Here is a 60,948-nt window from a genome sequence, read left to right as displayed (position 1 = left end):
TTAAGTATTGGTACCTGCTACCTGTAAAATTCATTGAATGGATTATTAAGTACGAAAAACAAATCTACGGTTTGTTTCTCGTTTAGGCAAAAATAAATGTTGTCTGTGATGAACTTTAACCTTGATTTAAGGCATCTCAAATGATACACAGTTTAATTTTAATGAGCTACATGTATTTTAATGCCATGAGATATAAAGGTAAATAGAATTTCTAAACTCTCCACCGTTCCACTTAATTTATGCTAGTTGGGTTATGATGTCGTTGATTTGTTGTCATGTGCTTATGTTTTCCAAAGGCTTCCTATACTAGTATTTTTTTTATGGATTTATAAGCTAAATGACAATTCAGAAAACATAACAGGACACTCTAAAAGCCTTTGTCGCTCACCCAGGTGTATGTGCATTTAGGAAATTGGAAACTCTCCAAGATTGTAGAAAAAAAAAATTCATGGCCTTTCCCTTTATTATTAATTTTGTATTATTAAAGACAGTTTCTCTGTCCAGATTACAAAGAACTGTACATTTCGTCACATACTGCAACTCCTTTAAGAAGACTAATGCGAATTTTATCTGACCTATTTGCAGAACTTGCATCGTTGATCATTAAGTCCTGTACCAAGTCAGGAATATGGCAGTTGTTATCAAATAATCCGTGTCTATGTATGTTGGGGTTTGTTTATGTTGCACTTCAGTGTTTCTATTGTTCCTTTGTTATTATTTTATAGTTGATGTGTTCCCGTCAGGTTTAGTTTGTTACCCGCATTTCTTTTCTCTCAATCGATTTATGACTATTGAACAGTGGTATTCTACTGTTGCCTTTATTGGCCATGTTATATTTCTATGGATCTTTTATTTGTCACTATACGGCTTTTAACAATAAACGAAAGGTAAACTGTTAAGCAAGCTATATATAAAGGCCCCCCGATATTAGAAATCTATATCAATTCATGAGTTTTGAACAGCGGTATACTACGGTTGCCTTTATATATAAATCAATTAAAACGAAAAATCAAACTGCCTTATTTTGAAACAATCAATAAACAAAAACTAATTTGCTATACAATAACAAAAGCAAACTGTACAATATGCTCCAAAATATAAAAATTTGAAAAGACTGAACTCAGATTAATACAACTAACACAAAGACAACTACAACAAAATACTTTAGACACTTACAATTGTAGTACTAAACGTACAGTTACTGAAAGATAGTTAAAGCTCCTTTAAGAATGGAACGCTTCTTTTTGTTCCTTTTTTGTAAATTCATTAGGAGTATAAAGGCATTGAACGAAGTACATTTTCGCGCTTCATTCTAAAAACGTGAGCACGGTCGACGTTATTACAACCATATGAAATCACCAAAAAGAGGCAAATACTTATAATTACATTTTTCGCTTTGAAATGAATCAAGTTTTTTTTATATTTACCTGTGCACTTTATTGTGGAAACGTGTGTCATCATAAATGTTACAATTCATTGAGAAGTGAAGGTTAATATCAAATTGTAAATAGGCAGAGAAAAACATGATCTTATACAATGCCAAAATATAATTTTGACAGATTGTAGAACCATACATATTCAAAGGTGTAAAACAATAATATTTTTTTTTTTTTTTTTTTTATCGTCAACAAAACCAATGTCTTCATATAAAATAACGTTCTTCCCAAATATTCTTTCAGTGGTAAGTTGAAACCGTTAACGAGTCAGATTAACCTGACAAAATAAAGATCTGAATGTCTAGGTTTCTACGTCACCATATATTGCTAAGACATCAGCAAAGCCAACATCTGCAAAAAAAACCATGATTTATTATAGTTCAAGGTACAAACAAGTTCTTCAGTGCATTGTTCAATATATTCCATTGAAAAACGTGATGGATAGTAGCAAGAAAGGCTTTTCTAATGATATGTTACTATTGTGGTATTTAGTCTGTATAAAAAATGTGTATGAGGTTTTTATATTGACGATATTTAACGAAATGCGTGTTTTTTTTTTTTTAGATAATGTGTTTAACGAAGATTCAGTTAAGAATGAATTCAACACGATAAACGTTAAAATTATTTGGTATAATTTCGTGTTATTATGCATAGTTTTAAAAGAATCGTCCACAAATTGTTTACATGCTTCATTCACTTATTTGGAAATTTTGGTTTTGCCAATAGAAATTTTAAGTTCATTATTGTTAACTCTTCGTATCATATATGTGCCATTTTTGTTTAAACCCACATTCTGTATGTGGCTGGTCCCAAGGCATGCGCCTGTAAATCAGTGGCTGCCGTTTGTTGCTGTATACCTTTTATTATTTTGTTCATAAATCAGCCCGTTAAGTTTCTCATTTGAATTGTTCTACATATGTAATTCCAAGGCCTTTTATAGCTGACTATAGGGTGACCTACATTTGTTCATTTGATATTTTACTCCGTATTGCCGATTCTAAATAAAACAAAAATGTTTTCGTCTCCTAGATTACTTTTAAGATTAATAAAGATGTGATAGGATTAGACAATTTCGCGTCTTAGGTAATTTTTTTGGTAAAATATAAAATACAAAACAATAGCAAAAAATAGGGAAAAGAAACAAAATTAGAAAAAAAAAATAACGAAAATATATGTTCCTCTATGTCTGTTTCCGAGCTATATACTGATTACGTATAAGAAGTAATAATGGTCGTTTTATGGTTATAATTAAAAAAAATACCTCCTGGACTGTTGGCATGTGTGCCTTTAGTTGAATACACGAAAAATGGCTGCTGTAAATTTGAATTTGGAATATTAAAGCAACTATTGTTCATGTTATCAGCAATCATAAACCACATTTGTGAACAGTTGTTGTACGTTGTAACGTCAAACTTATTATTTTTACCAACATCGACATTCCTGAAATATATGAAAATGATATATGAAGTATTTTAGACAATATATCTGATCTTGCATAAATGAAAAAACAGGTTCATGGCCTACACATGTATAAATACACATTTAGGCAATCGACAAAACAAACTATTTGAATGTTTTAGATCAATGATGTGTTTGAAGTGGTCATTTGGTTGACAGTTACTGTATATAACATTCAACAGTATACACAACGCTTAAATATATACAATTTATAAACAAAAGTGTTTTTATTCAGTGTTATGATATGATTACAATTTTATTTGCTGATAAAGTCTCCTTTTGCATTAAAAACAATATGCTAGATAATCATACTTACTGGAACTAATATGTTATTAAGGCTGTACATGCATTTATTGCTTCTCGTACTTTTTTAATAGCAGTCTTGTTCCTATGCTGGTATTAATTGCTATGTATGGCAAAACTAAAAGGTAACTACTGCCGCATAGTAGATTATGATATTTTAGTTTTACATGTGAAACTTTATACACAAATTTACGACAAAAGTCTTTTTGTTCCATACAGTGTTCATTTCAATTATTGATCGGTGACTTGTTTGTGGCCCATAAATTCTTTTGATGTGTTGTCTCCTAACATGTTCGCTTTGATTCTGTTTGTATTTACGAATAAGTTTAAATGAACATTATCTGGGTCATTTTCAAAAAATGTCGAATGCTCAGTACACCCATTCTAATTTTTTTTTTATTTCTAATGGAAATTTCAGTTGTAATGGTTTAAATGAAAGCTTGTCGGATTTGTGATTCAGAACATTAATAATAAATACGCCTTACATCTATTTTGATAAGATTAAACTGCATTTAAGTCCGATTTTGGGGGTATTTGTGTGCGTACATTGTCAGAAAAACACATTTCAAATGATTTTTTTCCGATTTTCTGATCGCCTTGATATCTGCAAAAGGGACTTTTTAAGAACGTTAATTACAATTCTTACGAAAAATCTTAGCTTCTTTATCATTGTATGTAACAGATTATCTACAAACTAAATTCAATCAGCGTGCAAAAGGTTCATGTCTATCCTGTTACCGCTACTTAAATCAGTCGTTAAATTATTCTCCCTATGAATATTGAATCAGTCAGTGTTGATTTCAAAAATGCAAAGTAATCTATACATTCAAAACGCCTCGTTTCTTGAACGACAGTGTTGAGAAAAGAAATTTCAAGACATTTAGTGAAAAAAATAGAGCGTACTTTTTTTCATGTCTATGCTGTTGCCAACCATTTTGATTAATTACACTAACAGTATGGTTGTAAAAAGTGCAATAACGTGTTGGAAACCAAATTCACAATAGAAAACCATAATCACTTCACCAAAGGGAGTAGTTATTTCACAACAGCAATCAAAAACGAAGAAATTTGTCTATCCTGTTACTATGGTTGCTATGGTTACAGTAACAGGATAGACAATTATAGACAAAAAACGTCGTTAAATTTTTTTATCTTAACGTGTATGTGGAAAACGAATGAAATATTTCATTGTTTGAACTCATCTTAAGGTTATAACGTCTTAATCTTTCCAATTAAGAATTTGCAGGTGCACTACTGATATCGGTAACAGGATAGACAAAAATGTAACAGGATAGACTTTTATATAGTGATATATCAGAAACGTACGTTCCTGTTACCAACGAAATAAAGTGAAAAGTAAATTAACTTATGAGGGATTTACTTGATGTTGGGTTTATTTGAAAGGGTGAAAAAAGGCCGAACAATATAAATTGCTATTTTAGACTTGCATTACTGGTGGTAATTTTTACAACCTTTGAAAACCAATTTTTAGAGCTATTTTTCAGTACAACCTAGAAAATTGGCAAATAATCTATTATTTTATAGAATGAATATATATAGAAGTTTATTCTCTTGAAAACCATCTAATTGGTAACGTAAAACAAGCTTAACATTTTATCTAAACCTTTTCTTAATAACCCAAAATTTCTTTTGAAAATGGTAAAAGGAAACACAAAATATTGTACCACCGATCAAAAAATGTTTCAACATATTCTTGTATGACATCATTAAGATTGCATCTTTTAATATGTTGATCTTAAAGTACTGTTTGTTTTGATTTGCTTATGTAGAGGGTTGTTTGAATAAGTAACTTTTAATAAATTTTTCAATTTTAAAATTCGACTTTTTTTTTAAATAACCCATCTATGAATGAGTGGTAAATGATTTAGTTGGGAATCTTGTCTCTAGAAAATACTTTCAATCCTTCCTAAATTCTTTCAAGGATAAAAACAAATATTGGCTTAATGGGTACCAGTTGAGGACCAACTTTGGGTGCGGGATTTTCTTGCTGCGTTGAAGACCCATTCAAGGCCTTCAGCTGTTATCTATTCTTTGTTCGTATTGTTGTCTCTTTGGCATATTCCTCATTTCCATTTTCCATTTGTTTTGTCAGTGATAAATTGAAAACACAACAAAACATGCAATAAGACGCATGTATAAAACCATAAATTTATAAACAATAGTTCCCTTAAATCATTAATTTATATTGTTGGATTGTAAATGGTCATGCTTTTCTCAGATTTTTTATGACGTCATTATACTAAATTTGTTGAATCAGCACTGATTGATATTTTAGTCTTGGATTTATGATTTATTTATAGTTGTAATTGGCTTTAAACTAGCTATCAGTATTTGCAATTACTTTTAGATGGTACTGTGATTTTTTTCGTCGTCTAGATAGTTTTATGTTTTGTTCGTGCCAATTTGATGTATCAAACCTTTCCTGGTTTCTACAGTTTGCTAAGATTGTGTGTTTTTACACTACTATCCGATGTTTGGGAATGATACAAACAAATTTAACTCAACTAAATTATGTATTTGCATGTATTGTAGATTTTGTCATTGGTAACTGTCCGACATATTTTCTTTTTGATTATTACTTTTTCATAAATCAGGCCATTGGTCTTTTCTCTCGTTCGAATTGCTTTTCAATTTTCATGTCGGGGCTTGTTAAAGCTTACTATGATGTATGTGGTTTGCGCATTGTTGAAAGCCGAATGTAGACATAAAGTTGCTTACATTTCCATCCAGCGGACCTAAGTGGATACGTGTCTCATTGGCAATCATAGTTATTACATCTTCTTTTAACACTTTCACATTCTGTTTGTGCATGTCATTAATTTGCTCCTTGGTTAAGGAAGTACAGTGAACTAAAATAGTTAGCATCTACATCTTTTGATTTGTGGTAGATAGCTGTCGCATTGACACTCACATTTTCTACTTTTATATGAATTTATACCTATATATATATATATAAAAGTTAAATGACCACTTGAACACAGAACCATAAGTGGAATGATATCACAGATCGGTGGATTCTCAACGTTCATCTAAAAACATAGCACACTTACTCAGGACGATAAAATGTGAAGAATGCTAGTTAATATTAAACTGATCATAAATACCAGGATTTTATCAGCACCAGACGAGCGTTTCGTCTACAAAAAAACTCATCAGTGACACTTGAATCAAAAGAATTTTAAACAGGCGAAATAAAAGTACGAAGTTGAAGAGCATTGAGGATTAAAAATCCCTAAATAGTTTGCCAAATACAGCTGATGTAATCTATTCCTGAAGTAGAAAGGTTTTAGTTTTTCCAAAATTCAAATTTTTGTAAACAGAATTTTTTAAATTTTGACCATATCAATGATAATTCATTTCAACACAGAAGTGCTGACTACTGGGTGGACTGGTGATACCCTAGGGCGATAAAAACTCCACCAGCAGTGGCATCGACCAGACGCTACATAATGCGCGTACTTATTGACTTACCCATTTAAAGTTGAACTGTTGATATGCTTATTCAAATCACTCCATGAACTGTCTTGTAGAAATTCTGGCTTAAACCAAGTAGACTTGCTAACAGTGTCATAGTTAGGGAATCCGCCAAATTTCAAATAAGCCACTTTCATCCCTTTCTTATATAATTCAACCTTGACCTATTAACAAAACATTATAAATCGTCAATGAATTTACTTGAAAATTTTTAACACAGCAAACAAGTATCAATGTCATTGAAGCCAAGCAGAATGAGGCTGATGTCAAATTGTTATTTTTCTATATGTACCATTTGCACCAAGTGATAATTATCAATCATATATAATATTCCTTCATACTTTTAAATTCCTTAAAAACTAATTTATAGAATAATCGTGACTACTGTTCTTATACTATTCAACCTTGACCTTCATCTTCGGATTTCAAATGTTTGACTTTGAGCGTTCCTGATGCAGGTAAGTCCAGAAAAGCGCTTCGGACACAATAACTTATTAAACGTGTTTTTTTCCCATTTTTTACATCACTGCTGGTGGACTATCAGTCTCCGAGGGTATCATCAGCTCAGTAGTCAGTACCAAAAAAGGTAACAAATATTTGAACTTACTTGAAAGATAACGAGTTCTTTCCATTTGTCAATAAAGGAACTTCGGTAATGTGAAGAGCAAGCTGTTGTATTGGTACTCTGACATAATTTAGCATCTTGATTTTTCAACTTATCCATCATAAACAACGTATGTACAGGAAGAAGAATATTCTTTGTGCCTCTAAATAGCATTTTCCACTTTGGATTTCTGAAGTCATGTTTCCCTGAAACACACCAAGGTAAAAGTAAATATTTTAAATTATAAAACCGAATACATTAATTTAAATTTTTACACTAAGCAGACATACATATAGGCTTTGTTCTTTTTAAAAGCAACAATGATTGCCAATATTTATTGAAGTTGAAAAAAAAATGTTCGTCCAAGGAAAAAAACTCTTTATCCTCTCCCTTTTCTACAGAAGAAAATATTTAAGGATGTTTGCTTCTCTACTTTTTGAATTATTGTCAGATTTTCGGAATCCTCTCGTTTTATCCATGTATTAACATTAAAACATTTGCCCACTAACCCCTACTTTTCTTTTCATATATTTATTTCATATTATATAAAAAGCTATATTTCAAAATCTTATGAAATCCTTGTTATTTTTTCATAGTTTTTTAAACAAAAAAGGTGCCAATGTTAAGTGAAAGAAAAATCTAGAGAGAATTATTTCCCGCTAAATTTTCAATGGCTTATATCTCGAAAACAAGCACACAGACACTCCATTTTTTCTGCTTTTTTATTTTCTTTATTTATAAACTTTCAATTTTTAACAGTCTTTTAAAAAGCTTGTTATTTTTAAACTGAGTAGCGAACATCCTTAATATACTATGCAACATAATACATCCGAATATGTGTTGTACGATATCAAGCAGATAAGAAAGACTAAATAAGTTTTTATTCTGGATATGCATGTAGAAAACTAAACATAACATGCTCATTATAGTTGTGAACGCCAGACTCGCGTTTGATGTACATAAGACTCGCTAGCAATTCACGAATCAAAACAGTTGGAAAGTTACTCTTTATTGTTCAAATGAATGTTTGCCGCTTGTGTGTTTTCCTCTTTTTTACAATATTTCAAATGACCTGGTCGATATTACGCGAGAAAAAAAAGGTGGTCCAAAACTGATTGTAGCAGTAGTTCCATCCTCTACAAGTCTGCATACACCCGTTAATATTGATTGTATTCTGAGATAAAAAAAAAAAAAAAAAAAAAGACCTACTGTAACATTGTCCAGGCTATATCTCTGATGGTATAATTTAATTGAACAAGTCCTTGAATGTATGTTAGACCTCTAGACTACAAACTAACAGATGGCAACAGAAGTAACCTTCACTATAAGACAACGCATTTTTTATTCTTTCTTATACTAGTATACAAAGGTTTGCAACATAAGAACATCTTTACGTATTTTTCTGGCAAAATGGAGACGTCAAATGGCCAACAAAATGTTGGGTATAGTTTGAAATGTAAGTATACATTATAACTGCCGAGCAGTTTCATCTATACGGCAAAATTTTTATACAGAAATTCGTGCCATATCACTTTTTATGTCATCTTTGAAAAGATTGAAAACCCCACTAGACCTCTAGACCAGACATTCTACTGAAGTGAACTGAATCAAGCAATTTCAATGAAAATAAAATGTCGATTTCTTTTTCCTCTTTATTTATAACATTGAATTGTTGACTGATTCGATCCAAAACAAAAATCATTATTATACTGGTAAAAGGAATGGGTAATTATTTAACCTATAATATGGAATCAAACAGACCTAGAAAAAATCTATTTCACGTGATCGTTATTTACTTATATTCATGTTTGTTGACTAATTCTATTTCCAAAAAAATCATTCTTATACAGGTTCAAAGGATGATTTAATTTTTCACTTATAATATGGAATCGAATAGACCTTAAATGTGCATTAACAGAGGCGGATTTAGGGGGCCAGGGTCCCCCCTTTTTGGGAAAATATTTGGTTGCTTATATAGGGAATCACTGAAGCGTGACTGGAGCGGGCCCCTTCTTAGGTCAGTCAAAAAGTTCTCTTACGTGCAAATGAATATTATAAACATTGGTTAAACATTATTCTAATAAGACGTGCTTCTTTCGCTTTGTAAACAACACCGTGTGAAAATTCTCGATATATCTATACTTAGCGCAGACTCAGAAATATACATAATAATGGATATGTCAATTTCATCATGGAACACTTTCTCCACAATCAGGGGTTCATTAAGGGATGAAAATAAGCTTGATATTTATGTTACGATTTTAAAAGCTATCAATATACTAATTTAAGTTGCAGTATAAAAACAATATATTTTCTTTTGTAACCATCGAAGTTCGTATAATATTGTAGGTTTTGTTTTATTTTCTATTCTATTGCATTATTCGCATATTAACTGATTTCAGCGAGTCAACATGGCAGCTCCTTCGTTACGAAATGTCAATTTTGGTTTTGATGGTAGCTTACGAGAAAACATGTAAATTAAAAATCGCAAATATTGGGTTTGATAATTAAACATATTTTTTCTAGCGGTTATTAACGAAATAATCAATGCAAGCTAAAGATTTCTGAGAATATTTGAGCTTTATCTAACAAGGAGTAAAAAGGAACAGCTCAGTACACAAACGGGCATACCCATCCTCGCTTCACTATTTGAATTAACTTATTTGTCCTATTACAATCGAAATAATTCATGGAAGCCATAGGTTTGTTGATCATTTACACATAGCCTGGCCCGTGATATTTGTTAATTTTATCCCTCCCAAACTCTAAGGGTAAAATTCAAATATCACGATATCACGATATTTTTATATGTGAATTTCCACAAGTCTATGGTTTCGATGAATCATTTCTTAATTATATATACAACATTATAATTTATCTTAAATAGTCATAATAATCCAATCTACAAACCTTTTGATTTCCACATTAATGTACACATTTGACACGTCATAATGTTTAACCTCATATTCTTTTGGCCACTGAAAGTCAGAGAACATGTTTTTGTACCAGCGTTGTAACACACCGCAGTACATTTAGGATCTTGTAAACAAAACATGGTGCACTGTGATTTTACGTCATGATCTAATACAAGAGATTTGTTCTCTATTGAAGAATGGAAGCACTTTTTGGAAGCTGTCTCAAATATCTGCGAACGTGCTATATGATCAATGGTATCCGCCTTAGTAAACGCCGATAAATAAACAAAAAGCTGAAATAATGTAAAAGTCGGCATGGTACTACCTTTACTCTCCATGGTTTCTCTTTGATGCGTTCAATTACAAAATGTAGCTTTGTTTTATACGATACTTGATTAGTAGTTAATTCGACAAAGCCAAAGTGGACAAACATATTTAAAAATGTAATAAATTAAAGCTAACCAAATATTCAATTGTTTATTGATATACAAATTATCGTACTTGGAGTGTAAAGAAAACAACAATTATTGTTAATGTGCATATGATGAAGTGACTATCGGAAACGAAGGAATGGAGGAAACGTATCTATCAATACCAAAGCCAATCAAAAGTATTCTTAATAAGAATAAATATCAAACAACGTCATCTATTTGCACATCTTTTATAAAAAAAATACAAAAAATAAACGTTATTTACAACTGTATCAAGTGAATTTGGTATCCAATCAAAAGTATGATTAAAATAAATCAAACAACGTCATTTGTTTACACATCTCTTATAATATTAATATATCCAATCAAAAGTTTTAAATAAATCAAACAATGTCATATGTTTACACATCATGACTGCAACCTGTAAATTATTATATGTAACTTCCTTCGATTAAGGTTTATGTACCCTTCTGTAGCCATTTTTGTACGAATTTTTCAAACCTCAATTGTATCAAAACTAAAGATATAATAAATAATAGAGATAGGCCATTTAGTACATGTTCCAAGGGGAAACTTGATGCAAAGCATTATTTTTTACTGTTTCATTGCATTTGATAGAAAAAAAGGACTTTGTGGCAAATAAATCAAGATTTTTATAGAAAATCCACAGCCTTTAATACAGAGATTTTTGTTATAAAATTTGAAACATAAATTACTCACTTGATTTTCTATGATGTGCTAGTGTTTATTTTTTACAAAAAGTTCTAAGTAACCTGTAAATTCCAAAACACCTCGTGCTGAGTCACTAAAGTCGAGCGCACCCTAAAAGGTGTACTTGATTTTTGCCATATTTATACTTGTCTTAACCAATAACTACATTTATAAACTTGTTTTAAGGAAATCAATGCTAGCACTGCATGCAATAATCCTATATCTATCAGTCATCAAATTGCCAAATATGAGAGTACAAGGATAAAGGCTGTGGATTTTCTATAAAAACCTTGATTTATTTGCCACACAGTCCTCTTTTTCTATTAAATGCAATGAAACAGTAAAAAATAATGCTTTGCATCAAGTTTCCCCTTGGAATATGTACAAAATGGCCTGTCTCTATTATTCATTATATCTGTAGTTTTGATACAATTGAAGTTTGAAAAGTTCGTACAAAAATGGCTACAGAAGGGTACATAAACCTTAACCGGGTTACTGCTAGTATCCTTTTGATTATAATCAAAGCAGGATGTTATAAGCATGCTAGGTATATTAAATAATCATATTTTTGAGTTTGTTTTATCTTTTAATGAAATTCTTAAAAAAAGAGTTTGCAATGTTCTTAGTAAAAATGCAATTGTCGACAATTTTACAATGCTAATTAAAGACACTCATTAATTACATTACATAAACTGGTCAAGAATTATCAGTCTGCATTTCATCTTTCATTTTTAAAGAACTGGATGGTTGTTGTACCGTTATTATAGTAAAATTAAGATGACATAACGTCGACTGAATCACGCTTCCACTTAAGACAAGGAGAAAAATAGGGAAAATGGAGAAAAAAAGACCAATTCAGTGGCCACAAGAATAACGACAATCGCATAACACACTAGTCGGGACCATAAGAATAACGCATAACGACATACCAAAATACACTTGAAAAAGCCCCAAATGACGATTAAATCAGTGGTAAGTTGTATTGTTTTTGGTCATAATAAAAGAAACGAGGTCAGAGAAGGAAACGATAGTCCATATATATTGGATCAATGTAGTGAAATATGTGTAAGTGCTGCTTCGTTTTTATATTGCTCAACAGAAATGGACGGCTTACATTAAGTTTTATTTAAGAATTGAATGCTTCTTTTTGTAACTTCATTGGGGTATAAAAGCGTTGACCGAAGCGCTTCATACTAAAAATGTGCGCACGGTCAACGCTTTTACAACCCTATGAAGTTACAAAAAGAAGCATTCAATACTTATAATTACATTTTTTTAGCAATGATCGTGAAAACACGAATTTTATTATTGTTTAAATTTTTAATTCACCTGTGCACTTTATTGTGGGACCACGTGTTATCATGAATGAAAAGTTTTATTGAGCAATGAAATTGCTTACGAAATAACACGTGATGTGCAGTTAGCCAATCAGAATAAAGTATCATAATGAAACATTCATCTAATGTAATTATATGCAAAACACATTTTGAAGAAATTTAAACTTTTTTTTACTTTTTCTATACATATGTCGAAAACGAATAAATGAACAAATTGGCAAGACGACGGGCAATGTTTGTTCCTATAGATATGCAAAAATGTTCACCTAAAACATAGCAAATATGGATCAACATTCATGATGTTGGTTTTATTATTATATGCTTGACTTGAATCAGAATAGTTTTCATAAAGTATGATTTATCCTGATCTTATTCATCATTAAAATCCGTTTTTAGGAAACAATGTTGACATAGTTCGTTAACTCTGTTAAATTTAACAGACCTATGTTTATTCAGGATTTTCTCTTTAGTGTTAATCGTTAGTTGCATTTGTCCTTTTTTTATATATATATATCTGATTTCAATCCTTGTAGTCCTTTGTTATATTATGTATCATTGATATTTTTCTTAGTTTCTTTTGTTACCTATTCTGACAACGGACTCGTACTTCTTTTAAACTGAGTTTTACTGTTTGTATTGCTTTGTGTTTCTTTATTCTACATTTATTAGAGGTAAAGGAGGGATGAGATGTCACAAAAAAGGTTTAACCTCGCCCCATTATTGCGCTCGTCCCAAGTCTGCAGCTTCTGGCCTTTGTTAGTCTTGTATAGTTTTTTTTATTTATTTTAGTTTGTTTATACGTTTTGGAGTTAAGTGTTAAGTTACTTTCAGTACACATTTTCATTTAGGGGCGAGATGAGGACCACCTCCGGATGTAGGATTTTCTCGCTGCGTTGAAGACCCATTGGTGTCCGTCGGCTCTTATCTGTTCTTTGTTCGGGTTGTTGTTTCTTGACCTATAATCCCCAAATTTCCATTATTAATTTCATTTTATTATCTCGACTTAATGCCCCCTAGGTATTCTCTTTTCCTATAAACAAAAAAGCGAAACAATTAAGCAAGAATAAACACGATGTTATAATATTGAGTCCATTGTTCTCTGTTAGAGAACCTTTCCAAGACTGAATATTAATGATTGTTAAAAGTTATTGTATATAAAACATTATAAAGAAATATTTGTAACAATGTATTTAGAAATTGTTGTCTATTGTTACGATAATCTGCAAGAAACTGTCGTCGTAGATACGAAGTCCATTGTCGGATTAGTTGAAACATATCTTAAACCAAAAGATAATTATGTGGAGAAAATTACAGCTATTATAATAGATGACAATCATGACAATTAAAAGATAATACAAATTAAAGTCTGAAAAGAACAAGATTTTCGTCCGGTTATGCTATCGATCTATTTAATTATAATACTGTAGATGTATTATAAGTTTGTACGTTTGGGTTTAATTAAAGGAAAGTATCAATATAGTTAAATTCCCTTCAGATTTTCAAACGTCTGATTATAATTACAAATGTAAGTTACTGTCAACCATGTTAATGTAAACCAAACTTTTAAATAACCTTTTTATGTTGTTGTCAAAGCATTATCTTATAACAGATATACTATTGAATAAGATCGAAGTGGAGATCATAGACAAAAAGAGTTTAAAGTTAGTTATGGATTGACATTGGATTTAGGAACACCTTGCATTTTGGAAAGAAAGAGACAAAACAGTAGCTATAATGGTAAGTTTTATCGTAAAACTTCTTTATGTATGTGTGTGGCCTTCATTTATTTCTATTTTCAAGACGACATTTGTTCTGCTTTCAAGTCAATTTTGTTTTAAGAGATATTAATTTGAAAAACGAATTCAAAGACATTTATGAACATAAGATAAATTTAAATGTCAAACTTAAATATGTGAATAGAGGGTTATATGTTATAAATTGTAAACGTTTTGCAGGACATTTCAAGATATGTATGCATTTATTTATCCTGAAATAAATACTTTCGACTGTTTCAGTTTTTCATTGTTAATTTATAGCATATACAGTTACTTAAAAAAATAAGAAATAAGAGCTGCAATTGAAAAGTCTTTATATAAGCAAGTTAATTTTAAGACATTTCAATACCCGTGGGCGCGCTCTGAATATTATCGGGCTGTAAACAAATGCCAACATTAAGAGCAATGTGTGTAATAATACTGCATCCGTCTGCTGGTGGCTTTTATTTGGATGAGTGTTCCATACTTCCCGTAGGTAATTCAACACTGGTTTTATTCGTGATGATACAGGTTTTTATCTTTCTCGGTGTATTATGTTTGAGAATTTTACCCAACATGCTGGAACTAAGATGAAGAGCATTTAGAGCAAAAGGGAAATAAAAAAAACACCTTTAAGTTGAAACATTAAGAGCATTTTAAGAAAATGTCCATTTACATGTCAAAGTCCCGATTGCACATGTTACATTTCCAGCAGAACGACAATCTTTCGTCATTCACTCAATTAAAGTTTTTATTTTATACCAAAAAAAAAACCAAACACTTAAAATGAATTAGTTTTTTAATAATTTTATAATGGGGTCCTTATATTTAATTCTATGCTTTTTAGTGTAGTTAACATGAGTAGTTTAGGTGCAGTTTCACTGATGTTTTCCCATTATCTTCTGTATCGTTATAACTTGAAGAAGTCCAAAAAAAGAAACTATTTCAGACACAAAAACTAGACAAACCAAAAATCAAGTTATTTTCTTAAATGGATTTTAGTATAGGAGATTCATAAAAAATTTCATGCTTTATACACCGTGCGCTATTCAGTACATAATAATCTACACATAACAAGGCATTCATCCAGCACGAACACTCAAGTGTAACTTATTAATAATACCACAATCGCTTTTAATAATTTAAATGCAAAAAAATAATCAACAGCTTCATTTATTGTAGTAAAAACACATGGTAAAGAATACAAAATATCTAGTATTTTAATTCTCCATTCAGCCTTATAAAAAAAGTTCAGAACGCGTCAATTCCAAAGGGAAACATGTATATAATAATTGACTTTAAATCAACTCTCGCATCAGTGAATTTTAACAAAACATGTCTTCAGCTTATTGTTGGAATAATTCGTTTTAAATGTGATAACAAGGTCATTGCATTCAACAAGGGAAATGTAAATATTGTAAATTTTAGGACAAAACAAGTTCAAGCTTTGTTTTTTTTTTCATGTCACAAAAGTATAGTACTTGAAATAAGGGTACCAGTTGATACATGTAAGATAAATAGTTGATTTGAATACGGATTAGCCAAAAGCATAACAAGAAACAACACCATGTATACTATGTCATTCCAAAGACCTATTAAACTTATTCATTCTCACGGCCAAAATAATCCTTTACACAAACAAATTATTTGTTTTATGTTGCTTGACCAAATACTACAACAAACTGTAAAATACCTTAGATAACACCTATCTTTAACCTTCTTGTCCCAATACTACAACAATCTGTAACCTGCTTCACATAACATGATTACAACAATCTATGATTTTTTTTTAATCTAACATTGCAACAATATGTCAGTAACGCGCTAGATCTAACATTACAACACTCTGTAACCTGATTCACCTAACATTACAACAATCTGTTACCTGCTTCACCTAACTTTACAACCAATAGGTGCTTCACCTAACATTACAACAATCTCTAACCTGCTTCACTCAACATTACAACGATCTATGAAGTGATTCATCTGACATTACAATAATCTATGAAGTGATTCACTTAACATTATAACAATCTATGAAGTGATTCACCTTCATTACAACAATCCATAGAGTGATTCACTTAACTTTACAACAATCTATAAAGTGATCCACTTAACATTACAACAGCTTATAGATGGATTCACTTTACACTACAACAATATCTGATGTGCTTCATCTAACATTACAACAATTTGTAACCTGCTTCACTTAACATTACAACAATCTATGAAGTGCTTTGCCTAACATTACAACAATCTGTAACCTGTACGTTTCGGTAACAAAGTTTATCGACAGGTTGTAGGTATCCCCATGGGCACTCATTGTGCCCCTTTAATAGCAGACTTGTGTTGGTACTGTTACGAATCACAGTTTATGACTAAACTCAGTAAAGACCCGTCGAAATTGCATTTAATTGATAAATTCAACAACACTTACCGTTAACTTGATGATATTTTTTCGTTAAATAATCAAGAATTTTCTCAATATACTGCTGAAATTTACGCCAAGGAACTTACTTTAAATAAATCAAATTTATTTGGTAATAACTGTCCTTTCCTGGATTTAGATATTTCGGTTTTAAACGGGAAACTCCATACTAAAATTTACGACAAAAAAGACGATTTTTCGTTCCCTATTGTTAATTTTCCATTTTTAGATGGTGATGTTCCTTTGACACCATCTTACGGTGTTTATATTTCACAGCTCTTTCGCTATGCCCGTGTCTGTTGTGACGTTTTTCAATCTATGTATTACTGGTAAATTATTAAACCAGGGATATCGTTACCATAAATTACTTAAAACCTCTACTAAATTTTCCCATAGATATTAAGATTTGGTTTTGAAGTTTGGTTGTACCTGTAGAAAATTTATTTCAACAACTATAGGTCACCGTACGGCCTTCAACAATGAGCAAAGCCCATACCGCATAGTCAGCTATAAAAGGCCCCGATAAGACAATGCAAAACAATTCAAACGAGAAAACTAACGGCCTTATTTATGTAAAAAAAAAAATGAGCGAAAACAAATATGAAACACATAAACAAACGACAACCACTGAATTACAGGCTCCTGACTTGGGACGGGCACATACATGTCGCATATCATTAAAATGTAGTTGTGGTTGAAATGTTTAAAAAAAACACACACACAGAAAGGCAATATCCATTTTTAATTTCATATATTGTTTTAGATCTAATTATTGTATAAAATTTTGGCAAAAAAAATTCTCACAACCGTTTGCATAAAATCACATCCTTTTTATGTAAGGATTTTTCTGGAGGTGCAATTAGACAACTTATCAACAGTGTCTAAATATAATTTAAATGAGCAATTCTAGGTCACAACGTTACAGACTTCAACAATGAGCAAAACCCATGGATAAACACAGGTGCTTCGGTAGGCTCAGCAATTCTAGAAGAACTAGAATTAGCATGTTCACATGACGACGAAAACGTTATCGTTACATGTATAATACCAAATTCTGTTGAGTTCTTGCAAGACTTATTCTAAATTAATTTTTCTTTTAGTTCCGGTAATACTTATTCTAAAACTAATTTTATGTTTTGTGCAGGCTGATGTAAAGTCAAAATTAACGAAAGCCCAAGTGCAAGGTAAGAACTAATAGTTATTGTGCAAAACATGGATTAATATACACATTTCTGGATGTTTACAACATATTGAAATGTGCAATCAATTATGTAATACTAACACGATCTTCGGGCCAATGCTTCGATTATAAAAAAATTGTCGTTCTTTCAGTAATATAATCCCATTTACTCGAGAGAAAAAAATACACTGAAGTTTCTTGAACCATGCAGTGCATATTACGACATTGGATCCGTAACCATTTTAACGAAACGAAAAGCAATTGAAGCTTTTTCATCCAAAAGTATTGTGTGTGCATAAATATACTAAAATCATTAGTTTTGGAACAGTGATGGCTGAACTAAGTGAATTATGTCTACATTTTTTGTTGTTGGAATTTAACTTACTTTCAAACAAATTCGTAAGCGTCTACTTGTATGTAAATTCAGTTTGAACCCTATTTTTATATCTATTTTGTGTTCATTAGAAGAAGACCGATCGTTATGAATGATTCTGTCGGGCAGTTACGGATTGCAATTGTTATCTCTCTTATAACATGTACATGTATATTTATGCCACAGTACATATAGGTTCTTTAATATCAATATATAAATGGTGTATCGTATACACTTGATGAACTCTTCTGCTAAAACTGGTTCTAGTAGGTTACATTACTTTGGTGTGATCATTACTTACAGTTGAAGGCATTCCTTACTTTACGATAAAGAACATTAAAATTTCTTGCTTTTGGTTTGTTAAGTGATAGTAATTTTTTATGAATCATTTGGACTTATTAAAAGAGATAAGAATATTCTTAGACCCTACATTTTCCTTGGAACGAGACGAAAAGACGATATAATCGATTCACACTCTATTAATACGAATATTTTAGATTAGGGACCCACTGTTTATAATTTTCTTCGAGTTCGGTATTTTTGTTATTTTACTTGTAAGATAATATGTCCAAAAACTGCAGAATCCTATATGCCTTTCTTTTTACTATCACCATGTCAATGAATGAATGAATGTCATGAATGTTCCTTTCCTGATTATAAATTAAAGATCGTTAAAAAAAAATAAAAAATTCATCAGTTAAAAAAGAGCCGGAAGATACTAAAATGTCAATCAAAATCCATCAGTCGAACAAATATCGACATGTCAATCAAAATCCATCAGTCGAACAAATATCGACATGTCAGTCAAAATCCATCAGTCGAATAAATATCGACATGTCAATCAAAATCCATCAGTCTAAGAAATATCGACAAATGTCAATCAAAATCCACCAGTCGAAGAAATATCGACATGTCAATCAAAATCCATCAGTCGAAGAAATATCGACAAAACCATGAAAAAAACGAGAGAGCTTTTAACACTTTCAAAATGTAAATCATATTCTTTAATTCTTTCAATGATAGCAGCATTAAGGATGTACTTGATGTTTTGGAATTTGTGTTCGATGTTCGGACTCCTTAGTGTTTTTCTATACGATTCAAGGTGAAATATTTTGCCCCATAACACCCCTTTATCTTTTCATATTAGGTCATTCAGAAAAATTTAAGCAGATTCCTGATTTTTCTTTCTATCGATCTGAGACCCAAATAATACCAATTTGAATGCAAATATAAGGTAAAAGTCCGAGTCAGCCTTTTCCCGCCAGATTTTAAAAATCAAAAATCTTGAAACGGAGCTGCATGACCTAACAATATGTTTAGCTTATTTTGATCTTTAACTAATGCTCTTCCGTCTAATGATATCAATTTTAAAATCTTGATTTATTTAATTTCACCGAAGTACCAATCTAATAAATATAGATCTCCGATTTCGTTATACTACGTTACTACATATGAAGTAACATAGTATAACGAAATCGTAGATCTATATCTTAATTAACCGACGCACATCCTTAAGGTTCATCATAAGGAATTGAAAAATATGGCCGTGTTTACACCTCCAAAATTACTATGAGTACAGACAAACTTGTACATCCAGGAAAGTTTTAAGGCATGGCAGGAACTAGATATATAAAAGTTATATGAAGTCTACGTTTCAGAAAATTAAAAACTTACCTGGATTTTGATGTTCATTTTTTTCCAGTCTGCAGAAGATAGCAAAATAAACAAACACCCGAGTTTCATTTGATACGGTCCACTCAGTTACACAGTTTAAACCTGTTTAATCACCTATTGTTTACAGGTGTCTATTGTCCATCTATTGTCCATTTAAATCAATACTACTCACAACATTGATTATATGAGGGGAGCTTCTCAATCGTTTTCACTACTTAGTTAATTTTTGCACCTTCTGCAGGAACGAAAAAAAAATGAATAGCAAAATCTAGAAAAGTTTATAATTTTCTGAAACATAAAATGCATTTAAAATTTATATATCTAGTTCCTGCCATCCCTTAAAACTGTTGCAGGTGTATAGGTTAGTCTGTACTCAGAGTAAAATTTGGGGTGTAAATACGGCCATTTTAGCCAAAAGGTTATGATGAACCTTAAGTAATACGATATGTTAAAAAATGTAAATTTTAGTTTGATATGGGCTTTGTTGACCAGTATACGTGCATTATTGTTTTGATATAAATTATAATGATGTATTTACAGAATTTAAAGAAGCATTTAAGAACTTCGATAAAAATGGCGATGGAAAAATATCTTGTAAAGAACTGAGGACATTCCTGAAATCTGTAGGACAAGATGCCTCTGATGCTGAAGTACAAAGGATAATGCTAAGAGTAGATCACGATAGTATGTATAAATAGTCAGGACAAACGAACACAACACATTTTTTAGCATGCAAAAGATCTTTTCGGAGTGTATCAACGTATGCTCATTTAGTACGATTAACCGCTACATATGTTTATAACAGAAAGAGCAAGTAGTATATATGAACATAACAATATAGATGTTATATGAATAAATCTTACTCGGAAGTAGATGAAAGTACAGATATGAAAAAAAAACAAGATTCCAAATCAAATGTATTTTGCAGGTAATCTTACCGAAATATGAGTTAATTCACTTTTTTAATGGCACCTGTAATGTTGTTCACAACAAGTTTAACTCGCCATTGGCGACAAGTTATAAAAAAGGCAATGCAAATGAGACAGGACACATGAATGGTATTTCTATAACAAAATCGTATTCGGCATTGACAATCCGTTCATGTCATATGTTGACGTAAACTAAAACGCTTGGTTAAGTAGTAAAAGTTAAAGCCGCCCACTACACATATTGCATAATGAATGTACCTGTAAAATTTGTAACTGGACTAGATAATGAATTGGTTGTCACTGTATTTTAGTTTAAAAGCTATTATATATGACCTTGTCCATTCTGAATATAGATCAAAATTATCAATGTATTTGTACAATTGAAGACAAATCTGAGTTGATGTAATAGTTTTAGAAAGTTGTTTTCAGCTTTGAAAGGTGGTAATGCATTTCTAACATAACTCTATTGTAATCAGATGTCTTGGACTTTCAGCTTGACGTACTGTTTTACAAATGAAAATAAATATACCTTAATACAAATACGTTTTTTTTAAAGATAGTGGTTCTATAGAATTTCAAGAATTCCTTGTAATGATGTCGACTGAAACAGTAGAGGAACCCCCAGCAACAAACGATCAATTCCGTGATGCATTTCGGGAATTTGACAAAGATGGCAATGGAGTCATAACTATGAAAGAATTCAAGAAAGCTATGGCTAAACTAGGAAATAAATTATCAGATAAACAAGTCAAACAAATGATCAAAGAAGTTGATCTTGATGGGGATGGTGAAATCAATTATAAAGGTATATCATAATGAATGATAATATAATCATAAAATATATATTTTGTTTTACATTTAAATAAACACTTTAGATTATCTACCATTCCCTCTGTAATGGCAACATTTACAGGTAAATGAATATGATTGATTTTGTAGTTTAAAAAATTTACTAAGCTAAACACTTTTTAAATACAATTTTGATTTCAAAACACGGAGATGACTTCTGTTTCTTTGGTTTTATGTCCCTGAATTGTTTACTGGAGTGTTCATGCACATGGAAATGTTACTCTACCTTTTTAATCGTATTCTACATAAAACAATCACAAACATTATAAATAATACAACTTCGAACTAAAAAGACAAGACCGTGATGAGAAAAAAATGATAAAATAAATGACAAAAAACTACAACAGCAAAACATATAGATCGAGTAGTATAAAAGAAAAAGAAAAAGATTCCATGATACAAAATCAGTACATGCAGAGTAAAACAACACTGTTAGATAGTTAATCAAATGTTTAATCATCCTGTTATCTTGATTTCAGAATTCGTTCAAATGATGTCAAACTGAAATGGTACCAAGTTGTGCTAATATATTTACCTTATATTTAAGGTCATACACAAGTTATGACATACTAGGATTGTTGCATTCAACATTTGTGAACTATTATAATTAGACTGTGATAATGTGCTTTGCATAAGACTATGCATGAGACACTTAAAGCCAAATGTCGGTTCTATTCCATGCAACTATGGTACACATTAAATATGCAATTATCTAATAAAATTAGATTTTGTATATTGGCAGATATAGATTAGTGAAAGTACTTGTAGCTAATTAATGTAACTTAAAGAGTATATGTTTTATATAAAAATGCATATGGAAAAAGAATAAGACAATTGTAAACAATTTGTAGTCTTAGACATAGTATACATGTATCTGTTGTTATCATGTTGTTTTACATATTTTGTACTTTGTGGTATCAACGTAAGTGTCACAAAGTATATAGCATACATGTATGTTGTATATGCTTACTTTAGTTTAATATGTATACACACGTAAAGACCAATATATATTTCTAAATAAATATCAATTATAATTGCAGTTTTGAATTTATTTACGCACGGAACGGAAAGGAGTAGGTCCAGTAAGATCCCTTTTTGGCCCCAAAATATAGCAGTTTGACAAAATTGTGAAAATGTAAACTTTTATTTATTTATTAGAAATTAGAATGCTTCTGCTACATACATATGGGCTGTTTTCGACAAAATAATGCACATTTATCGGGTACTAGCATCATTAAGTCTGATTAATATGAAGATGATAATACATATCTTATATAAAGGTTGAGGATGAACACGGATGCGGCCACTTTCATTTTTGACAAAAACCATCTGAAAAGTGACATTTTTTTGGGGCATATTTGATAGATTTTTCATATTTTGGCTTGAATCGGAGCGTTTTTAATGACTAAATCAGTTAAAATCTTTCACATAAACTAATTGAATCAACTGAAATAGACACTCAAGTGTTTAAAAAGTGTCCAAAATCTTTCGTCAGATGAACCTGAAATTTGAGAACAAAATCGACCCTTACCAGACCTACTCCTTTGTTATTTAAAAAGTTTACGATGCTATGAAGAATTCTACTTTTTTATGTATTTGGAAGTGCTGTTTCTGAAAGACACATAAGATTTACCCGCAATACAGATTTTTAATACAAACAGATTTTAGCCAAAGAATTGACTTCACAAACGATGCACATGACAAACACTATATGATGTCTTCATATGATGAGGACACATTAATCTTGTTGATTTATGTATAATTGTCATTAGTTTCTTTTGTTACCTATTCTGACATCGGACTCGGACTTTTTTAAAACTGAGAGTTTCTGTGTGTTTATTTATTCTTCATTGTCTAGAGGTATAGGAGGAGACTTGGTGTCTCACAAAACATCTTTTACCTCGCCGCATTTATGCGCCTGTTAAAAGTCAGGAGCCTCTGGCCTTTTTTTGTCTTGAGAGTATTTTTTTTTTCAAATTTAGTGCATTTATATATTTTGGAGTTTGGTGTAACATCCGTTTTCATTGAACTAATACACATTTTGTTAAGGGGCCAGTCTTTAGCCCGCCTGCAGGTGTGGGATTTTATAGCTGTGTCGAAGACCAATTGTTGGCCTTTGGTTGTTTTATACTCTTTGGTCGGAAAAAATGGACTGGACTTGAAGACTGCAAGACGACTCGTTGGTAACGCGTTGGCAGGCAAAACAAAATCACTATCAATATACTATTCTAAATAAACTGAAGATTCAATTTAAAATCGCAAGATAGCTTTGGTTCAAAAGTTCTTATGACTTCCATATTAAATGTTCAATGCTTGAGATAGTATCAAAATTACTCCTTTACAATAATCAAGCATGTTGGCATATTATGATATAGCTTTTTAAAAATTAGTATTAATTCCTTGCAGTGGTGCTTTAATGGTTTTGAAAAACTAAACCCAATGAAACGTTTCTTATATAATAAATGAATATGTGAATATAAAAGTATAACATATAATTGTATATTTATTTAATTGATTTACATTCTTTGAAGTAAAAGAACAATAACGACTCCGGTTTGAAATGATTTTATTTCGGAATGAATATAATAGTTGTGAAAGAAGATTTCAAGGGTGCATTATATGGTGAATAGAAAGCTATAACGATCAAAATCTTCAATTATTTATACATTTTTCATATCTGTACAAATCTTTCTAAAATAGATCTTTGTTTAAATTCCTTCATACTTTTATGGTCATATTATGATATAAGAATGTTCGTATTCGCCCATTACCCCTTATTTTGATTATAAATAGCAATAACGAGCAAAATCATAAATCATATAATAGATTTTTCATGTCTGAATATAACGTTCTAAAATAGATGTTGTCGATTGATCTTTTGTTGTCTATTCCTTCCTATCTATATGACCATACGATGATATATAAGAATGTTCCCATTTACCCGTTTTCACTCGGTGATATTGTAACTTATTAACACAATGTTGACTTCTGTAACCCCAAAAGCTAAAACATATAAAACATATCAAACGAATGGATAACAACTGTCATATTCCTGACATTGTACAGGCATTTTCTTATGTAGAAAATGGTGGATTGAACCTGGTTTTATAGCTAGCTAAACCTCTCATTTGTATTACAAATATGCGTTAACAAAACAAACAGACATAATAGGTAAAAATGTAAAAAAAAAAAAGGGGGTTTCTCAGAAATTCCTCTCTTGTCAAAACTCTTTTGTAGTTTCTCCATGTCAAAAGGCTCCATTAAGGGTATCTTGGTCATGTGTTATGTACTTACCTAGCCGATGCAGAGTTTGCAATCCTGCATCAAGTGGTAAGCGTGTTTTTCGAAGATATTTGACAGCTTTTAATTTCTTAAATTGCAGTTTATCAACCAATATGACTTACTGGGAAAATTTTAGGAAACGAAAATTTCTGTAATACAACGGACGTGAGTGCTCCAAATAAAACTCTGAACGTCATTCACGACGTTATATATATAGAATGACTTAACATGTTGCTTGTGACCTTGCCTGTTACAAAACCGACTATAACAGAAGTGGGATCTAGTCAGGGAATATATGTTAACACTTCATTAGATTTATTGGGAGGCGTGGGTGGGATTTTTTGTTATAACAAAATGTTTGTATGAAGCCAAACAGATGCTATGTGAGAAAGTTATAATGTGCTTTACACTCTTAAGAACAAAATGCACGTGATAGTAATAATTCTTAACAAGAGGCGTTCCCAAAATGTAAGACAGTGTAAGCGGACACTTTTGATTTATAATACAAACACGTGTACATAATCCAAAAACAACATACGCTAGTAGCCTCATTAAATTCAATTATCTGATAAACAATAATTGCTATTGTCATCATGAATCCTCTTGAATATGCATGAACGTTACTATTTGTTATTTAACGTTAAGCAAACAACAATCAATCATTCAAAATTTTCTCGGATTGTATTCGGCCTTTTACTACGAAAAATGTAATCATATTTATTTGTTACAGAACCTTGTATCTGCTCTTTAGTCGACTTTTATCTGTTGTTTTTTTGTGATTGATTTTCTGGGAGACCTTAAGTGATTCCACTTACTTAAACATTATTGTATACGCGTATCTCAACTTGGCACATACTAGTAGTTACAACAACTGCATATTCATCAGTCTAATGTTTGTTCTTACAGTCAAAATGTTCGGTCTGATTCCAGCAGGTAACATTAATAACGTGTGTATAGTCTCTTTCATTTAATCCGGTCAAGAATCGAGCTTTTAACATTATGTCTTCACTTGAAGTCAGTGCAAAATATTACAACAAAAGAAAGTTAAATCAATATGGAATGAAGCATAAAATCAGTTATAAACGGACGTTGCTTTTGTGTCTAAAATGATAAGTTTAAAGTATGCATTTATCAATACACTATTGATCATGTGCTTGCATATATATAAGTCCTGCTCATATTTTCCAATACATATTAATATACATAGACATATCAGTTTATCGTATAACGTGAATTCTACTTCAATTATTCAGTACTAAGTCAATCCTGGGTGTAATAACAACCCGTAGAATATAAGAATCTTTTCAACATTAGGACAATTGCTTCAACTGGAAAAGATAGATTATGTCTCCCGTTTCCATAGTCATAAAAATACAATACCCAATCTACATTCAGTTAATTGCTTTACCTGAGAAAATACAACATAGAAACTAAAGTAACTGTTTATTGTATGTAGGAAATCGTACTTGCTTTCTTTGATATTTTATTCAGTTCCGTTGTAGATCGAGAAGTTAAAGAATACAGTATTTAACCGAATCGATACTTTTCTATCCGCACGCAAGAAACATACAGCTAAACAGGTATGTATTAATAGCAGTGATGCATGTATTTAATTTAATTTAGGAAGGTCGGTTAGGGGGGTGGGCTGGAAAATATAAAAATAATGAAAAGAGGAGATCATAAATTTGTTTATTTTAGAACGTCTTTAAAAAGCTCATTTTGATTTTTTTTAGAGTACATTCAGAAGGTGTCCGCCAGCTCTCAAAATCATCGAAAAAACTCATTCGAATTGAATTTTAATTGTTTCTCATCTTGCGAAGAACCCGCCGTTCAAGACAGCTAGATCCAACGAATCAAACTTGTACAAACAAGGTTTTAAAAATCAAGTGTCTAGCACGTCCCGTGAAACTAGAGATTGATGAGTTATACACATTACAATTTCAGACAGTCCTATCAACTCAGCTCTTTTGTAAATATTGAAATATAGTCACTTGAAAGACAGCCACATCAAGTGGACATTGTAAACAAATATCTGAAAATGTGTGCCAATCTTACAATATATCTCAAACACTAGGTGGTGGGGTAATATTTTAGGTAAACAAATAACAAATACCTTATATCATTATTGTAAGTTTTATCCTTTTTATCATAAGATGTGGTATGCTTGCCAAAATAACGGCCTGAGATTTACAGTAACGAACGACAACCACTGAATTTCAGGACTTGGGACAGGCTTATACAAAAGGCTTAAACAATCCCCTTACTTGGGACAGTAGTGTAACAGTACAACATATCAACACAAAAAACAAGGCACACTTACACAGACCGGACGTGGCATGTTGTTAAAATACGTGACACTTTTAAATTTTTTTTATCTATCTTATCTTATCTTATCGTTATTTATAAATCCCATCATCAGGAACGACACCAAGTACAGTCCTGAGAGTTCTCAAGTTAATGACAGTTAGTTCAAAGTCAATAACTTGGCAATATTTCTAAACTCTAGACAATGCTTCTGGTTTCGTCGTTAATAAACTTTAGTTGGTTCGTGATGCTTAGTCTTTAGTTTTCTATGTTGTGTCTTGTGTACTATCTATTATTTGTCTGTCTGTTTGGTTTTTTTTTTCTTTTTAGCCATGACCTTGCCAGTTTATTTTCGATCTATGAGTTTGACTGTCCCTCTGGTATCTTTCGCCTTTCTTATATAGTGAATTGAAAATAAACATTGTTTAAAATCTTGTTAAAATCTGCATATCAGTACCAAAAATATTTAGTGATTACCCGACTATGGATAAGAATGTCAGCCAATAAACACGATTCAATATGGCTGACATTCTGTATGATTAAAATTGTTTTGTTATGAGTTGGGCAGTTAGTTTTCTCATTTGAATTGGTTCATACTTTTATATTCTCATGTCGGGGAATTTCATAGCCTGATATGCGGTATGAGTTTATCTCATTGTTAATGTACGGTTGTCTAAAATTGTGTAAATCAACAATGTTTGTGTATTGAGCCATTTCAGGGCAAAATATGTTTTATTTGTAGTTGCAGGGGTGGATCTAGCAATTTTTGAAAGGCGATTCGCAACCCAGGATAAAAGGATGGGGGTTCAACTATATGTCCCCATTCAAATGCATTCATCGTCAAAAAAGGGGGAGTTACAACACCGGACCCCCTGAGGTGGATCTTTTCGAAATGTTTCTCCCATATGTATACCAGTTCATAAATACTGTATGATATTTTGAATATGAAATATTTGCAGATGGTCCTCATTTGTCGAACAACTTGTTGGTGAACCATGAATACCCAGACATGACCTTCATAATTAATCTTAGAACTCGGCTGTCAATTATCAATGTTTGTATGTTTTCCTCGAGCTCTTTCAATGACCTTCTTTCGCCGAAAAAAAAGCACACATTGCTAAAATGGGTTGAACGTTTGTCTAACTGAGATAAATTACCTACAATCATGTCCAGTCTAAATGGAGACGTCTAATAAATTGAAGAAAGAGTGCCAAGCAATATGTACGTTCATGAACCCATTCACAACAATGGTGGCCTGTTGCTAGGCAGAATAATTGTCACTATCTAAACATAATGGTGTTGTCAGTGATATTGAACCTTCCCCAGCCCTTTAAACATGTGGCCCCGCTTTGCAGGAACCTACATATTTATAGACAGTATTTGTAAATGTTAATAATTTTCGTCCTAAATATAAGCCTGAAATAGTTGTAGCCAGACGTTAAAGAAGCAACAATCAATTCATTGGCGGATCCAAGGGGGGGGGGGGTTCCGGGGGTTGGAACCCCCCTTTTTTTGGCCGATCAATGCATTTGAATGGGGACATATAGTTGGACCCCCCCCTTTTGTCCTGGGTTGGGACCCCCCCCTTTTTTAAATGGCTGGATCCGCCACTGCAATTAATAATCTTTCGATAGATTCTAACCAAAATCAAATCATTATTTCTTTTAACTCCGGATTCGGAATTAGTATACTTTGCATAAATACTACCAAATGAGAAATACATAAATGCATGAGCATAAAACACCTCCAAATGTGTCTATTAGTAAAAGTAAAGACATTTTACTTTCTAAATACATATCATGTATTATGGCAAGCCGTTCTCGTCAAAACTATGTTTAAACAATTTTTCGAAAAATTTACACACTGAGAATTACAACAAAGCACACTGAGATTTAAAAACTTCAAAACGCACACTGAGAATTGAAAATTACACACTGAGAATTGAAAATTACACACTGAGAATTAAAAATTTACACACTGAGATTTCATAAAGACGCACTGAGATTACAAAAATGAAAAACGCACACTGAGAATTAAAAATTACACACTGAGAATTGAAAATTACACACTGAGATTTCTAAAAGACACACTGAGAATAAATAAACTGAAAACACACACTGAGAATTTGAAATTACACACTGAGAATTTAAAAATACACACTGAGAATTTAAAATTACACACTGAGAATTTAAAATTACACACTGAGATTTGTGCGCACTTTTTATGCGCACATATCTAATTAGCATACTTAATCTGAATCTATTACAAGCTTAAAACAACAAGGGGACATAACTCGTTAGTCCTTCGATTTGGTTCCAAATTATTAATAAAAAAAACTTTAGAAATACAAGAACAAGAAAAATACTCACTTACTCTTATTACAAAATATAACCAAATGGTGAAAAACTTTATTAAAATTATAAGAAAACATTGGAACAATCTGCAAAAGAATGCAGCAAAATGTTTACTCTCTCCTCTCGTCCAAGGAAAGTGTCTATTATAGCATATAAACGTAACAAAAATATAAAAGATTAACTAGTGAAATCAGGAAAACAGTTGGAAGACTTTTGAAAAGGGACCCATGTTTAATTACTGGTAGTAATGACCTGAATTATAGGCAACAAACTAACTTATGAATATAAGCGATGTTAAGTCTTGAAATTTATTACGAATGTAGGTTGAAGGAATCGCATTTCATTATAATGACAAGAGTTCTTGAGATCAAGATATTAATCTGTTGAATTATTCATCTCATGAATATTCATTAGTAATTTGCATATTAATCTCAGTGTGTATTTTTGAAATCTCAGTGTGTAATTATCAATTCTCAGTGTTTTTTTTTCAATTTATTTCATCTCAGTGTGTCTTTTTAAAATCTCAGTGTGTAATTTTGAATTCTCAGTGTGTGTTTTTTATTTCTTTAAATCTCAGTGTGTAATTTCGATTTCTCAGTGTGTTATTTTAGGTTTTTAAATCTCAGTGTGTATTTTTTTCGAAAAAAATGTTTAAACATAGTTTTGACGAGAACGGCTTGCCATAATGTATCACTCTTATTTACCAGGTTCCTTTTTCCTTCCACGATATATGTTGGTTGTTGTCGCATTTGATTTTACAAGCGTAACTGTAGGCAGCCGTCCATAACTAGGTTACACTTTTGAAAAGATAACTACGGGACTAAGAAAAGGAGAGGTATCAAAAAGGGGACAATAAAAAACATAGATTAAAAATAAAGACAACACCATGGTAAAAAGAAAAAGTGTATAACAGACAAAAAATAAACCACCAAACACCACACAGAATACTAGAGACAAAATTCAACACAAACTGGGGATTAATGCCGGTGTTCCGTCAGAATCCGTGTGAGTAGCGGTGAACGCTGGTGATATTCAGAAAAGGTCGACGAATCGTGTGTAAATTATAAACATAATTTGTCATCGACAGTTCTAAAGGTAAATGTATAATGATGGGCCCATTTAAAAAAAAAGTTCACTAAAGTATAATTAAGTCTACACTTATATATTACACGAATATTTGTATATTTAAAAATCACAAATATTGTCAAAAGTAGAAAGAAAGAAGTATTATGATAAATAGCAACAGTTGTTAAGATGATTGTTAGAATATTCAAATTCTTTTTTTAATTATCATTTTAAATGCCGAACTAGAGAAAGTTTTGACATGAGTTTATACTTAAGTGATTAAAGTTTAGCAATCGATGACACGGGTATCATAATATAAGGTAGGATTTATAACACTAAATAATTTATTTTTCTAAGAATACATAATTCGATCCAATAATAATTACAATGATGCTAATATAATCTATTGTGTATGTTAAAACCATTAAATGTATTGTATTTTACAGACTGAGAGCATAATTTGGGACTCTAAAACTGCAAACACAATCAACGAAAATGGTAAGTGCTGTTTTTAGCTTGTATTGAAGTTGTATGCGACTTGTAAGTATTGATTGAGATAATTTCAAAATAATGTTAGCAAGACATATGAATAAATATACATATTATCCTTTACTTTTGGTGCATTTTCATAAATAACTTTCCTGGGCTTCTGGTTTGGTATTTTTGTTGCTGATATTTTTGTGAAAAGGTTTTTGTTTAAATATTCCATTTCATCGTCTGATTTTATCTAACTAAATCATCTAAATCGAAATTTAGTTTAAGCACAAGCAATCATGAGTTACATACAAATGTATTTGGATTTGAAGCTGTGGTATGAGTTCCAATGAGACAACGCTCCATCCAAGTCGCAATTTATAAAAAAAAAAAACCAAACACAATTATAGGTCACAGAGTATTGGCTTACACAGCAAGCTATACAGGTTCCGAAAAATTACTAGTATAAAACCATTCAAAAAATGCATATGAACGCTGATTATAAGTCGTTTATGCAATGACCACATGCATGTATGTTGGTTTAAGTTACAAAAATGTATATACAAGTTTTAGTGTAAACGACTGTCAAGTTCAGCTTCATTGAGTGAAATTCGTTACATTAATTTTTTGTAGAGTTTTCTTTATTTCTTGACAAATTGTCAAAACTAATACGAGTCCTAGTATTTTGTTATTCTTTTGGTGTTATTGACGTTTATCAAAATTAATGTTTATTTTTATATTCATTATAAATATAATTTAAATCAACCTTCGTATATTGTAGGCAATGACTGAAGATCAGTTAAAGGGTAAGATACGTGTATTACGTTATGAAGGATAAGTGAAAAAAGCGACTGGATATGTATATATTTTGACCTTTCATGATATAAAAAAGCCCACTTATCCCTTAAGTTAACAATGTAATGTAAGTACAAATATTTCTCTTTCAGATAAATTATTAAATGGGTTTAATTTTTCAACCCAATCATATTTTACTATTCATAATTCATAAATGCTAGTTTGGGTTTCGACATCACTAAGCCATAGAATAAAATTGAGAATGGAAATGGGGAATATGTCAAAGAGACAACAACCCGACCATAGAAAAAAACAACAGCAGAAGGTCACCAACAGGTTTTCAATGTAGCGAGAAATTCCCGCACCCGGAGGCGTCCTTCAGCTGGCCCCTAAACAAATATATTTCAAGTTCTGTAACTTTACAAACAAAACTGATTCTATTTCAAGTTCTGTAATTTTTAACGAAATCAATGAAAAAGGAACGATAAATTAGTCATGGTTTGTGACATTTACATACATGTATGGTTCTTAAAAAGTTATTATCTTCCATTGGCAACTTTTAAGATCGTTTGCCACAATAATCGTCAAAGCAACAAACAATTTATGTAGAAGCATAATATCGAAGAACCCACTCTATTTAATCTTATGTAATATTCACAAAATACAATTATTGTTCCACTTTTTTGAAATCACAACATTTAAAAAAAAAAGTTAATTAATGTAAGTAAAAACGTAGTCGATTCTGTGAGAACAATGCTATATTATTTGTCTTTCAGTTGCAATACATTTTCAAGTTTGTTAGCCATATATGCATTTACACATGCCGTCTTACGTTGACTATGACAAATAGATTCAATGATTGATAGATGGATGATAATGCTACTATTTCGTCAAATCAACATGCATATATACATTCAATTGTGTTTCAAAAATAACAAACGAATGTAAGATACACTTAAACTTCTGTACACTGTATCAGATGTTTTATCCAAATCTCAATGAATTTAAGTGATAGGAGCAAACTATAAAAGATTCCCGAGAAAGTATTTAAAAGAGAGAAGACACAGAGGACAACCAAAAACCATCAGTTTAATAAGACGGATTAAAAATTACCAAGATTAACAAAACGAAAACATGTGTAACAAAATAAGTGATGTATACCTTTAAAGATTCACAGATACTTTGATTCTATATGTCTCCTTTCTTTTATTGTATTTTTTTTTGAAACAGAATTAGAAGAGACATTCTTAATTTTTGACAAAACTGGTGACAACGAACTCGATGTTGAAGAAGCAGGAAGAATGTGGAGATCAACAGGATTAAATCCGACCAAATCAGAAATACAAGAGATGTTCAACGAAATTGACCAGGATGGTAAGTTGAAAATTATAAAACAATTCCCTGAGTCGTATTTGACCTTTGCTTTGTAGACAAATGTAACTTTTTTGGATGTGCATGTATATCTGTTAAAAGATAGCAAACAAAATAGTGTTAACCTAATACCGTACATGGTTCAGACTATGTGCCCAGTTCAATTTCACATGAATTCATATAATTCGTAAATAGATAAATAAACATAGATTATCAAAGATCTGTTATATAAAAACTGATTCCATGAAAGACAATTTAAATTGTGGTATATTAATATAGAATGAAATTCATAACAGTGTAGCTATAGCCATTCATTGACTGGGACAAATTAGGTGAACGTTCGTCTGTAATGCCCGCTACTCACGACGTACTTATTATAGACATTTGAACTGTGAGGTCTCCAAAGGTTCTAAACCTAAATAAAATAATTGAAAATACTAATCAGGAATAACCTTTGTGATTTGAATATAAATAAAAATGGCCTTCAACACGGAGCCTTGGCTCACACCGAACAGCAAGCTTTAAAGGTTGAAAACTTAAAATTCTTTACTTGATTTTTTGTTATGGTTTGACCATCAATTTTCCTATGATATCTCACGTTCGTTCAGATTTTTTTTTACTTAATTGGCTTTAAAAGTTAAAATGCATGTTGTCGTCTGTTTATGTAGTTCATATGTGTTTTTCGTTTCTCGTTTTTATATAAATTGGGCCGCTGGTTTTCCCGTTTGAATGGTTTTACACTAGTAGTTTTTGGGGCCCTCTCTAGCTTGCTGTTCGGTGTGAGCCAAGGCTTTGTGTTGCAGGTCGTACCTTGACCTATAATGGTTTACTTTTATGAATTATTACTTGGAAGGAGAGTTGTCTCATTGGCACTCATACCACATCTTCCTCTATCTATGTGTGGATTGATCATCTTTTTGCGGACGTCAAAGCGATTTAACAACTGCGGTTGTCGAATTAAGTCATCTTTAAACTTTTATCTGGTCTTAGTTTTATTTAAAACCGAGTTCATAATCCACCTTCAAAAGTTGTGCAAATAAAAAATATAGACAGAATATACTTCTGCCCTATCTGCGTACTTGCAAGTTATTGGAAAGTCAAAAAGCTATTTGGATTAAATCTTGTGAAATTTGAATTTACGTTAAAGTATTGGTAAAATTTAAAACAAATTGTCTATTGGAAACTTGAAATTATTTTGTAATTTTTGTGTCATGAATTTGTATTGATGCCATCTCGTATGTTATAGTAGTCTCAGGTTTGTCTTATACGCAACGAGACACACAAAAAAAAACAACTGAAAAAATAAATTTAAAAAAGGTGCAACATTTTTTCTTCAACAAAAGACTACATCACAAGAATATAAGTTTTGTAAGAAACGTGAGAAATTGTGTTGGACTTGAAGATAAGGCAAAAGGACAAATATCTGAAAGAATGAATCGTTTTATGGTATTAAACAAAGAAATCAAATGATTTTTTAATTATCCAGAACTCTTCACAAACAAAACCCACATGTATATGCGGTGAATAAATAGATTTTTTCTAGTAGGCCATTCTAAAATGATCACACCGTAGAAGTAGTTGTGCTCTTAATCAATGAGATATTTTGTGAATTAACCCCATCACTTTAATAGTTTTTTTTTACAATGGATAAACCTATTTATTTATTATTATTAAATGATATCATCTCTGAACATTATTATTCTTATAAATGACACGGTTGTATGTGATGATATAACAAATATTTAAAACAAATTCCTTTAAAGCTTTGTAAAAAGAAAGTTTCATTTTATGTATCGGAATGTGTCACAAGTGAATATTTCACTCCCCACTGGAAGACCTCTGACAGACTGGGTGAGCATAAAATCATAGCCGTTGACAAACAAGTTACAACCTACAAACGTTTTACCGTCGACCACACTGTTATGAAATTAATTCTATAAAGTAAACTCACAAAAATACTGAGCTCCGAGGAAAATTTAAAACGGAAAGACCCTTTTCAATGTCAGAATCAAAAGCTCAAACACATCAAACGAATGGATAACAACTGTCACATTCCTAATTTGGAACAGACATGTGCATTTTCTTATGTAGAACATGGTGGATTGAACCTGGTTTTATAGCTAGCTAAACCTCTCACTTGTTCCGGAAAACAACTGGAGTGGTATCTAAGTATCTAAATCTACGGGTTTCTGCCTGTCAAGCCAAGTTCACACAGAATCACTGAACAACATAGTTTTATAAAAAATGTAATTGTGTGAACGTGAAAATAAGTCTGCTGATAGTAGTTGACTGGCAAAGTTAATACGTTAAACGTTTACTACCAGTTAGTCATCCGCAATAAGTATTTGAAAGGGAAAGTTGATGACCAATGGATTTGAAAACGAATAACACGGCTTGCCCGGAAGCTTTCTCATATGATGCTTGGTACAAATTTTAGGAAGCTCTTATTCGTAAATTATTTGAAAATTGCTTCATAAAGTATACTTACATTGCCATTATGTGTAAGTTTATATAAGTGTAAACAAGAAATTAATAAACAATGGATGTAAATGCATCAGGCGATTAAGCATACGAAATCAAAAACTGAGTATCAAATTTTAGAGACCTGTAATTTGTAGGAACAGCGAAAAATGCGACAAAAAAATCATGCGGATGACACATTGAAAGACGGATAGAGATATTGCTGTATACCAGCCTCCGTTGATGTTACGGTATATCAACAATAGAAGTTGTATAAATTCCAATCTGAACGAGAACGCGAAAACTAACAATAAAAGTATTTTCTATGCAAGTATCACCCGATATAACATCCAAACGTTTTATCCGATTGTAAAGTGACACTGTTGATTCTTTAATTTTCGTGGGTACCAATTGTCGTGTTTAAAGGAAACTTGGGATTTCCGTGGATATTTGATTTCGTGGTTTTACTCTTGTTTGCATACAGACCAATACAAAACGTGTACTTTGTTGAACATTTTTAAGTTTGTGGTTCGTCTGTAACCATAAAATCAACGAAAATTTGTAGCCAACTAAATACTATAATATAATGAATCCTCAGTATAAAAAAATGAATGAAGGAATTATAAAAACATAAGATAGTTATAACCCAATGTTGATATACGCATCTATCATTGTTTGTTAACACTAAAATCATGCCTTTGCTTCTAACAAAGTTTTTATAACTGTATTATATGTATAGGTCGTGGAACGATAGACTGCAAAGAATTCATAAAATGGATGGAAAAAAATGGAAACAAGAATTTTGTTGATAACTTGGAGGAAGAAATGAGAGAAGCATTCAGAGTATTTGATAAAAATGGTGACGGTTTTCTTGATAAGAAAGAATTCAAACGTATCATGACTGAACTTGGAGACGAACCCTTGACCTCTGAAGAATTAGAAAATCTGATGGGAAAATACGACGAAGATGGAGACGAAAAAATAAGCTATGAAGGTAAACGATATAATCAATATGTTTTTACAAGTTACATGGTCAAAACTCAAATATATCAAATATAGACTCTTTGTGATTAAAAGTAAAGCAATACATATGAATGTTTAACACATATTTAAACATCAGATTAGTGTGGTTATTCAGTCTGACAATGCTTTCGTTTTATACTAAGTGATGCACACATTTTCATATCATCTCAAAGCCATGAACTTTTCTAAAAATATTCAAAACCTTTATTCTAATAATTTGAAGTAGCTTATTTATGTGTTATTGTGATCGACTTACTCAGGCACATACTGAAGCAAGTCTTAAAAACGTTTTTGTAAATTTTATGAGTTAAAGGCAAACTTAAGATATAAATCAACTATATGTACGTTAAAATACCATTAACATTATTACTTATTTATTCCAATAAAAGGAAATAAAACTTGCATCCATATAGAATATTCCAATTAATCTTCCAGAGCTATTTCGCCTGTGTAGGAAGTCTTACTCGTGACGTTAGTGGTCGCTATGGCGCTATCTAAGCTTATAAATGAAAGTACATGTAGGGTCTATATCAATTATAAGTGTATGCATCATACAACCTTCAACCACTGTAATGTGATAAAAGCTTTCCTCCAATGCATGAAGTTCTTTAAAGATAAGCAAAAGCATAATTCTATGAGGACTGAATTTAGTTAAAGGGCAAAACTGTTAGTAATATTGATCATCGTGCACTTATATTTTTATTATATAAAAATAAGGAGATGTGATATAATTGACAATAACAAAACTATCCACCAAAGTCCAAATGATGGTTATGATTTATCTTGTTATTTTTCTTTTAAGTGTAATAAGTGCTATTTATACTATATGTATTCAAAGCCAATTTTGTTGAAGTATTGTTTTTACTTTCACAAATATACAAAATTCCAGGTTCTTAATTTACCACCTCTTCTTTTTGCAGAATTCATACCAGGCTTTGTGGAAATGGCGCGAAATAGAGATGCATTTGAAGAACAAGAAAATGACGAACAAACAAACAATGGAAATGAATATTAAACAACACAATTACGAACAAACAAACAATGAAAATTAAAACGAAACAACACAATGACGAACAAACAAACAATGGAAATGAATACTAAACAGCATAATTCACTACGAACAAACACACAATAAAAATGAATACTAAACGGCACTATTCATTATAGACTGACTTGTTAACATTTGTTACTATCCTTTTTTGTGCAATATATTCTCATAAAGCTTTTCTATTATCAATTTACACAGTTTTTGTATGCTCTTACCTCACCTTTTTTTTAGCATAAATATTGTAAGCTGTTGTATAACGGTAATAGTTGAATGTTTATACAGTTACTGTTTTTAATTTGGTTAATGTGTGGTTTTATATCTGTGAGTGAACTGTAAGCGTGATCTCCAACAAGTGCAGTTCGTTCAATATTCCGGTAAGTGTCAATATGTTGTTTTTTTCAAAACAAACTGTTCAACTGGTCACGATTTTTTTACCAGCTGCTGTAGAAAACCACAGTCACTTCATTTAAGTGGAAGGGGATATTTTAAAAGCAATTTGCAAATCGGTCATAATTTTGAATAAAGTGAAATATTTGGAGAGCAACACTTTAAGTTCAGTCACAGTATTTGGAAAAAAAACATGATATTCACTGAGGCCAATCATCGGGGTTAGTATCAGGTTTTTCAAAGTAAATTGAAAAGGAGGAAGACTAAGACAAACACTTGTTGCATGTTTCTGGATCTTATTAGGGAATGTGAATATATATATTGTAATTTGTATAAAAGAGGGACGAAAGATACCAGAGGGACAGTAAAACTCATAAATCGAAAATAAACTGACAACGCCATAACATTTCATAATATAATACTGTTTACACTAAAAGTCGATTAAACCACCCACATGTTTGCCGAAACAAAAGACAATAATTGTTTCATTCCATATTCGATAGAAAAAATATGGTTACATACTGGTAAAGTAATTGTTTATTATAAAATACGTTTTTCTTGGAAGAAGGAATAAAACAGTTATTGGCTGTTATATTAGTAAATATGTGGTTTAATTGACTTTCATAAAAATATATATTCACCTTGGTTGTCAATATAACCATACAGATAGAGATATGGCGTAAATACTACACGGAAGTTCTGAAAGCGGACATTTCAAATTATTTTACTGTAACAATCAGACCCGTAAGCTCAAAAAGAGTCTTATAGTCAACAATCATAGCATTACTACACATCTGATTAAGTTTTTTGTAACTGATTGCAGGTTCCTTGATGTATTGGTTAAGTGAATTGCACAAAACACCCACTAAATATATGTATCGTTTTATCGCAGTTTCTAATCAGTGCTCTACAAGTTATATCTGTGTTTTAACTACAGGTCACCAACTGTTATCAAAGAGCTTATCATGTACTTTTGTAATAAAGCATAAAAAAATAGTCGAATATCAAAATATCTACAATGTTTTGGTAAATTTCGTGCTCTGATGGTCATATTGATTGGTTGGCAGTTTTTATTTTTCGATTCTCTATAGCGGTACACATCCACACACTTTTATCAAACAAAAGTTTTTTTCTATTTTATTAGAAGGGCATTAGCTGTCAAATTCATGTTCATCGATATGACTCAAATGCTAATATTTGATTAATAAAACACTTAAATGCATATTCAAATTATAAAAAAAATACGAAATTAACAATTTACAATGCATGGGCTCGAAAGTATATATCAGGATTTCATGTATAATTAAGTCCAGACGCCATCCAACTAACACTCGATGTGACTTCCGAAGACTGAGTTTTTTTGTGGATCAAATAAGTCAATCAAACCTCTATGTTTACATTCTATTCCTTTTTAACTGGACAAACTTATTTCCTGTGTTACTCATCTCTAGCTTAGAGGTTAAATTGAAGGTCACATGATAACGGATTCAATGGGGTCGAATTATTCACTTGAAAGTGAACAATTAATCAGTGATGTTTCTTAGCTTATTTTGACAAAATTGAACGAAACTGGCTACTAATGGCGACCTATTATTTCACTTGTATAGCTTCTATATTTAAAAAGTTAAATATGCTAGTTATACCTACTGGAAGTGTGATGAAATATGTCTGTAAATTTTCTGCTTGTCAAGATCTATGTACGTTATGTCAATACAGATTATCGACAGGTTGCAGGTATTCATATGGCCAATGATTGCGCCCCTTTGATATCAAACTTGTTCATATACTGTAACATCAATAGTTCTATGCCTATCTAAGAAGAGGCCCTTGATTCAATTAAATTACTTACTTCAACCACTTCTACCGTTATCTTGATATGTTTCCGTAAAATAATCAAGAATTCTGTAGATATGCTGCCGACATGTACCCAACGAAACTTACTTCTAAATAAACAAATCATGTATTAACATTTAACAGCAATAGTCCTTTCCAAGATTCGTTGTTTAGGTCAGTTGAACTCTTTACAAAAATGATCGTCAAAAGGGACGATTTTTCGTTCTGTATTGATATTTTTCTTATTATCGTACGTAGATGTTTATTTATCCTCAACTTATGGTGTTTGTATCGTACATATAATTTGGTTTGGAAGAATGCTGCACCTGTAGAAAACCTATCGCAACCTAATATTTACGTTTATGTTGTTTTTAGAGATCGTAAGTTTAGATACGATCCGCGCCTGGAAAATTATCGACTCTTATAAAAACTTCTAGAAATTTAAATCTGTGGTTCTAGAATACTGCTTGATCGACACACATTTGCTTACATACATAACTGGTAGAATTACTGCACACACCATCAATGTCCTCTGCCGATGCCACCCGTTATTTTGTGTTTCGATCCCTAGTTCGGTACACTCTCTTCCAGCTACTACTGTCTTTCCTTGTCCGTATCAAGCCAGACGCTTTTTCGGCTGCTTGGTCCAGTTTCGGAATTTCTGCTCGTCTATGCCGGCTAGTTATTCTGTGGCAAAAAACAACATCCACACCGACTGTACAGGAAAGCCTCTGCATCTAACCTCAACAGAAAAGTTTCATGTCCTCCATCCTCTATCTCTGCACTCTGCCACAAGTTCATCTTACTGTGCCCTCTTTCTTTATTGGTTTCGCCCCATCTCTCCTCTTTCTCTATCTTTTCTATCTTGCTCTGTATATACACATGGGAAAAAGTATTTCAACGCCGAACTTAAATTCAAATTGAAAAAAAACACTCTTTATTTTTTTGTGATATAATTTGTTGAAATAGAACTATATAGATAAACATCATTTAAAGCTCACCTGAGTTTAATCAATAAGTATCGACTCGATAAGTTCTTATCTGCACATGCAGCTACTGTACCCGTAAACAATAAAACAGATGTTTGTATCCTCATTGTTTTCAACACTTTAAATAACCAAGTTTGTAAAGTTATGTGATTGACACCTTGTAATGGATCCTCAGCAACTCTTTACTGCAGCGAGAAGGCAGATTATCAGCATGAGAGAAGCAGGTTTGTCGCTTTGACAATTGCACGTATTTGTGGTCATCACCATTCCACTATAAGTCGTTTTGAGAATAAAAATCAGGCAACAAACGATGTTAAATACCTTCCCAAATCAAGAAGACCCCATATAACATCTGCAAGGGAAAATCAAGCATAATGAAATTTGGTCAGAAGGAAACCCATTGCAAACAATACAATCCTAAAAAGAGAGTGGTTGCCATACAGGAGACTTTAAACAAGAACTGTTCGAGGTCGATTCATCACTACTGGTTATCGTGCGATAAGACCATTTCGGGAACCTTTGCTTACGAACTGACATACAGTGGCCCGTATCCAATGTAGTGCAGAGCTCGCCAAAGTTGGAAATTAGTATCGTGGAGGAAGATCCATTGTTCCAATGGAATTCTGTTTATCTTCCATGGCCCGATCGAAGCCCGGATTTGAACCATATCGAGCATATATGGGACACTATAAGGCGTAAAGTGCACGAAAGGACACCCCAGTTCAAACACGTCATGAAATAAATAATGCCCTTCATCGAGAATGGTTGTAGTTACCTCAGCAACAAATTGGTCGACTGGTGGTAGGAATCAGAAGACGTTAAGAGGCGGTTATCCGTTTTAATAGAGGCTGCACTAAGAACGAATTCTTTTGCGTATAACGATCAACGATGATGTTAACAATCATCGTAAGATTAATTTTCAAATGTCTGACATTGTAAAGTTCGACTACAGTAAAAGTGGTAAAATGCATTTTTTTGTACAAAAAAATACAACATTTTGTTATCAAAATTGTTAGATAAAACATTTTTTTTCATAAATGTTTTTATTCGTTTTAATGCCAATGTTATCATTAACTATGTTTTAATATTATATTACAAATATTTCATCATATTCTATCCAAAGTAAGAAGCTGATTTTTCAAAGTTTAAAAATTCCAGGTGTTGCAATACTTTTTTCCATGTGTATATATCCAGATAGTGTGTTATCGAAGATCGTGTCTAGGTCTTCATCAAATATTTTCGATCTCCTAACATCTGAATACGGTTTGAATACTGCTTGATCAATACAAGCAATGATTGTGTTTCTTATTTAACTTAATGTTATTGCTATACAGCTATGAACATTTATGCGTACTACATTCTATCCATACCTATATTTTGACATTGCGTACGATCGTGGTTTTCTCTGTTTACTACGATTTTAAACTAAATCCTTTAGATTTGTTCCCTATTTATATTTTAGTCCTGGATACATGAATTTACATAGCTTTCAAAGTCATTTTTCTGTCATTTTTATTGTGTGTGTGCATTGAGTTTATCTGCTAAACCAAGCTTTTTCATTAGATTTTTATAGTTGTTTTTTTATTTTGTGCTATTACACATCTGCCTCCTGTCAAGGGGAGGGTTTGGCTCCCCTAAACAAGTTTAACCCCGTCGCAGTCTATATGTTCCAATCGAAAGTGATCAAGAGCCTGTAACTGTCGTTTGTTGATCTATATCATATATGTTTTTCATTTATTATTTTGTACATAAATAAGGCTGTTAGCATGCTCGTTTAAATTATTTGAAAATTTCTCTTGTAAGGTTCAAAACTACAATATATAGAAAGAAACTCTCAATAGAAAAAATTATCAGCAAAATTTGTTAGTCGATTCCTTATTGAAATATTTGCTCTTTAAATGATATTGTGTTTGCACCTTTCATCTATAATTATTATTTAAAAACCTATAATAAAAATTTTTAATAAAAAAAATTATCAGCAAGTCTTACGTCTAGTTAGTCGATTTCTTTTTGACAAAATTGCCTTTAAATTATACTTTTTGGCACTTACATCTTTTATTTTGAAGAAAACAATTAATATATCTAAACATTTTGAATAGAAAAGAATGACCAGCAAGACGAAATCTTCATAAAAGACATACATCATGCCGGACTCTTTAGTTATTGTAGTTATTGTCCTTCGGTGATATTTTAAACATTAAATGGCGATATATTTGCATAACAACCTAAAACATAGACATATAAAAACAGTGAATACGAAAAATATATCATAGAAAATTTAGTTTTTATGAATACTAGTTTAAAGAGCAGGTTTATGAATATATATAAAGACTGCTTTTTAGGCACAATTTTATATAGATATCAGCGCTGTGGTTTCATGTGAAAATGATATTTCACGAAATAAGTAAACAAGTTCATAAAAAAAATACCAGAGTGACAATAAAAAACAAAAAAATCTAGGGGAATAATCAGTAACTTTCCATCGGATACTACAGATTAAGCGAAATGGTCCAGACAAAAAACCGGAATGAAAGGTTATATCGCTAACAAATAACACAAGATACCAAAGGGCAATTAAAACACATAAATTGTACGATATTGACAACTTTATGGCAAAAATGAGCGACTAAGAAAAGACGAACACTTTGAAAGAAAATTAAACTTTAGACTGAGCATCGCAACCCCCACAAAAAAGTATTGGAAATATCTGGTGATCCGGATGAGTAGTCAAATCCTGTTCCAATAGTGGCACTCGTCACGTTACTTATGGTAAGTAAAATTCATTAAAAGACTACGGAATTGTGCGATCCCGGAAAGCCGGGCAGAGATGTGACAAGGACATGGGACATCGCAAGCTATAAAATATTGTACCAGCTGGGATACATATTATATAGACAAAACCAAAGAGGGAACAGATACTAATGAGGGTCCGAAAAACGACGTAAAAAAAAACCCTTGAAAACATCATTTAAAAAGTGAAAAATTATGATAGAAAAACAATATTAACATGAACATAACCAAAAATAAACAGCGGAAGAACACAAAAATTTTAACTGAAACACTTTGAATGATTCTTTACATTTTCCAATTTTTAAACTTGGAAAATTACTTAAGATATGTGCATGCAACCAGATGAATTTTAGCCCTTCGCAAAGTATATTTCACCATTTCATACTGCAAATTTGTTTTCTGTAGAATTTGTACACTCTTCTAACATTATCTTGATTTCTTAGAACATTCATTTTCAATAACGTCTGCTTTAGATATAATACTACTTAAGAACGTGAGTCAACAATGTATTTCTGGTTTAAGTTGCTATCATGAACTTATCTTAAGACAAATGTTAGGACACTTTCGATGTCACGACCCCAGTGGTTGACCTTTGTTGATGTATTATATCATATAGATTTCGTTTATGATATAAGTCCACTAGGGCGGTATATTTGCATATTAACATAAAACATAGACAAATAGAAACAGTGAATACGAAAAAATATCAAAGAAACATGAAGTTTTTTAGTATATATATATATATATACAACTCGTCTAAACATCAACCCAACAATGTTAGATCTGTAAATTTGCTTTCGCAAATTTTTGGTTCTTCCCTCGCCGGGATTCGAACCCATGCTTCTGTGATATCGTGACACCAAATCGCCTGCACTGCAGCCGTCCCGCTAGACCACACGACCACCTGGGCTCTCAAAAAAAGTGCTTTCGCTGGCCGTGTGTTACCTTTCCACGTCAGATTTAATCTAGCGGCGTACTACAGTACATGATATATAAGGCATGAAGATGTTATTGTTACAGATCAGCTAAATTATCTATAGTAAAGGATCCTACAAATTAATGTAATATACAGTCACAGAAAATAATTATATTTATAAGTACGTCTGAGTCAGTGACAACTCTACAACAGATGTATCCATCGGATCGCCATCAATGATGTTGATACATGGCTGTGTACATAATGTTTATACAACTCGTCTAAACATCAACCCAACGATGTTAGATCTGTAAATTTGCTTTCGCAAATTTTTGGTTCTTCCCTCGCCGGGATTCGAACCCATGCTTCTGTGATATCGTGACACCAAATCGCCTGCACTGCAGCCGTCCCGCTAGACCACACGACCACCTGGGCTCTCAAAAAAAGAGCTTTCGCTGGCCGTGTGTTACCTTTCCACGTCAGTTTTAATCTAGCGGCGTACTGCAGTACATGATATATAAGGCATGAAGATGTTATTGTTACAGATCAGCTAAATTATCTATAGTAAAGGATCCTACAAATTAATGTAATATACAGTCACAGAAAATAATTATATTTATAAGTACGTCTGAGTCAGTGACAACTCTACAACAGATGTATCCATCGGATCGCCATCAATGATGGTGATACATGGCTGTGTACATAATGTATATACAACTCGTCTAAACATCAACCCAACAATGTTAGATCTGTAAATTTGCTTTCGCAAGTTTTTGGTTCTTCCCTCGCCGGGATTCGAACCCATGCTTCTGTGATATCGTGACACCAAATCGCCTGCACTGCAGCCGTCCCGCTAGACCACACGACCACCTGGGCTCTCAAAAAAAGAGCTTTCGCTGGCCGTGTGTTACCTTTCCACGTCAGTTTTAATCTAGCGGCGTACTGCAGTACATGATATATAAGGCATGAAGATGTTATTGTTACAGATCAGCTAAATTATCTATAGTAAAGGATCCTACAAATTAATGTTATATACAGTCACAGAAAATAATTATATTTTTAAGTACGTCTGAGTCAGTGACAACTCTACAACAGATGTATCCATCGGATCGCCATCAATGATGGTGATACATGGCTGTGTACATAATGTATATACAACTCGTCTAAACATCAACCCAACAATGTTAGATCTGTAAATTTGCTTTCGCAAATTTTTGGTTCTTCCCTCGCCGGGATTCGAACCCATGCTTCTGTGATATCGTGACACCAAATCGCCTGCACTGCAGCCGTCCCGCTAGACCACAAGACCACCTAGGCTCTCAAAAAAAAGAGCTTTCGCTGGCGGTGTGTTACCTGTATATATATATATTATAAAGACAGATTTTTATGCAACGTATTATATAGATGCAGTGTATTGAAATAATATCAGCACTGTGGTTTCATGTGAAAATGAAATTCCACGAAATAATGTAAGTAAACAAGTTCATAAAAAAAACCAGAGAGACATTAAAAAACTGAAGATCTAGGGGAATAATCACAAACTGTCCATCGCATACTATAGATTAAGCGAAATAGTCCAAACAAAAAAAAACCGATGTGAAGGTTCACCAGTGACTCATGTTTAATTGCTCTTTCGAAAGTTCGATGGTAACTCTATCAGGTTATATCGCAAAAAAGGCAAACGATACCAAACGGCTTAATTTAATACGCCAGACGCGCGTTTCGTCTACATATGACTAATCAGTGACGCTCATATCAAAATAGTTAGAAATCCAAACAAGTACCAAATTGAAGACCATTGATGACCAAAAATTCCAAAATGTTGTGCCAAATACGGCTCAGGTTATCTATGCCTGGGATAAGAAAATCCTTAGTATTTCGAATAGTCCATACTTTTGCAAACAGTAAATCTATAAAATTAACATATTTTTTTATAATTGATATTCATGTCAAAATCGAAGTGCTGACTACTGGGCTTGGTGATACCCTCGGGGACGAAACGTCCACTAGCAGTGGCATCACCCAGTGGTGTAAATAGTTATCAAAGGTACACAGCTTACAATTTAATACGCTAGACGTTGTACGATATTGACAACGTCATGGTAAATTTAAACTGAGCATCGCGACCCCACAAAAAAAGTTTGGGAGATATCTGGTGGTCTTGTTGGGTGGTAAAATCCTGTTCCAAGAGTGGAACTTGTCACGTTACTTATGTCAAGTAAAATCCATTAAAAGAAGACGGAATTGTGCAATCGAGAGAAACGGGGCAGACATGTTACAATGACATGGGACATCGCAAGCTCTAAAATAATGTATCAGCTGGGATATATAATTATCACAAGGGCAAACAAGGTATTAAAAAAGTGATCGAAAATCGAACGTCGAAAAATACCTTGAAAACATCATTTAAAAAGTGAAAATGAAGAAAGAAAACAATAATACCAGGAACCTAACCAAAACCAGCTAATGACACAGAAAGTGAAACTGAAACACTGCAATATAAAATTTAATTTCTTGATTAAATTTAACATTAATTACAGCACAGGCTTATCACGACGACGTCACAACAATACATAGGAAAACAAACGAAAAATTAAATTAGCAATTATTATATAATTCGTCTGCTGCTTAACGGTTGTAAAGCATAAACATGTAATTATAAGAATCGGATACTGTTTATTTTTTTAATTTTATGGTGTTGTAAAAGCGTTGCTTGTGCGCACTTTTTAAATTCATACAAAATGTATTTCGGTTAACTCTTTTACTCAACAATAAAATTATAAAAAGAAGCATTCAATTCTTAAATGCATATATATGTTATAACTATTGAATCATGTAAGAATTTGACATGCATTAAAGCTGAGAGTTTAATTATAATATATCACTCAAAATTGATAAAATACAGTAATCTATTAAGTTTTAGTGTGTATGTGTGTTCGAATTGAGAATATTGTATTAATTCATTATTGTTCAATCGATTTGTCGTTCTTTAGAGGGTTTTAAATTTTCAACGTTATTGCTGTTAAATGTAAACAGCGGCGTAAGAATGGTTATTGAAATTCGATCACCACTAATTGTCTAGCAATCATAGCTAGATAATTTTATCAAACATTTAAATAACTGGACCGAATAAAGGTACACAGATTGGGGAAAACACTTATATTATCATTTTTGTATTTTTACTAGAAGTTCTGCAAGATATATTGAACTAAAATAAACAAACATTAATTGTCACAAATTATATAAACAATTTCTTGCTGAAAAAGGACAAATAAAATTTCACAAATGGTTGCATATTGAATATATAAACGTGCAGCGCCTCGTCCAATGGTATTTGAATGTTTAAACGTTGTTTTTGACTACAAAACGGAAGTAGATTTTTTCGGAGTTTAGGGTATCAACATGGTAAGTGTCAATTTATTTAAAATATGTCGATATGCAACAAAAATTGGTAATTTCAAGTAACTAAAGACAGAAGATTAAATCATTAAATATTTTTTCAACAAAAATAGGACACTTAATTTGTTTGCAACTTAAGGAAATCGCTACATGTTGAATCTCATTTATTTCAGATATGTACTGCAAACATTCCGAAAGGTCAGATTTCCTTATCATGAGATCGTATATCCTCCTTCCAATAGAATTCTGTTCAATTCTTTGAAAAATCAAGTGTTCAAGTGTTCCAGCCTTGCAAGTCCAAAGACGAAAACCAGATTACATGTAGATTAAAGTTAGATTCCTTTGACCTTGCTGTTTCAATACAATTTTCGTCAAATATAACAAATCTCTCTTTCTCTCCATACACGTCAACAACAAGGGACATGTCTATCTCGTATTAAATCATATTTATTTCACAAAACCTTTGTTTATATTTCAATAATTTCATTGTATTACAGCACATCATCCCCCAAAAACAAAAGAATAACAAAAATATGAAATAGAGTTATGAATAACCGTAAATAAAAAAAAATACAAACATTCAGTTTACAATGGATATATGTTTTAAATATTGTATACTCACCAGAAAGATCTTTGACACTGTATAAACAGTTTATCTGATACTTTGCGCTCATTCGCCACTTATGGCTGATATTTTATTATATCTACAAATAGAAAGCTGATATGTATGAAATGTAGTCTGGAGGAACGGGACTTAATTGTAATGCATTAAATTACAAATATGATTAAAAATACATAAATAATCAATTTCAAGAGTCATAGGAGTTATATACGAATACATGTATACTCTTCTAGAAAGTATGAAATAAACAGATAAAGATAACCACCACCTCTAGTTCAACCTTTGTAACACCAAGTGTAACACCAATATGCAGTAATGTAAAATTGTCATTTTTTTGTTTTTATGGATGTTTGCTTTTTATATGAATTCTGGGATAATTTGAGAGTTGTTTCGTCACTACAAATCTATTCTACATCGTACCGAAATAGACAGACCTATTCCCCCCTTTTATTTGTATCGGCGAGAATTCTCATAATTAATATCAATGGAAATGCTTTATCTTAATTTAACGATTTTTTGTAAAGAGCTTACATTAAAATGCTTTCTGCCATTGAAATTGATTTGTATTATTTTACGAGGTATGTATTGTTTATTATATATAATAGATATCTGTGATTTTAAATATCAATTTTCTCTGTAAATATGACATGTAATTTTATGACAATAAATTTAATTCAACATAGATGATTAACATAAAGTTTGTTTAATTCTGCACGACTTTAAGTTATATGTGACAGTGTCGTTGTTTTGCTTTCTCATTAGCGTTTACCCCACATATATATGTATTCATTAAAAATAGTCATATTTTGTAGAACTCAAAGACGTAAATGAAAAAGAGAGTCAAATTAGTGTTCATATGTTTTGATTATCCGGTATTGTATATGGTTGTTATAGCAAATGGACTTAAAAAGGTTGCCTTCCTTTATCAGATTTGGCGATTATTGCTTTTCTTTGGCGCAGTCTCTGTTCAAAAGTTTTCAATTTCAAACCATTTTGGTTACACTTACAATAATTGAAATTAAATATTTGTTGTTTGTTTACAAGAGCAATGCATTCGATAGAGTTTGACACTAAGGTCTTAGTCATAAATTGTAATTTTATAAAAAGCAGAAATATCTAGTTTAGTATTGAAATGGTTCCAAATTGTTTATTTAAATGTGCGAACTATGTGCATACACAGTGTTTTATTGTGGGTCCTCTAATATTTTGTTCTTTATTAATTACATATGATGGTACTTCTTGGTACTTAGTTGTTTAATGCCTTAGTTAAGATATGTAATAATCAATTGATTTGCTTGTTAATTTTAATGTCTACTAAGTAAAAGAAACTAAGCTTTATCGAACATCACCTTTACATATATGAATGACTAGACACAAATTCGAACGACATGTAGATGACAGTCACACACATCTATGTTGTCATTTAACTAGCAATGGATTTTGTCAAAGTCTTTTTGAAAACTTTTTTTATTGCAATAGTGATATTATTGAACAAATTACGTTAGCTACTCTGTTTCAAAATAACGGTGTTTATTTATCTCAACTTGTACGATTCGCTCGTGTATGTAACAATGTTTTAGATTTTAACGAGAGAAATTTATGTATTACTGAAAAATTATTACACCAGGGTTTTCGATATCACAAACTAGTCAAAACATTTACTAAATTTTATCATCGGTATAAAGACATCATTCGTAAATATAGCTCAACATGCAGACTTCTAATACGTTCAGGTATTTCACATCCAATTTTTTATGGAAATATTCTTTATAAAGCACAAAGGTGTCAGTATTCACCTCAGAAACTTACAAAACCTTTGAATAGACTTATTAAGAAGGGATATAATTACGATACTGTTGTCAAGTCATTAAAGATTGCATATTTTGGCGTTAATATTGAGTCACTGATAAGGTCTTTGCATCGGAACTAAACACATTTATTCTAAAAACAGTTGTTGGCATGACACGGGTTATGTTCTTCTCATACATGTTATGATGGTATGATACTAAACCCCTAACGGGAAGGATTGTGCCTGATGTTCATATGATGAAATCATAATCTTTCAGTCAGTTTAATTGATTCGAAGTCTGGAGCTGGCATGTCAGTTAACTGCTAGTAGTCTGTTGTTATTTATGTATTATTGTCATTTTGTTTATTTTCTTTGGTTACATCTTCTGACATCAGACTCGGACTTCTCTTGAACTGAATTTTAATGTGCGTATTGTTATGCGTTTACTTTTCTACATTGGTTAGAGGTATAGGGGGAGGGTTGAGATCTCACAAACATGTTTAACCCCGCCGCATTTTTGCGCCTGTCCCAATTCAGGAGCCTCTGGCCTTTGTTAGTCTTGTATTATTTTAATTTTAGTTTCTTGTGTACAATTTGGAAATTAGTATGGCGTTCATTATCACTGAACTAGTATATATTTGTTTAGGGGCCAGCTGAAGGACGCCTCCGGGTGCGGGAATTTCTCGCTACATTGAAGACCTGTTGGAGACCCTCTGCTGTTGTTTTTTATTTGGTCGGGTTGTTGTCTCTTTGACACATTCCCCATTTCCATTCTCAATTTTATTTAAAAAAATCCTGTTATTAATTGGTACATGTAGTATATAAAAAAGGAACTAAAAATCAGAAAAACTTAAGGATTCGTGAGCTTGTATACAAGATATAAGCTATTAAAAATGTGGCGGGAAATGATTCTCTCCAGATTTTTCATATATTTAACACTGGCAATTTTTTTATTTAAACAATGAAAAAATAACAATGATTTTATAAGATTTTCAAACATGGCTTTTTAAACTATACACATGGAAAAAAGTATTGAAACACCTTGGTTTTTTAAAATTTGAAAAATTAGCCTTTTATTGTGGATGGAATATGATAAAATATTTGTAAAATGATATTGAAACATAGTTTATGATTACATTGGCATTTTAACGAACAAAAAAAGTTTGAAAAAAAATGATTTATCTAACCACAATTTTAAAAACAAAATGAAGTGTTTTTTGTACAAAAAACTGCATTTTACAACTTTAACTGTAGTCGAACTTTACAATGTCAGACATTTCAAAATTTATTTTAAAATGATGGTTCACATCATGGTTGATCGTTATACGCCAAAGAATTAGTACTTTGTGCGCAGCCTCCATTCAAACGGTTAACCGCCACTTAACGTCTTCTGATTCCTGCCATAAATCGACTAATGTGTTGCTAAGGTAGCAGCAACCATTTCTGATGAAGGGCATTGTTTATTTCATCACGTGTTTGTACTGGGGTGTCCTTTCGCGCACATTACGCCCAATAGTGTCCCATATGTGCTCGATATGGTTCAAATCCGGGCTACGATCGGGCCAAGGAAGATAAACCGAATTCAATTGGAACAATGGATCTTCCTACACGATGCTAATTTCCAACTTAGGCGAGCTCTGCACTACATTGGATACGGACAACTGTGTGTCTGTTCGTAAGCAAACGTCTCCGAAAAGGTCTTATTGACAATAACCAGTAGCGATGAGTCGATCTCGAACAATTTGTGTTAAAAGGCTCCTTTATGCCCACCACTCTCTTTTTTATGATTGTGTTGTATGCAATGGGTTTCTTTCTGACCAAGCTTCATTATGCTTGATTTTCCCTAGCAGATGGCATAGGGTGTCTTTTTTTTCTATCTCGGATAGTCTTTAACATCGTTTATTGCCTGATCTTTATTCTCAAAACGACTAATAGTGGAATGGTGATGACCAACAATACGTGCGGTTGTCACAGCGACATTCCTGCTTCTCTCATGCTGATAATCTGCCATCTTGCTGCGGTTAAGAGTTGTGGAGGACTCATTACAAGGTGTCAATCACATAACTTTATAAACTTGGTTATTTAAAGTGTTGAAAACAATTAGGATCAAAACACCTGTTTTGCTGTTTACGGGTACAGTAGCTGCATGTGCAGATAAGAACTTATCGAGTCGATAATTATCGATCAAACTCAGGTGATATTTAAATGATGTTTAACTTGTTCTATTTTAACAAATTATATCACAAAAAAATAAAGAGTATTTTTTTAATTTCAATTTCAATTTGGTGTTGCAATACTTTTTTCCATGTGTCTATAATGTAATAAAATTATGAAAAGAAAAGCCCACTTGTAATTTTGTCCATCCTTTTCAAATGATTTTTATAGTTCGTTCTTATGTTGTACTGTTATACCACTGTCCTAGGGTAGGGGGAGGATTGGGATCCCGCTAACATGTTTAACCCCAACACGTTATGTATGTATGTGGCTGTCTCAAGTCAGGAGCCTGTAATTCAGAGGTTTTCGTTTGTTTATGTGCTACATATTTGTGTTTCGTTCATAGCTGATTATGCGGTATGGATTTTGCTCATTGATGAAGGTCGTACGGTGACCTATAGTTGTTAATTTGTGTCATTTTGGTCTCTTGTGGAGAGTTGTCTCATTGGCAATCATACCACATCTTCTTGTTTTATATATCTAGTGGGCAAAACATTTAATGGCTCTACATGAATAAAACAAAAATAAAAAAAACAAGAGAAGCTTACATTAGAATGAAATTCAAAACAGTGTGGCTGTGGCCATTGATTGACACATTAAATTCATCCATTGACTGGGACAATTTACGTGAACGTTTGTCTGTAACGACCACTGTTCACGACGTACCTACGATAGACATTTAAACTGTGGGGTCACCAAAGGTTTCTTAACGCCTTTAATTATAAAATAATTCAAAAAATTAATCAGGAATAACCTTTATGTTTTGATTTATATAATTGATATTAATCAAAACATCGTGTTAAGTCTGATTAGTTTTTCGAATTACTTTATTAAGGTGTTGAGAACCTTTGGTGACCCCATAGTTTAAGTGTCTTTAAAAAGTACATAGTGAGCAGAGGTCGTTACATACAAACGTTCACCTAAATTGTCCCAGTCAATGGATGAATTTAATGTGTCAATCAATGGCCACAGCCACACTGTTTTGAATTTCATTCTATATATTATATATTGCGACTGTCTTTCATAGACTTGCAAGATTATCTTAAAATTTGCACATGCTTAATTTCTATGATAATAACAAGGACTAAAATTTCATTTGCATTTATATCCGAATTTTCTATTGCAGGCCAACCTTTCGGAGGAAACTATTGCAGGTAAATCAATTATTGATAAGTATTTAATTAACAAGACTTTCTTATATACATAACTTTACAGTACTCATAGAAATGAAATCATATTGAAATGAAAAGAATTAATGAATAAATTGATAAGAAAATACAATATCATAAATCTTTAACACATAGAATACCATACAAATATTGTTTGTTATTGGTAAAAACTTATATTATAGAATTTAAAGAAGCTTTTGGTTTGTTTGACAAAGACAATAATGGCCAGATTACGAGTTCGGAACTTGGAACAGTAATGAGATCTTTAGGACAAAATCCAACGAATGCTGACATTACAGAAATGATAAATGAAGTAGATAGTGACGGTAAGATTCGCAACAAATATAATAATACTGTTAAATATTATAAAGTCCCAATCAAGTACAATGTGTAATGTTTTATAGTTCCGAACAAATATACTGTGTAATGTTTTATAGTCCCGAACAAATATACTGTGTAATGTTCTATAGTCCCGAACAAATATACTGTGTAATGTTCTATAGTCCCGAACAAATATACTGTGTAATGTTTTATAGTCCCGAACAAATATACTGTGTGATGTTCTATAGTCCCGAACAAATATACTGTGTAATGTTCTATAGTCCCGAACAAATATACTGTGAAATGTTCTATAGTCCCGAACAAATATACTGTGAAATGTTCTATAGTCCCGAACAAATATACTGTGAAATGTTCTATAGTCCCGAACAAATATACTGTGTGATGTTCTATAGTCCCGAACAAATATACTGTGTAATGTTTTATAGTCCCGAACAAATATACTGTGTAATGTTCTATAGTCCCGAACAAATATACTGTGTAATGTTTTATAGTCCCGAACAAATATACTGTGTAATGTTTTATAGTTCCGAACAAATATACTGTGTAATGTTTTATAGTTCCGAACAAATATACTGTGTAATGTTCTATAGTCCCGAAGAAATATACTGTGTAATGTTTTATAGTCCCGAACAAATATACTGTGTAATGTTTTATAGTTCCGAACAAATATACTGTGTAATGTTTTATAGTTCCGAACAAATATACTGTGTAATGTTTTATAGTCCCGAACAAATATACTGTGTAATGTTCTATAGTCCCGAACAAATATACTGTGTAATGTTTTATAGTCCCGAACAATGTTTTATAGTCCCAAACAATAAAACTGTTAACTGTTACACGCTTTCTGTGTAATATTCCATAGTCCCGAACAAGTAGACTGTGTAATGGTATGAAAGTCCCAAACACGTATACTGTTTAATGTTCTATAAGGGACTATGCTTCATTTGTTTCATATGTTACGACACAAGTGTTTTTCTGGTTATATATGTTATATGTCTAAATTATAACAGTTTTACTGCAACCAAATTTTTTGGCTAATCCTTTTTTCACCAGACGATGGCTTCTTATTATTTCGACTTGCAGTTAGCGCTACAAATTCAAAAAGGGTCCTCTTACGTTGTGCAATTTCCCAAACAGTTCTTTCAAATCTTATAATAAAGTTAACACATGGCAAGGGTAAAATCCCTTTGTTTTTACTGTGCTATAATCTGGATAATGCACAGCAAAGGTGTGCATTAACTACCCCAGATATACTGCACAGTTCAAATCTATTTTTACCTTTAGGTGCGGTTCCTGGATTTTGAAAGGGGCGTTATTCTATCAATTTAAAAAAAATTATCATAGAGTGTATCGAGACTAAAGACAATATTAACGATTTTAAGCTAAAACACGATATTATGTCCAATCCAAGGGTTAACGACCTACTCCCACCCCTGAATCCGCCATTTGCCTTGAAAGTATGACAAAGTTGAACTTAGTACAAACATCGTAGTTTCAAAATAGGAAAAAGAAAGGTTTCTCATTTCTTTAATTTTTTTTTATCTTAGCTGGTACATAAACTATTTTATTATATTTTGTGTACAACGTAAATCTAAATCAGTGTTTTAAAGTTAGAAAGATAGTTAAAACATTTTTTGGTAATTTCTGCCAAAAAAGAAATGTATCTAAGAATATCCGAATAAAAGAAATCTGATTTGGATTAGGTTCAGACTCAATGGAATTTATAACGACTTTTTGAATATCTATTCCTATAAAGGGACTATTTTTGGATCGAATTTAATGAGACCATATTTAAGTTTGTTTTAAAACAGGGTGATTAGCTGGAGCTCAATCAAACTTCATTTAGATGGTTGTGTTTAAAAAAAGTTATACAGTAAATAAAAAGAAATGGGAGGGGGAGGGGGTTGCGGGGAGTAAAAGGTTTTGAAAGAGAAACGTATTTTCTGTTTATTTAACATTTTACATTTAGGTAATATAACATCTTCCTCGGTTCTTTTTCTAACCATATCATTGAGGGAAAGAAATTCAAAAGCAAGTAATCTAATTTAAACTCAATAACCCTTCAATGCAGTTATGTTTTTTTTTTCATACACCAGGGTTGGATCCAGCCATTTTAAAAAGGGGGTTCCAAACCCAGGACAAAGGGGGGTCCAACTATATGTCCCCCATCAAATGCATTGATTGTCAAACAAAAAAGGGGGTTCCCCCCCCCCGAACCCTCCCCCTGGATATGCCACTGTACACCGTTTTGAAAGTACACAATTTGCCAAAGTCTTAATCATCACCAATTAAATAAAAATTGGAAATAAATTTAACGGAAACGATAAAAAATAAAATATACCATTAAATCGCAATTTTAGAATGAGTCTAAATATAAAAAAAATATTAATTTAAAACTTACCAAAGTCGTATTTCCCCCTTTTTTTTACCCTACAAGAAACTTTCCTAGGATCCGTGGATTGCGGAATAACGTCCACATTTCTAAAACGTTCACGTAAATTGATTGCGTCATGTGTTAAAACAGTTATTGGCCAATCAAATCGGTATATGCCATTTAATCTGCACAGCACGAGATGACCCAATAACCCGAACTCCTGCGTCGTTCGGGTTATTGGGTCATCTCGTGCTGTGCAGATTAAATGGCATATACCGACTTGCTTGGTCAATAACTATAACATATAATAACAAAAAAAATGGAATGTATACAGGTATCAAACAAATTCATAACCACGAATATATTAGTATACAGTAATACTAGTACGATATTACAAAAGAAACAACTTAATAAAAACTCCAATAACAAAACAAAAAATGGTGCTATGCAAATTATACTGCAATACTGTATACTACAGAAAACACTAATAATGACAAATTGATACAGTGTTATCACAATAACACCAATAGTGATAAATCGATACAGCGTTTTTAAAATATCACCAATAATGATAAATCGATACAGTGTTATCAAGATAACACCAATAATCATAAATCGATACAGTGTTATCAAGATAACACCAATAATGGTAAATCGATACAGCTTTTTTAGGTTACACCAATAATGATAAATCAATACAGTGTTATCAAGATATTAACACCAATAATCATAAATCGATACAGTGTTATCAAGATAACACCAATAATGACAAATCGATACAGTGTTATCAAGATAACACCAATAATGACAAATCGATACAGTGTTATCAAGATAACACCAATAATGACAAATTGTTACAGTGTTCAAGATAACACCAATAATGATAATGTATAATACGGATACCACTTATAATGATAAATCAATATTGTGTTATAAAGATACCACCACAATAATATTATCTGTTTTTATAATACTACATTTGAACCAGTGAGAAAATAATCAGATCTATGATTAATTGAATAAAATCGCTAATGTTTTATGCAGGTAGTGGAACAATTAATTTTGCCGAGTTTACAAAAATGATGGGGAAAAAGATGGAAAACAGTGATCCAGTAGAAGATCTCAGAGAAGCATTCAAAATTTTTGACAAAAACAGTGATGGTAAAATAGATCCTAACGAGCTTAAAAAGGTGATGGTCAATATTGGTGAAAAACTGACCGATGAAGAAGCTAATGAGATGATTAAAGAGGCAGATGTAGACGGAGATGGAAAGGTCAATTATGAAGGTTGGTATAAGAATTGTTACTCGTACAGATTTGATGCGTTATGCCTAAAACAATTAAAATGTGTCTTACCATATTTTTGTCGAGCCTTCGACTTTAGTCGAAAAAGCGAGACATAGCGATCCTACATTCCGTCGTCGTCGGCGGCGTCCAAAAATATTTACTCTGTGGTTAAAGTTTTTGAAATTTTAATAACTTTCTTAAACTACACTGGATTTCTACCAAACTTGGACAGAAGCTTGTTTATGATCATAAGATATTATCCAGAAGTAAGTTTTGTAAAATTAAAATTCCATTTTTGCCGTATTTTACTTATAAATAGACTTAGTTTTTCTGCGGGAAATCATTACTTTCAGTCTGTGGTTAAAGTTTTTAAAATTTGAATAACTTTCTTAAACTATCCTGGGTTTGTACCAAACTTGGACAGAAGCTTGTTTATGATCATAAAATTAAAATAGTATCCAGAACTAAATTTTGTAAAAAATTAAATCCATTTTTCGGTATTTTACTTTTAAATGGACTTAGATTTTCTACCAGGAAACAACACATTCACTCTGTGATTAAAGTTTTTAAAACTTTAATAATAGCTTTCTTATACTATTTTTAATTTGTACCAAACCCGGACAGAAGCTTGTTTATTATCAAAAGCTAGTATCTAGAAGGAAGTTTTGTTCAAATTTTGTACCTGTGTATTTTTCTTATAAATGGACTTAGTTTTTCTTCTAGTTAACATTACATAGAGTCTGCAGTTAAAATTTGAATAACATTTAGATCTATTAGATTCATAAACTATCCTGGATTTTTACCAAACTTTGGATAGAAGCTTCTTACAATCAAAAGGAATATTTTTATTGTTTTTTTTTTTTTGAACTGGTTTCGTTCATTTTGTTAACAGTAACACTGACATCGCTCTGTATGCCACAGTAGATTCTATAGCTCTCTGTCAATTTTTTTTAAAGAATTTGTATATCGTTTTATAATGCTCATTAAAAAAAATGTCGATAAAACATGTACCTTTTTAATTGTATTTCCGATATGATAAATGAAGGACGCTGGGTAATCTTTAACGTGAATGCAACCAAAAGACAAATACAATCAAAGGACATCTGGTATATTATGGTTGGTTATCTCGACTACATTCAAACAAAGATCAGATTAAAATGTAGTATATTCACACAAAATTTATGAGAAATGTCTTCTGGAGACAAGTTGTTATCAAACTATGTCTAAATGGGTTAAATTTTCAGCGAACAACCGTTATTGAACTAGAATCTATAAAAGAAAATCAATCAATCTAAAATTGCTACAAAATCCCATTTCTTACAGTATAACTCAAAATTGGCTTTCATATTTCAATATTATGATGTTATTTTATTTTCAGAGTTTGTAAAAATGATGACAAAAAAGGATAAATAGTGATGTGTACAGACAATGATAGCATGACATATATTCACTTTTTGCCTCCACAAGTAAAAAGTTTCCTGCTGATAGATTCTAAATAGAAAGCCAAGAAAACTGTTTATAAGATAGAATAAAATAAAATTTATAATATTACTCTAAAAGACATTATACTCCATATGATTTGCATAAAATATGTCACAGTACAATGTTCTTGTAGGAGCATTAATATTCCGATTTTCATGTTTAAATATTCGCTTTAAATGTATACAATATGAAAAGAACAGCCAAACACAAAATGAGAAAACCGAAACACAATCAACTAACCAAGAGAGAAACAACCAGGCAAAGATATTAACATTATACTGAATACAAAGAGATTTGTCTTGCCTGAAAGTAGAAAATCTAAAATTTAACATGCATTTACATTTTACTAATAGTGTCTTTCTCATCTACTCTGACATCGGACTCTTTTAAACCGAGTTCACTGTGCTTATTGCTGTGTGGTTGTTTATTATACATTGGCCAGATGTATAGGGGGAGGGGGAGGGGGAGATCTAAAAAAACATGTTAGGTCCCCTCCATATTTTTACGCCTGTCCCATGACAGGAGCCTCTGTCCTTTGTCAGTCTTGTATATTTGTTTAATTTTAGTTTATAAATTAAATGAGTTTAGTATGACGTTCATTTTCACTGTACACATCTTTGTTTAATGTCCAGTTGGAGACCGCCTCCGGGAGTGGGATTTTTTGGCTGTGTTGAAGATAAATTGGTTGCCTTGGGCTGTTTTCTGCTCTTTGGTCGGGTTGTCTCTTTGACACAATCCCCATTTCCATTCTAAATTTTATTATGCAAAATTATGAAAGTTATTGAATTCTGAGTGAAGGTAAAGGATCAAATGATTTCCATGGAAATAGCATATGCTAATGCTAATACAAATGCAATGATTGGTTCCCCTGAGAATTACCTAACCACAAACCTTAACTTTTTGACTCCGTCACAGTCGCCACAAACAGTATACTTAACTATATATACAGTCTCGTTTTTCGACTACATCAATACAATGCGAGACAAAAAATATTTCAATAAAGTAAAAGAAATAAAATGCAACAAAAAACAGAAACAAATAAAAAAAAAAACACTCACACAAACAGACGAATGAGATGGAAAGCACGCATTGTATCACAATGTGACAGCCCTGTATCTTCAGTCCCCAAAAAGGTTTAACCACCTGTTATTATAATTCACATTATGTTGGAGAGACCAGCAATTTATTTCTTACTACATAGAAACACTATCCTAAAGTTGATGCCAAATTTTGTCTGTAAATTTCCAGTTTATATATTTTGATGTTGTTTTTCGTCTATTGCAAATTTGCAATTCATTTGGA

General features: G+C 31.8%; 4 protein-coding genes across 7 annotated transcripts in view; 3 read left to right on the top strand and 1 right to left on the bottom strand.

Annotated features, from left to right (window-relative positions):
* Positions 1-1,432: 1,432 nt before the first annotated feature.
* LOC139517177 (uncharacterized) lies at positions 1,433-10,671 on the bottom strand. Its single transcript, XM_071307898.1, has 5 exons — positions 10,207-10,671; positions 7,300-7,502; positions 6,690-6,856; positions 2,698-2,876; positions 1,433-1,787 (listed from the first exon to the last, which is right to left on the bottom strand). Exons 1-5 carry the CDS (start codon positions 10,547-10,549, stop codon positions 1,738-1,740), a joined length of 942 nt encoding a protein of 313 aa, XP_071163999.1. The 5' UTR covers positions 10,550-10,671; the 3' UTR covers positions 1,433-1,737.
* Positions 10,672-14,299: 3,628 nt separating this feature from the next.
* Positions 14,300-22,911, top strand: LOC139517175 (calmodulin-like). The gene is made up of 5 exons (XM_071307897.1): positions 14,300-14,427; positions 18,017-18,056; positions 20,640-20,783; positions 21,585-21,833; positions 22,357-22,911. Exons 1-5 carry the CDS (start codon positions 14,425-14,427, stop codon positions 22,380-22,382), a joined length of 462 nt encoding a protein of 153 aa, XP_071163998.1. The 5' UTR covers positions 14,300-14,424; the 3' UTR covers positions 22,383-22,911.
* A 3,683-nt stretch (positions 22,912-26,594) lies between these two features.
* LOC139517174 (uncharacterized) lies at positions 26,595-38,316 on the top strand. 4 transcript variants are annotated; one of them, XM_071307895.1, is made up of 7 exons: positions 31,059-31,202; positions 31,329-31,380; positions 32,138-32,162; positions 33,382-33,525; positions 36,722-36,976; positions 37,926-38,016; positions 38,150-38,316. In XM_071307895.1, exons 2-7 carry the CDS (start codon positions 31,378-31,380, stop codon positions 38,151-38,153), a joined length of 522 nt encoding a protein of 173 aa, XP_071163996.1. In that variant the 5' UTR covers positions 31,059-31,202; positions 31,329-31,377; the 3' UTR covers positions 38,154-38,316. The 4 variants fall into 4 exon arrangements, with proteins under 4 accessions (XP_071163995.1, XP_071163997.1, XP_071163996.1 ...); XM_071307894.1 differs by lacking the exon at positions 31,059-31,202 and adding an exon at positions 26,595-26,739 and having other exon boundaries at positions 37,926-38,316; XM_071307896.1 differs by lacking the exon at positions 31,059-31,202 and adding an exon at positions 30,889-30,912 and having other exon boundaries at positions 37,926-38,316.
* Positions 38,317-48,254: 9,938 nt separating this feature from the next.
* The window catches only part of LOC139515395 (uncharacterized), a 19,297-nt gene continuing 6,603 nt past the window's right edge, over positions 48,255-60,948 (top strand). The window contains exons 1-5 of the mRNA XM_071304965.1: positions 48,255-48,373; positions 54,119-54,146; positions 54,344-54,487; positions 57,922-58,164; positions 59,543-59,576. Coding sequence (XP_071161066.1) covers positions 48,371-48,373; positions 54,119-54,146; positions 54,344-54,487; positions 57,922-58,164; positions 59,543-59,576 — 452 coding nt within the window. The 5' untranslated portion in view covers positions 48,255-48,370. The remainder of the gene's footprint in view (positions 48,374-54,118; positions 54,147-54,343; positions 54,488-57,921; positions 58,165-59,542; positions 59,577-60,948) is intronic.

Source organism: Mytilus edulis, chromosome 3, assembly GCF_963676685.1.
Source record: "Mytilus edulis chromosome 3, xbMytEdul2.2, whole genome shotgun sequence".
Lineage (NCBI taxonomy): Eukaryota > Metazoa > Mollusca > Bivalvia > Mytilida > Mytilidae > Mytilus > Mytilus edulis.
The sequence above is the reverse complement of the archived record's forward strand: the minus strand, read 5'-3'. Positions and strand labels throughout refer to the sequence as shown.

What these genes read in the sequence shown, in the direction of transcription:
- LOC139517177 (XM_071307898.1), bottom strand. Translation starts at nt 10,549, where the DNA reads ATGGAGAGTAAAGGTAGTACCATGCCGACTTTTACATTATTTCAGCTT. An exon ending in ATTAATGTGGAAATCAAAAG is followed by an intron (nt 7,503 to 10,206) that starts GTTTGTAGATTG and finishes GGTGTGTTTCAG; the next exon opens with GGAAACATGACTTCAGAAAT. An exon ending in AAGAACTCGTTATCTTTCAA is followed by an intron (nt 6,857 to 7,299) that starts GTAAGTTCAAAT and finishes TTTTGTTAATAG; the next exon opens with GTCAAGGTTGAATTATATAA.
- LOC139517175 (XM_071307897.1), top strand. An exon ending in AACGAAAGCCCAAGTGCAAG is followed by an intron (nt 18,057 to 20,639) that starts GTAAGAACTAAT and finishes ATGTATTTACAG; the next exon opens with AATTTAAAGAAGCATTTAAG. An exon ending in GCTAAGAGTAGATCACGATA is followed by an intron (nt 20,784 to 21,584) that starts GTATGTATAAAT and finishes TTTTTTTTAAAG; the next exon opens with ATAGTGGTTCTATAGAATTT.
- LOC139517174 (XM_071307894.1), top strand. An exon ending in GACTGAAGATCAGTTAAAGG is followed by an intron (nt 32,163 to 33,381) that starts GTAAGATACGTG and finishes TTTTTGAAACAG; the next exon opens with AATTAGAAGAGACATTCTTA. An exon ending in CGAAAAAATAAGCTATGAAG is followed by an intron (nt 36,977 to 37,925) that starts GTAAACGATATA and finishes TTCTTTTTGCAG; the next exon opens with AATTCATACCAGGCTTTGTG.